Below are 72,089 nucleotides of genomic sequence, written 5' to 3'. Positions count from 1 at the left end.
GTCTCCCTATTCCCCGTGGGGGAGGTAAGGTGGCATGGTATAGCCGGATCTTGTTGGATAAAAGAACCTGAGCAGGGTTGGTACTTGGAAGGGAGACCACCAAGGAAGACTATACAGAAGACTATTGCTTCTTAGTTGCTTTGAAATCTCCTTGCTGGGATCACCAGAAGTTGGCTGCGACTTGACAGCACTGTACACACACATTACTTGTGTTAAATCTCTCCACCTTGAGATCTGGGCTGGGCACTGCTTTAATTTAATTGATTTATTTTTATTTATACCCCACCCTATCCTGCAAGTGGGCTCAGGGTGGCTTATAACAGTAAAAGTAAACATCAGAATTAAAACACCATAAAACAGTTTCAATAAATCAGAGCAGCATAGTCAGAAGAGACAGACACTATTTCAGACATAAGTGGCAAACGTATAACAGCATGTATGCCAATGACTGTCAACTTCATACAAGCACCATGAGTGTAAAATGGTGGTGGTGGGGGGAAGTGATGATATTCAAAGGGATGCCCACTGAATTCAGTTAAAAGCCTGGCGGAAGAGCTCCATCTTGCAACCCCTGCGGAACTTTTACAAGTCCCATAGGGCTCAAATTCCCAAGGGGAGCTCATTCCACCAAGTAGGGGCACGGACCAAAAAGGCCCTGGTCCTTGGTTTTTTTTTTTTTAATAAACAATTTTTATTAGTAACATATGGTAGCAAAACTATATCTATATCTTATAACTTAAAAAAGAAAAATTTATCTACCCCATATCTTACTTTTCCCCCACCCCTCCCCCCCTTACTTGACCCCCGCCAGTGTTATTTACTTAAGGAAAAACAAATATTAAAGTTACCCTTAACTATTAAAGAACCAAAAGTTATACTCTTATTTTAAAAACTTAATCATTATCAAAGATTGTCCAGTGTCCCTTTATTTTCCACTCTTTTTCTACGTATCTTCTGAACTTCTTCCACTCCAACTTAAAAAGTTCTAAATCATAGTCTCTTAATATTCTTGTTAATTTGTCCATTTCACTCCATGACATAACTTTTATAATCCAGTCCCATTTCTCTGGTTTTTTGTTTTTTTTTGCTTCCACAACTGCGCATACAATGTCTTAGCAGCTGAGAGCAAGTACCAAATTAAAGTTCTATCTTCTTTGGGAAATTTTTCCATTTGTAATTCCAACAGAAAAGTCTCTGCAACTTTGTTAAACTCATATCCCAAGATATTAGAAATCTCTTGCTGGATCATCTGCTAAAATGTTTTAGCTCTTTCACAAGTCCACCACATATGGTAGAAAGAACCTTCATGCTTTTTACATTTCCAACACCTGTCTGGCATCTTTGCTAATTTTTTAGGAGTCATATACCATCTATACATCATCTTAAAACAGTTTTCTTTAATACTTTGACATGTTGCGAGTTTCATAGAGTTCTTCCACAAATATTCCCAAGATTCCATCTTTATTTCTTTATTTACATTGATTGCCCATTTATCATTTGAGATTTCATTACTTCATCTTCTGTAGACCATTGTAAAAGTAATTTATATACTTTTGAAATTAGTTTCTCATTGTCTCCAAGCAGAACTTTTTCCATTTCTGTTTGTTCTTTCCTTATTCTTTCAGTTTTAATGTCATTCTCCACCAAGCTTTTTATTTGTTGCATTTGAAACCAATAATATTTATGATTCAATTCTTCAGCAGTCTTCAGTTCTATTTTCCCACTTTGTATTTTTAATAATTGATTATATGACAGCCACTTTTCTTCGCCTGTCTTATCCGTTATCTTTATCACTTCAGCTGACACAATCCATAAAGGTCTTCTCTCATCTCCATATTTCTTATATTTTATCCATGTATTTAATAAATTGCTCCTTATATAATGGTGAGAGAAAAGACCAATCATCTTCTTTTTTCCATAATACAAATATGCGTGCCAGCCAAATTTATTTCCGTGGCCTTCCAACACTAAAAGTTTTTTGTTTAACAGCGTTATCCATTCTTTCATCCATACTAAACAAACTGCTTCATGATATAATTTTAAATCTGGTAGTTGAAATCGCCTCTCTCTTTTGCATCTGAAAGAATTTTCATTTTAATCCTTGGCTTCTTCCCGGCCCACACAAATTCTGAAATTTTCCTACGCCATTTATCAAATTGTTTGGCATCCTTCACAATAGGAATAGTTTGAAACAAATACATTATCCTTGGTAGAATATCCATTTTTATTGCAGATATTCTACCCAGCAATGACAAATTAAGCTTGTTCCATTTTAGCATATCTTCATCCATTTTATGCCATAACTTCTCATAATTATTTTTAAACAGATCAATGTTTTTCGTTGTTATCTCCACCCCTAGGTACTTTACCTTAGAGGTAACTTCACAGCCCGTTAATCTTTGTAATTCTTGTTGTCTATTCAACTGCATATTCTTACACAAAATTTTTGATTTTTCTCTATTTATAGAAAGTCTTGCCAACTCCCCATATTCTTGTATTTTCATTAACAACAAAGGTGTAACTTGTATGGGGTTTTCATTTATAAACATTATGTCATCAGCAAATTCTCTATATTTGTAAGTACATCCTTTTATTCGTAAACCTATATCTTTTTCTTCTTGAATCTGCATAAAATTTCAAGAGTCATTATAAACAACAATGGTGAAAGTAGACAACCTTGTCTAGTACCTTTACTAATTTTCATTTCTTCTGTGAGGTCTGCATTAACACACAACCTTGCCCTTTGTTCAGAGTATATTGCTTTTGTCATTCTTATAAAGCTTTCTCCCAACTCCATCTTTTCAATTACAGCAAACATAAAGTCCCAGCTTAAATTGTCAAATGCTTTCTCTGCATCTGCAAAGAATAATGCTACTTCTTTTTCTGGATGTCTTTCATAATATTCTACAATATTTACAACAGTCCTAATATTGTCTCTTATTTGTCTTTTGGGAAGAAACCCTGCTTGATCTTCCTTTACAAAATTTATCAAATGTTGTTTAAGCCGTTCTGCCAAGATTCTTGTAAATATTTTATAGTCATTATTTAATAACGAAATTGGTCTGTAGTTCTTTACATTCGTGGCATCTCTATCTTCTTTAAGTATCAAGGAAATAACAGCTTCTTTCCATGTATTTGGTACATTCCCTTTTATTCTTATTATATTCATCAGCTTCTGCAATTTTGGTATTAATTCATCCTTAAGAGTTTTAAAATATTTAGCTGTATATCCATCTGGCCCAGGAGCTTTTCCATTTTTCATTGCGTTGATTGCTGCTTCAATTTCTATCTTTTCTATTGGACCATTCAAAACTTTTCTCATATTTTCAGTTAGAGGTTCTATTTTAACTTTTGTAGATATTCATCCATCTTCTCTTTATTTTGACACCTTTAAACAGTTTGGCATAGTACTTAAAAATTCTCTCTTTATTCCTTCTTGAGTAACCACTTCTCTTCCATCTACCACAATTCTGTTAATAATTCTGTTTTTTCTCTTCTTCTTCAATTGCCAAGCCAGATATTTTCCTGGTTTATTTACTCCCTCAAAGAATTTCTGCTGAAGTCTTTTCAAATTCCATTCCACTTCTTTATTCAACAAATGTCTCAATTGAGTTTGTAATATTGTAATTTCCCTTAAGATTTTCTTTTTCCCTGGTCTTTTTCTCAGCTCCCCTTCCTTTTTCTTTATTTCATTTTGAATGTCCACTAACTTTTTCTTTTCTTCTTTTGGCTTTATTATTCAAAGTAATCAACACTCCTCTCATTACTGCTTTATAAGCATCCCAGACTGTCTGAAAATCAATATCTTCTTTATCTATCTATCTATCTATCTATCTATCTATCTATCTATCTATCTATCTATCTATCTATCTATCTATTCCGGGATTTATATCCCGCCCTTCCCACGAGTGGCTCAGGGCGGCTTACAACAAACAATAAAACAATAAAATCGGAATAAGATAGTTACATTTAAATCAAACATTTAAAAACCTAAAAACCTTAAAAACCTTAAAACTAGTATTAACTATACGGTAATCACAGATATCTAGAGAGCTACATCAGTCCAGTCAGGCGTAAGCTAACCGGAAGAGGGTCGTCTTACAGGCCCTGCGGAACTGAGTAAGATCCCGCAGGGCCCTCACCTCTTCCGGTAGCTGGTTCCACCACATAGGGGCCATTGTAGAAAAGGCCCTGTCTCGAGTTGTCTTGAGACGCACTTCCTTGGGCCCAGGGATATTAAGGAGATTTTGGGTGCCAGACCTCAGTACTCTCTGGGGAACGTGTGGGGAGAGACGGTCCCTCAGGTAGGCAGGTCCGAGGCCATATAGGGCTTTAAAGGTAATGACCAGCACCTTGTACCGGACCCGGTATGTTATTGGAAGCCAGTGCAGAGCCCGAAGACCCGGCCGAATGTGTCCCCATCTTGGGAGGCCCAATAACAGCCGGGCCGCGGCATTCTGCACCAGCTGCAATTTCCGGGTCCGGCACAGGGGCAGCCCCATGTAGAGGGCATTGCAGTAATCCAACCTCGAGGTGACCGTAGCGTGGATCACTGTTGCTAGGTCGTCGGGGTCCAGGAAGGAGGCCAACTGCCTTGCCCGTCTAAGATGAAAAAACGCGGACTTGGCAGTGGCCGCTATCTGAGCCTCCATCTTTAGGGACGGCTCCAATAGCACCCCCAGGCTTTTGACCCTGTCCGCCGGCCTCAGCGGTACACCGTCAAAAGTTGGCAGGGGGATTTCCCCCTCCGGCCCCCGACGGCCCAAACAAAGGACCTCTGTCTTCGCAGGATTCAGTGTCAGTCCACTCAGTCTGAGCCACTCAGCCACGGCCTGTAATGCCTGATCTAGGTTCTCTGGGGCGCAGACCGGTCGGCCGTCCATAAGTAGATAGAGCTGGGTGTCATCAGCATACTGGTGGCATCCCAGCCCGTACCTCCGGGCAATCTGGGCAAGAGGTCGCATATAGATGTTTATCATTCACTTGGAAAAAAGCTTTAGTTTACTTTTCTAGAAATGTCACTGTTTCTTTATTCTGTAGCAAATCTTCATTCAATCTCCATCTTCACAATTTCTTGGACAATTTTGTAATCCACATTATTGGGTTATGGTCGGCCCCAATTTTAGGTAAAATCTCTATTTTCCTTGTTATAAGACTTAAGTCTTTAGTTCCCCACAGCATGTCAATTCTAGAGAAAGTTTTATGTCTTGCTGAAAAAAAAGTATAGTTCTGCACTTCAGGATTAAATTTCCTCCATATATCTTCTAAAATTTCTTGTTTAACCAATTCAAAAAAAGATTTTGGCAATTTCCCTTCTTTCCCATCATTTTTCCCCCTCCATATCTATCCAATGAATTCTTAACTGTTCCATTAAAGTCACCCATTAGCAATACTTGATCATAAGTCAACTCATCAAATTGTTGTATAATGTCTTTTAAAAAGGCATCCTTTGCACCATTAGGCGCATACAGTCTCAATAACAACGTTTTTTTTTCCCATTTAATATTATCTCCACTGCTACAAATCTTCCATCCTTGTCTTTAAATACTAATTTTGGCTCCAATTCTTGTTTAATATATAAAACTACTCCACTTTTCTTCTGTTCAGCTAGTGAGAAAAACTCTACTCTCAATTGTTTATTCCATAAAAATTTATAATCCTTTTGTTTAATATGTACTTCTTGCAAGCAAATTATATTACAGTTTTGTTTTTTAATCCAGTGAAATGTTGCCCTTCTTTTTTGTGGTGAATTTAGTCCATTAACATTCCAAGACAATAATTTGTAATCCATCATGGTTCAAACTTTTTATTTTCTTCAAAAAATCTACGCAACTCCTGCGCATTTGTAATTGTGACTCTTTTCCCCTGGAGTTCAAAGCTCAAGCCTTCAGGTATTATCCATCTAAACCTCGTGCCATTGTCTCTCAATTTTTCTGTCAGCTTTTTATATGTTCTCCTATCATTTATCACTTGCCTTGACAACTCCTTCATGATTCTCACTTTACTGCTACCCACTATCAATGTCTTTTCAAAATTTTTATTCATGATCCTTCCCACCATTTCCTTTGTCATATATCTTATAACAACATCTCTTGGTAGGTTGTTTTTCTTGGCAAAAAGTGAATTCACTCTGTACATATAGTCATACATATTTTTGGTCTCATCAGGGTCTTCTTCTAGGAATTCTGCAATTATTTTTATTATATATATTCCTTTCAAATCACCATCCTCCACTTCAGGTACTCCTCTCAGACGTATCTGAGTTTCCATCAATTTGCAGTCATGATTTGTCACTTTTTCTTGAATTTTCAACAAGGTGGTATCATATACTTTCATTTTTCCTTCTACCTCCTGCACTTTCTTAACTGTTTTCCCAGTCTCCTTTTTGAGATCTTCCATATCTTTTTTCATCTCTGCAATAATTTCTTCTTTTGATTCATCTATCATCTTTCTAACTCCTTTCATTATTCAGGCTTCCATGGCATCCAATTGTTCCTGCATTTTCTTTAATGAAAGAGCCCTTTGTCGGGTCTGCTTGGCTTCAGACATTTAGAGAAAAAACCAAAAATACCAAAAATTTTAATCTCACAGATTTCAAATTTAACTATCAGGTTCAAAAGATTTTGGCTTGCCTTTTATAATAAGCTTTATTTCATCTTCCTCTGAGCTTCCTAGGCCAAGATATGAATTTTTAAAAATTTTAAAACCTTCAAAAAATGATGAAATTTTTGACCTCACCAATTTTCAATCTGACTATCATGTTCAAAAGATTAGGACTTGCCCTTTATGACAAGCCCAATTTCGCTGTCCTCTGAGCCCCCAAAGTCCAGATATTTATTTTAAAAGTCTTTAAAATTTCCAGAATGGCGGGCGCAACTTTTTACTACTACTTAAAATTTCTCTTTCTTTTTTAAAATTTCCTAGGAGCCCACAGGAAATGTGACCAATAGTACTTATCTTCTTACCCTCTTTTCAGTTGATTCCTTTTAATGTCCCGAATTCTTTTAAAAACAATATTTTTAATTTAGCCTCCCAGCAATGGCCGCCGATGTTTCTCAATGGTATATATTGCTAGAGTAGGTTTTCTTTCTACTGCTTCCTGTTGTTGTTGCCACCAACTCACAAGGAGATCTCACGATACTTGACGTATTTCCTGTCTTGCTCAGATGTGCTGCAGGTCTGTTCCAGTATGACGATGTTGCTTTTACTTCCACACCGCAAGTAGACAAAACAATAAATTCCTTCTCACTTTTTAGCAGTTTTTAACACTGTCCTTTATATTTATAAAGTCCAAATTTCACCCTCTTCTTACAAGCTCTCTATATTTCCTTTTCCCAACTTTTATTTTTGTCCCTTTAAGCTATAGATAGCTCCGGAATGAAAAAAAACAACTTCTGTACCTTTTCTTCCAATTATCCAAGTTTCCACTGGTCTTTCAAAGCTTTAGATGCTTAGCAATGTCCAAGAAGGTTAGGATCCTGACGAGCTTATGTCAAATAAATGACTCTGGGCACTTCTGCAGACGATGACTATGCAACTTCCCCTGAGACCCCTAAAAGCCTCAAAGAAGACCCCCTTCAGGGCTCCCTTTAAGCCAAGGTAAATCTCTTCAAAGTTTTCCGTGCATGTCTTGGACTATTCTCTAACAGAGAAAAGTAGGCAGTAGGCATTAATTTGCCTTCCACTACCCCGAACAGAAGTTCCAGCCTGCTCCCATTATGAGAGACAGCTCAGCTCGACATTTTCCTCCCCCGGAAGTCCAGGCCCTGGTCCTTGTTGAAGCCAGTCCCGCATCCTTAGGCCCAGGGACCCCAAGAAGATGTTGTGAAGCAGACCTCAGAACCCGGGGAGGGGCTCATATGAGGAGAGGGGGTCCCATAGATATGCAGGCCACTGGCCATAAAGGGAGAAAAAGTGTTCATTCAGGTATTTTCATTGTGGGTAATGTGCTGGTTATATGTTATAGCTACTAACTTACATGTTTATCCTAGCACAACCCATCAGGAAAAATAATGTGCACATGAATGCATATTAAACAAGCAAATTAAAAGAAGCCTTTCTAATGGTAAGGAGTGTGAAAACTGCTCAGACCAATAATTGCAAAAATAATGAATAGAAGCTGTCAGTCTTAATATTATTTGCATCACCTGTACTTATCAACAACAGTGACTTCTTCCAAGCAGTCTAATTGTAACAGCACAGCCTGTTCAGTTCTTACTTAACTGCAGTTGCCTAGGTAACAACATGCAGTCCCAGAGACAGATTCCATACAATGGCAAAACACCAAAAAGCTAAGTAACACTTGCAGTTCTTTGGTAGCTCTTTTTGAAAAGACCAGAAATAAAAAGCAGTACCAATAACATTTTGTAAAGTACCACAGTAGAAAAGCCATTTGAGAAAAAGAAATACTGAGAGCAAATGGTAGTGGTATTGCTAAACAAATTAGTTAGTCTTTAATATGTCACAAAATGCTTTAGCTGTCTTTACACAAGACAACAAATGCTAGTCCCTTTACAAATGAACAGGCAACACTCAGACACTTCTTTAAGTTGTTTTAAAAGTTTTTTTTAAACTCTTGTTCCAAAAGCTATTGAACATAACTGGCAAATGTATTTCTTTTTTTAAGTGCATAGTGTGTTGTGCTGCAAGGTGCAGTGTAGCTTGTTTCCAAGGAAGACCTCATATAGTTCATAAGGAATATCCTCATTTCAGTTGTGTCTGACAGGAATTACTCCCAGAAGACAACCTTATTTCCAGGCTCAGTTATCAAAATCTCCTTCTCTGCCTTTGACATAATTAAATAATATACATTTTTGTGTATGGGATAGGATAGAAATGCTGACAGACTAGCATATACAGCTGCTGACACAAAGTTTCTGAGCACTGGCCATATACAGTCTGAGTCTGCTGACAGAGGCATTTTCTTGGGAACAGCTGGTATTGCCTACTGATTCCCTCTCACGAAGTACTTCTTAGCCAGTGTTTATGCAGACAGTTCTCTAATCTTCTATAGCTCAGATGACAAAATAAAGTGATGAAAGTCCAAAGGCAAATTTCTGTATGCAATCTTGTTTCCTATTTGCATTCTTTATTTCTTAACATTCTCTCTTGGCTTTAAGATGCACTAGCTGTTGAAATGACGTAAAAATAAAACAAACCCTTTCAGTTAAAAGTTCAGGTTCAATATAGTATTGGTTTTTAATCATCTGTTCCCTATATACTTATTCCCTTCAGTTGCAGCTTTGAGAGATCTTGTGAAAAGAGGTGCCCTTTAAGAGAGATCTTGTGAAAAGTGGAGTTTGTTGTCCTCAATGTGTAGTGCTACACAAGCCAAATTAGGCAGATACAGCATAAAGATCTTTTCACAAAAGGCCTTGATTTGATTTGATGGCTCAAATGGGTGTACTTAGGTAGAATGCAGATTTGTTACAAACATGCTTAACAGTCTTGCTTCATATTCGTCCTTGTTTAAGATCACAGCAGTCCTTTTCTATTGTGTTAGGGTTTGCCAGTGCTTCAAACAAGAGAAGACTAGGTCCTTATAAATGCTTTTCTTTCTCAGTCTCCCTGTTAAATGGAGCTGAAATGGATGTGCTCATTTCAGTTAACAATACAGCCTCCACATATCAACTCTTCATCAAATGTCTTTGTTCAGCATTAATGTTAACCTTGCCTTGGGAATAATAGCAATTTAGCTGCTGCTGCTAACAGATGCATTGAAGAACATCACTGCATTGTTGATGAGATTTGGAAAATGGTTGCAGCAGTTCATTTTTGATAAACTCTCAATGGCAGGGTTTTGGAGAAGGGAGGGAATGGGTAAGACCCCAAATAATCCCCCCCATAAGATATCTCATCTATTAGGGTTATAGATGAGTTCTGACCTTAAAAAGAAAATGCAACAAGCAGGCTTTGTTATATTTTTGCAGGCCATTCTTGTTCTTCATTCATTTGGCCTCAGTGTAGAGCATGGGTTTAGATTGATCAGTAATTTCCCCAATATGGCACTCCTGGGTAACGTAGTCTCTAGATCTATGTTCCCTAAAGTCCACTTTCTTCGTACCTAAAGCATCTCTTCCATAAAGAAAGAGCTAATCCTGGCCTTTCTCCACCTCATTGAAGCAGGGTGCTTCCAAAAGGTCGAAGAAGCATAGTTTTTGTGCCTTCAAGCAACTTACAGTATGTTCAGAAACAGTTGCTTCCATTGGAGGAGGATGTTTGGCTTAGAACCTCCCAATACTTTTTGTTAGACCTTGTTCACTATGGCGAAAACTTAACAGCTCCAAGCAAATTAGTGCAGGGAAGGAATTCTGAAAGTATGTGGCCACATCAGAAAAGGATCTCTTTTGTGGTTAACCACTCTACTTCAAAAGATGGAAACATACAAAGCTGAATCTCTGCAGAAGATCATAACTGGTAGGGAGGTTTATATGGCACGGAGGCAGGGCTGAACCTAGTTTGTTTGGAACCCTAGACAAGGCTAACTACTTGCACGCACATACACACTGATAACCTACGGGCCATAGGATAGAATGGAGAAATCAGGCCACTGTTGTAGTGTGACTCCAGAGAAGAGGTTTCAAGTTTAAAACCTCGTCTCTTGCATCATGCTGCAGCAGCTTGATCTCTCCATTTTATCCTGTGGGCCCATAGGATAGAATGGGCCCATAGGATAAAATATAGAGATTAGGCTGCTGCTGCAGCCCAACCCCAGAGAAGAGGTTGCCCCGCCACTCACCACTACTCCAATAGTTGCAAGGGGGAGATCTTTTTCCTGCTTTTGCACCCCAGGAAGAAAGCCCCACTGGCCTGTGCCTCTCAGAGACTCTGAGAGGTGCATGGGGGGAGATTTTTTTTCCTGCTTTTACACCCCAGGGTGCAAAAGCAGGAAAAAAGCCCCACCAGCCTGCATCATGGTCCAGTTCTGTGCCCCTGGACTGTCTTATCTTAGAAGAATTAGGTCTTTGCATTGTGCCAGGAAAGCAGATGGGTGACCAATGCGGATCTTTCAGCACACGATGATACAATTCCTGTAACCAGCCACAGCATTTTGGACCAACTGAAGTTTCTGAACCATTTTTAAAGGCAGCCCCACACAAAACATATTACTGTGATCAAAGCTGGATTGATCAAAACATGGGTAACTGTGGCCATATCAAACTTTTCATGGAATGGCCATAGCTGGTGACACGGATGGAGCTGATAAAAGATGCTCCATGCCAGAGAGGAACCCTGACCCTCCAGCTATAGACTAAGTTCCATTAAACCTGCTTCTTAAAGGGGAGTGCAGCCCCCTCCAGGACAGGCTGACTCCACAGTCCCCAAACAGATTCTCCATTAACTAGTAACACCTCAGATTTGTCTGACTGAGCTGCAGTTTTCTGGCCCTTATCCATCTCTCTAGGCACCTATTCAGGACATTCACAAACACACCTGGCTTAGACATTATGGAGAAAAAGAACTGGGTGCCATCCACATATTGGAGACACCTGGGCCCAGTGCAGTGTACTATTGCACAGCAGAACCCAATGCCATTGTAGCAGTGCAAGCTCAACAGGACTGACGTCAAGCACAGTCCAAGGAAGGGGAAATTGCAAGCCCAGCAGAACCAGTACAATGTACTAATGCCCAGCAGAACCTAGTGCTGATGTAACAATGCCCGCTCAATCACAATCCAAGCAAGGGAGGCAAGCTCATCTTTGCAAGAACCAATACAATATACAGAGTACTCAGCAGTACCTAGGCAGTCACAGAGTGCCCAGCAGGACCCAGTGCCACTGGCATTGCAAGCTTAAAAGGACTGATCTTAAAGCACAGAGTTACAAATCCAAGCAAGGCGGCTGATACTTGAAAGCTCTGTGCAAGAAAGGGGGAAGTGAACACACAAAAGGACCTGGGCAAAGAGTGGGCAGGGGAAGCCTCTTGACATGACTAGTTTGAAAGTGACAACAGTGCTTTCAAGGATGGAGAATTCTGCTCCCCCCCCCATTGCTTTGTTGTTCAGTAAACGTTTTGTTTGAATGGAGACAGTATGTCTGGAAATGTATCCATTTATGAACTGGTATGAACCTCCACAAACAGCTTGAAAGTTCGTGCCTTGAACTTCAGGTTGTGAATCACAAACTGCCTAAAATTAGTTTGTGAGCTGCTTCATGCCAATCCCTTACTGTGGTCAATAGTATCAAAAGCCACTGAAAGGTTCAGGAAAACCAACAGAGATGCATCCCCTGCAAAAGTCATCAGTCAGAGAAACCAAGGCCATTTCTGTCCCAAAGCCAGGCCTAAATCCAGACTGAAATAGGCCTAGATCAGGGGTTGCCAAACTTGCTTAATATAAGAGCCAAATAGAATAAACGTTAGATGTTTGAGAGCCACAAAATGTTTGAGAGCAGAAAGGAAGGAAGGAAGGAAGACAAATAGATGGGGGGGAGAGAAGTGGAAAGAAAGCAACTTTAACATTAAATGTACTCTCTTAGTACTGGCTGACTCGGCTTAGAGAAGTTATTTAAAGAGACAAATGCTTTCTTGAAGCCAGCCAACAGGGCAGTGAGTGCTTTGAGCCACACAATATGTGTGAAAGAGCCACATGTGGCTTCTGAGCTGCAGTTTGGCCACCCCTGGTCTAGATAATTCATCTCCTCCAAACCTGCCTGAAGCTGTGTAGCCACCACCTGCTTGAGCACTTTGCACAAGAATGGAATGTTTTAAAAGCCTTTTGAACACCCCGAGTTGTGCTGTCACTTGCCCAGAAGAATGTTTCCCTTTGGCATTTTACCCTGACAAAAAAAAATCTCTTTATTACCTACTCTCTCTATTATCTGCTCTCTATTATCTCACAATCAGAATCTAGCAGTTACTACTTCAGTTGTTTTTGTTTTTTTTAAAAAAATGGGTCATCTGTCCTTCATCAGACTTACAATTTAGTTAACATCACTTAATCAGATTACCTGCAGTATCAACTATTCTCCGAAAAACAAAGAGGGGCTTTCAATCACTTTAGAAGAAGAGGAGAAAAACAAGCAGTCCAGTCGTCAGTCCGTGCCTTTATGGCATTGTCCACAGCAAGCATTGTGGCTGCATCAGGGCTTTTTTTGTAGCAGGAACTCCTTTGCATATTAGGCCACACACCCCTGATGTAGCCAATGCTCCTGGAGCTTACAGTAGGCCCTGGTACTAAGAGCCCTGTAATCTCCTGGAGGATTGGCTATATCAGGGGTGTGTGACCTAATATGCAAAGAAGTTCCTGCTACAAAAAAAGCCCTGGGCTGCATATAATAGAAGGAATCCCAGAAGAGAGCTTCCCTGAAGCCATCCAGGTGGAGCATTTGTGACCTTTCCTCTTTTACTGCTGCGCACCAGGTATGGGGAGGCATCACACTATGCAGGCATCCTGGGCAAGCTGAGATGAACTGGCTCCTCACTCAGCAGTTCAGGTTTTGTTCCTGGGAGTTCTACTACTTCCCAGTTTAACCAAGCTTCACCCACAAGAAATAAAAGGAGCCGCCAGAAGAGCGCTCCTCTGGAGCTGTCCAAGTGGAGCATTTGTGGCTTTCCTCCTCCCACTGCTGTGTGGGTGAAGCATCACTCTGAGCAGGTGTCCCAGGCAAGCCAAGATGAACTGGTTTCTAGCTTGGCAGTTCAGGTTTTCTCCCTGCTGAATTCTCCACCACTTCCCCTATGATGACCTTGAACATAACATTCTGCCTGAAGAAGAGTCCTACAAAACTTGCTGAGTATATGGTGACATTTTGATTGGCCCTAAGATATTATTCTGTTGATGTTTTGCTTTTTTATTATTCAAATAGACCAATATAGCTATAAACACTTTATAAATAGATCATTTGATTTTAAAGCTTTATTTTTTTCTGGCCTTTTCATTATGAAGTCATGAATTATGTCCCCAAAGTCAGTTTATCTTTAAATTTATACTCCCAGCGTACTAAATAGCTTAGTTGCTTAGTCATTTTTGCCTCATAGGAAAGTGTCTGCAGTGAGTGCTAGTATGCTGAAACTTTGTTCACTGCATGCCATGAGTAAATGTAGCTATTGATATCAGTTCCTTTCTCTCTCATTGTGGTTGTAAGTATACACAGTTACTGCCATAACAGAATTATAATTAAGGTTTTTAGATCGTTTTTCCTTCTGAATTCCCTATTCAATACATGCAGCTGGGATACATTATCCTAAGCAAAGATGTTTGTATAGGTATATAAGGCAGATATCTTACAATTTTGTTCTCTCTCCAAGAAATTATCAAGGCTTTAGAACACCATTTGCCACTAACTTAGATTCAGCTTTGACTAATAAGCCATGTGCACTCACAATCTTAAGTTTCAGTGTCATATTATTTGTGACTTTGCTTAACTCAATGAGGGTGCCTTTCAAGGGGCCACCTGCTCTACTCCTTGAAATCTTGCATCAATAAACCAAAATGCACCAAATGAAAATGCATTTATTTTTGTCAAACAAATCTGACAGTGAGGCACATTTTCATTTTGCAGTGCGTTCACTCTGTCTTTAGTCAAATTGTGTTGCAGATCAATTTATGCTGACTTAATCAAATGAGATGCATTCAGGGCCAGCCCACTGGAGAGGCGCTTCTTTGCTTAAATCAATTAAGATGTACTCCATCTTAAGACTGTTACAGACTGTGTGGTTTTTCCAACATGCCCCATAACATCCCTCATTTCCCCTCCCCACACTCTTTTTATTGAACAAAGTCTGGATGTACTTGTCTCCTTTATGAGATTTTTGTTGGTTCTAATAAATCCAACTGTGCTTACTATTGCTATGAAAACATGTAATTGGTACTGTTGGGGTGGGTGGGTTACAGCATAGATCATCTGTTTGGCATGAGAAGCAGAGGCACTAAAGAACTGAGAAGTGCAATAGCAGATTATACTATACTCTCCTGGTGTGCCAATGTACATTTGTTTGACTCTTGTGTATTTCTTTAGTTAGATGATTTGTAAACTGCCATTCCAGACCTGCTCAAAGCAGCTTAGAACTAAAACTATAAAACAGAGCAAAGCTACAGCTGTAAAAACAATACAAACATATCAATAAAAAAATAACAAAATAGATAAAATATTACAATAAAAAACAGCCAATAAAGGCAATTCAGGGTATAAAGCACATAAAACAGTTTGAAATGATGTTGATAAACCATTCCTCAGGCTACGAATAGACTATAAGTTCTCTAAAAAAGAAATCTCTTCAGTTAAAAACCTGGATAAAGAGAAATGTTTTAATCTCTGTGACTGAATGAGAGTAAAATAGATGCCAGGCAATCTTCAAGGGAGAAGGCATTTCAAAAGTAGGGTGCCATCACTGAAAAAGCCCTGCCTCTGGTTGTGATCTACCTTACCTCTACAGGCAAGGGGACAAAGAACAGGATTTGAAAGGAAGATCTTAACTGCCTTAACTCAGTGTGGCATAATGGAATTCCATATGCTTCATTGGTTTTAGCATCAGATTATATAATCCCCTGACCTTGTTCCCATCTGTAATATTTGAGACTGGAGACTTATGCTACAATAGGTAAGCACAATAGCTGTTCAATTATACATTATTCATTAATATGTAACAATTAATTGTTTTGCTGCTAGTTTCCTAGGATTAAATTATTATAGAATCCTTTAAAATAATACCTTATATTTCTAAAAGAGTTCTTCAGATTGTAGGTTCCTATGTTTTTTTTAATTTTTAGATAAATTGTTTTAAATGAATTGTATTGATATATGTTTTATGAATGTTTTTTTTAAATTTATGAGTGTATTTCCTTAATTATAATAATCATAGTGTATTTCTTTAACTATTATAATCATAGGTCCCCTAATAAAGCCATTGGTAAAACACATCAGGATCAGGAAACAATAATAATAAAGGATTTACTCAACACCTTGATTTATCTTCTCCTGTTAAAAATGTGCCCACTGTATCAGTGTGAAATAGTGTTCTCCTAATAGGAGAAAAGGTCTAGCAGCAGGCATCCTTGTGTATCCTGAGAAATCCAGGTACTTGGTACTTTTGATTTATTTATTTAGCAAAAGTGATAGTAGCATGTGGGTGAGAGAATCTCTTATGAGGTTCATCAGTGGCTCATATTAATGGTGAAGTTTACAACAGATGGTATGAAAATAGCATTAACATTTACTTGCTGAAGTATCAGTTGTGTGCAAACCATGTCTGAAGTGAAAGGTGGTGATAATGATGGAAAACTGTGAGGACCACTCTGAAAGGAGAAAAATGACAGGCATATGCTAAAGAGGACTAAAAGTATTTGAGCCCTTGAGTCCCAATCCTACACTCAAGATCAAGTTCAATTTAGTTTTGAGAAATTACTGTGGTATAATATTATTCAGAACTGCAGCCACAATTTGCTTCACGTAACTGTAAGCTTCAAGTTGGGCTCCCCCACTCCTCTTAAGTGTTGGCTTAAAAAGAAATGTAATGCTATTAAAAATGCTGTTGGGAGTTACAATAGCTTAATGGAAAACAGGCCAAAGAGCAGTGCTTACTTCCTTAGTTGTCAAAATCGCATAAATTTATTTACTCAAATGCAAGACTAAGTTTTTTTCCAAGTATGCTATTAAAAAAAGATGAGGTCATTGTAAATCCTCATGTGTATAACATTTTTAGTGGAGGAGTTCATCTTCCTTTCAAATAAATACAGTAATTTTGCATTGTTCTATGTCTAACTGGGATCTATTGGGAAGTTGCAAGCCAAAGCTTAGAATGGGGTGTCAAACATGCAGCCCGCAGGCTGCATTCAGCCCCCTTAGGGCTCCTATCTGACCCTTGAGCAACTGCCTCCCCTGCTTCCTTCTCCAGTTCTGCTACTGCTGCATCACAGCTTGCTTTGTCAGACTGTCTCAATTGCACAGGAAAGATAAGATAGGCAAGTCTCTGTTCTCTGCATTGGTTGAGGCTCCTTCCCCTCTTCCTTCCACAGGAGACAAAACCAAGCCTTTCTTGCCTTCCTCCCCTTTGCTTGGCTGCCTCAATCTCACAGGAGAAATACAAAGCACCTTTAAGACCAACAAAGTTTTATTCAAGGTATGAACTTTTGTATTCCTTGCTACAGTGTGTGTGTATTTTATTGGGCTCATTATGCTGTGTGTACGCGTGTTTTATCGGCTCATTATATTATGACTCTCCTAAGTGCAACTGAGTTCCCCTTCTCTTTTTCATTGTATTCATGCCCTCATGATCCAATCTTTCTCAGTAGGAAAGCAATGTTAGTTATTTAGATGAGGAATAAAAACAAGCCAATGAGGTGGATTAGCCTGAGAGTGTGTGCCCACACCAAGTTCACCCAGTGCATTTCCTTTATAGAGTGGGGATTTTGAACATAGACATCCCAGATAGCAGGCTGATACTGACCACTATACATGGCTGTTTCTATTCTTGCACTGCCTTATAAGAGTTGCAGTTATTGTTCTGAGAAGACTAGTGTTTGCAGCTTACAAATACACACCTGAATAGTATACTCAAGTATACTATAGTATATTCAGGTATACTGTAGTTCAGGGGTGGCCAATAGTAACTCTCCAGATGTTTTTTGCCTGCAACTCCCATCAGCCCCAGCCAGCATGGCCTGTGGCTGGGGCTGATAGGTGTTGTAGGCAAAAAACATCTGGAGAGCTACTGTTGGCCACCCCTGCTGTAGTATACTACGGCACAAACATTTTGGTGCAATAACTCAGAGCATTTCTATTTCTAGCTTTGTCTTTGGGACAAGTTCATTTCTAAAGATTATGGTAGTTGCTTTCCAAAAAGTCACATGCTGTATTGCAAAAACTGCTGTAAACCAGCCATAAAGCTGGAAAATGTGAAAAGGCACATCTTGCAGTATCCTGATGTGCTAAGTATTTTGTAGGTAGAATATCATTGCCATGAAGTGACTAAAAGTGATAAAACTGGATTAGACAAAACCTGATTTTTTTTCTTTTGCATACCCCTATATGTTTGGTGCCTTGTCTGAAAAAGCCCTCTCTGGTTGCTGCCTGTCTCAGCTCTGAAGCAAAGCTTGTGAGGTGGATCTTAACTGATAGGCTGCACAATATGGGAGGAGGTGGTCTTTCAAGCACCCTGGCCCCAAGCTTTTTAGACCATTAAAGGAAAGAACCAGCACTTTGAATTGTGCCCAGAAACAAATGAGCAGCCAGCATTGTTCCCTCTAAGCTGAGTTAGCATGTTGTAGGCAACAGCCCTGAGCCCGCCTTGGTGGGGTAGGGCGGGATATAAATCGAACTAATAATAATAATAATAATAATAATAATAATAATAATAATAATAATAATAATAATGAGCTAGCTCACAGATTTTTAGCCTTCAGCTCACACATTTTTATCTTAGCTCAGGGAAGATGACCCCAGAGCACAATAATTTATGCAGTAGCTCACAACTTTAATGCCAGTAGTTCACAAAGTAGAATTTTTGCTCACAAGTTTCTGCAGGTTAGAGAGAACATTGGCAGCCAGTGCAGATCTTTCAGCACTGCGGTGATACTACCCCTATATCCCACACCAGACAATACTTTGGATGCTGCCATTTGGATGAGCTGAAGGTGGCCTGGCCCCGTATAAAGTGCGTTCCAGTAATCGAACCTGAACCAGGAGTATGGATCATATTTTTCAATAAATGGTCAAAGCTGGATTATCAGCCAAAACTAATGAGATCTGGGCCTCAACTGTAGGCCAGAATTCAGAAGTATCCCAAGCTACAAATCTATTCATTCATGGGGAATCCAAGATAATTTGACTCTACAATCCTCGAGCAGCTTTGCCTCAGTGTTATCTAGACTGAGCTTCAGTTTACTGCCCTCATTCATCCCATTATCTTCTCAAGGCACCTGTTCAGGACTTGCCCTGACCCACTTGACTTGGCTGTTAAGGAGAAGTATAGCTGGGTGTCATCCATATATTAGTTGCATCTTATTCCAAATCCCCTGATGTTTTATTTTAGCCATTTCATGTAGATGTTAAACAGCATGAAGACCAAGATGAAATCTTTTGGGTCTCCATAGCATAAATACCATCAGATTGAGCAACAGTCCCCCTGGAATCCAGAGGTCTGGAATCAGTCATTCAAGTAATAACAGAACCACCAAAGAGTGGTACTTTCCACTCCCAACTCAATCAGCCTCTCCAGAAGCCTACCACAGGCAATGGTACTGAACTCCACAGAGGGATCTAAGAGAATCAACAGGGATGTACTCCCCTGTCATTGTCTTGGTGAAGATCATCCATTAGGCTAACCAGGCCCATTTCTATTCCAAGCCTAATCTTGGATCCAGATTAAAAAAATGTATAGATAATCCATCTCCTCCAAGACTGCCTAAAACTTTGAGGCTATCACCTGCTCAAGCACCTGGTCCCAAAATAAAATGATGGCCATGTTGCAGTAGTTGTTCAAGTCAGTGGGATCCAAGGCTATCTTCTTCAACAGGGGCCACATGCTCTTTCCAGATGGTCAGAATTACACCTCCTGCAGACCCATTCCTCACAGACCCATTCAACCAACCCTACCTTGCTCGATACCTACACCCATGAAAGGCAAGGATTGTGTCTAGATCTGGTGGGCTGCATACTTCTGAACATCTTGTTCACTTTGTTAGGCATCACCATGTCAAAGAAAGGCACTAAAAATAATTTCCAAAGCTGCTGAATTCATTTATTGTATGATTGCAGGAAACAGCACAAGAAGTTACAGCCTCCAAGTCCATTTTATACTTCTTGTAGATGAGCATGTTCATCTCAAACCTAAATGTAACATTTTCTTCTCCTGACTTCTTGCTCACTTTCTCAAAAGCTGGCTTACAGGCTGCTTCAAACCAGTTCTTTCTGGTATACTCACCACTGTGTTATCTCTTCAGCAGAGCACATCCCTTTTTCTTCTGTGTGACCTCTTCATTCAGCCCTAATGGAGACGCCAGCAGATTTGACATGCCTGAAGTCAGGCTTAAACAAATTTTCTTCCACAACCAACTGGAAGTCCTCTATATAATTAGGACCAAGCTGCGCTCCAGTGGCATTCTGACACTGAACCGCTCCAACTGTGGAATCTAAGTGTGAATGATTTTATCTGCAAAATGCATAGCAAAAACATCATAGCAGGCCTGTATGTTTTCCAGGTCTACCCAGAAAAGGTCCACTTGATGGCATTGCATGGATACAATGAATGGCAGAGAAGTGTCTTTGCCACATCACCACCACAAAATAGGTTCAGTAATATGTTCTCACCTTTGTTCGGTCATTCACTTTGAGCTTTCCTCTACTTGCATTTAAGCTGTCTGCCCAGCTGCTGCTTCACTGCAAGCTCCCCAGTAAACCAAGGAGCAACCTGGGCTCTCCTGGAGGACAGAGGATAGTCCGGAGCAATCATGTCTACAGCCCTGGTCAAGATTGTGATAGCAGCACCAATCTGGCTGACAGAAGAGTCCCCAAAAGTTTAATGGGAGGAACAAATATGAACACCTATTGGAACATCCATCTTCAGTTCATTTCCCTAGCTGTTTTTGCATGTGTGTGTTTAATGAGCAGGGGGTGGAAGTAAATTATAAACAGAGAGTCTGTATGCTACTTAGGGGTATCAGTAGAAAACATGTGATATGAGCAAATCTGAGTTAACTTTAGACTTACTGTGAGCAACCTACAGCTAGTCTCCTTTGGTAGACTTCAACACTGATAAAACACGGAAGGAGCTGAAACCAAGTGTTGGTTTCCTATGTAACTGGTTTGCACACCAGAACAAGTGGCCTTAGCGGAACAAGACAGAGTATGTCTATTCAGTAAGATAGTATATCCCAGTTACCTTTTAGACCTATTCCAAGCCTTTATATGCAATTCAAAGTTGAAGCTGTCCTCTGTTCTACCTCAACATGGTCATGTGATCCAATAACACTACATTGACTTTTCAAATTCAAAGTGACAGTGTAATGGTAATGATTATATTGCCATGCACTAAAATGCAAAATAAGAAGTTTAACCACTTCATGTTTGTATACTATCAACTATACCAAGTGAGGGAGCAAGAGCTGAAGATCACAGAAGATAATTTTAACAAGAACATAAATAAAAATCACAAAATATTTTCTTCGCAAGCACCAAGGATGTATTACTTCAGAGCACACAAAGCTTTCTTCAGCTGAGGTCAGACTCATATGGTTGGCAGGATCATGGTGACAGAGACAAGCTTATTGCCTTGATCTTCTTTGACTTAGTAAACATGCCTGAAGTTACTTCAGATATTACGTATTTTGTTTTAAATCCCTGTACACATCTGTTTGAACACAGCCAACAGACAATTTATATGGCACTATAAGTTGACTCTGAAGATCTCATTCTATGTTACACAAAAACATATTGTTTCCACAAGGTGTCATCCCATGCTTTTTCATAATGCATGTGAATACAACAACCAGGAAGATGAGGTGAACTGTATTGGTATTTCCTTCCTTATCCTCATCTTCCCATTCAGTATGGGAAGCATCTAGGAAATTGGCCCTTTTTACATAGTTGCATTCACAAGCATTCCATAACTATGTGGAGTAATGTCCACATAGTTACGGGTTTGTGGCCAAGGAGGCCACATACCCTTAGGTCTTGATGTAATGTTGCATTATTCTGAATAGGCTGATGTGACAGGCTCATAATTCATGACACTTTGGTATATGACCTGCATTTTGACAATTTTCTAAGTGCAGTCTCAATACATTTCAGAGTACTTTGTTACATCTAAAGTTAATTACCTAGAAAAGTTACCCTGTGTTTGTGTCAAATGGCTTTTAGCAGAGAAATTTAACACTTGCTCTGCATGATAATGTCAGGTGATAAAGAGTCATTACAAAAGAATGGATTTCAGGGTAGGTGGGAATCTAACATCTGCCCAAAGCTTCCATTGGTTTTGGAAAAGTGCTGTTTGATGGAGGATGGTTTATGACTTAGTTTAATACTAATTTGATAGAAGGATTGGGGATACTACTCCAGATGTGGCTAAGTGTTACATTTCAAAATATGATTTTGTGGCCTTCTTTACCAGAAGGCTATGTTTCCTTGGCACCTAAAATAGAGATTCTGAAACTACTTTCTCTAGATTGGTTGATTTAAATGGGTTTTGGAAGCACTAAAGTTAAATGGTTTGAACTTTGCCAAATTGACATAGCCTTTACATACATACACTCTATTGAAATACCAACCATTTTACATGTATAAATGTAGGACATTTTATGGTGTCTGGGGGGGGGGGCGGGGTTCTGTCAAACACATATGGTGGTGAAAAGTATTTGTTTTTCATGTTATCTTTAATTTTGAATCCTTAATATTGTATTTATTGTAGTTTATTATTTTTATATTTTTGGTAAACTGCCCAGAGAGCTTCAGCCCAGAGAGCTATGGGCAATATAGAAATGCAAACAACAATAATGTGCTGTCACATCACAGCCGACGTATAATGACCCTGTGGTAGGGTTGCTAGATCTTACCTGGCTACTGGCAGGGGGAATCTTCTCACGTCCCTGTGCAATGTGCCTGGCACAATTACATAATTTCCGGGTGACATCATCATGCCAGGCACATTGTGCAAGGGATGCTCTAGAAATTTGGGTAATTACTCTAGGGTGTCATAGAGTTTTTACCCAAATTGCTAGAACGTTTCCTGCACAGTATGCCTGGTACAGTGATGTCATATGGAAGTGATATCATTGCAGCAGAAACATCAGGCATGATGGAGCTCTTTGGGGGCAGGGATCCCCCCACAGGCCAACTCCGTGCTGGTGGGTTGGGGATCCCCGAAACTGGGGGAAACCCCACCCACAGGAGGAGGCTGGGAACCCTACCCTGTAGGGCAGGGGTGTCAAACATACGGCCTGGGGGCCAAATCAGGCCCATGGAGAGCTCCTATCAGACCCCTAAACAGCTGGCTGTTATCTGCTTCCTTCTCCCTATATCTTGCTTCCTTCTGCATCACAGCTAGCTTTGCAAGGCTTGCTCAATTGCACAGGAGCTACAGAGCAAAATCTCTATTTTCTCCATGGGGGGGGGGGAGGCAGAACTTTGTTTTCCCAGGCTCTCTCAATCACACAGCAGAGCTACTGAGCCAAGCCTCTCTTCCTTCTGTTGGCTGTGGCTCCTCTCCCACCAGTCCCCCAGGGAAGAAAGGAAAGAACCAGAGCTTCCTTTGCCAATTCCCTGAATCCCAAGGGAAAAATACCAAGAAAGCACCTTTAAAACCGAGTGCTAACGTTTTGAACATGTTTTAAGGGTTTTTTTTAAAAAATAATCGTGTTTGTGTCCTTTATAAAGTTTATATCTCTGCTACCTAATCTTAAATAGGTACACACATGGACTCATTTATGTCAGATCCGGCTCTCATAACAAATGAGTCTGACATCCCTGTGTAGGGTTTCAAGGCAAAGGACAAACAAAGGTGGTTTGCCACTGCCTGTCTCTGATGTAGCAGCCCTAGACTTCCTTGGTAGTCTCCCATCCAAGTACTAATCAAGGTTGACCTTGTTTAGCTGTCCAGACCTCATTTAATTTAATTGATTGGATTTATATCCCGTCCTCTCCGCAAGTGGGCTCAGGGTGGCTAACAACCATTGGACTATAAAAACAGCAGACATAAGATTCTGCTAGCCAGGGCCATCCAGATCAGGGCCAAATGGACAGAAAATTCACCAACTATTTTTGCATAGAATGTGGCTTTAGTGTCAGCTACATTTGGGAATCCTAAAGTAACTTAAAAAAAAAAAGTAATCCCAAGGAAGTGAAGAAGTTATTTGTGTTCATCATAAATTTTCAGTGGGCTGAATGTTTAGTTTAGCTTTTGCTTGATTAAATGGTTTAATGAACATAAACATTTCCTCACTTTTGTGATTTTTAGTTGGTCTTAATAAGGTTTTATTTGATAACTTCTAGCACTTCTACCCTGGAGAGCCAGTTTGGTGTAGTGGTTAAGTGTGCGGACTCTTATCTGGGGGAACCGGGTTTGATTCCCCACTCCTCCACTTGCACCTGCTAGCATGGCCTTGGATCAGCCATAGCTCTGGCAGAGGTTGTCCTTGAAAGGGAAGCTGCTGTGAGAGCCCTCTCAGCCCCACCCACCTCACAGGGTGTCTGTTGTGGGGGAGGAAGGTAAAGGAGATTGTGAGCTGCTCTGAGACTCTTCGGAGTGGAGGGCGGGATATAAATCCAATATCTTCTTCATCTTCAATATCTTCTGTGGCGCAGAGTGGTAAAGCTGCAGTACTGCAGTCTGAACTCTCTGCTCATGACCCGATTTTGATTTCGGCCGAAGCTGGGCTCAGGTAGCCGGCTCATGGTTGACTCAGCCTTCCATCATTCCAAGGTCAGTAAAATGGGTACCCAGCTTGCTGGGGGGAAGTGTAGATGACTAGAGAAGGCAATGAAAAACCACCCCATAAAAAGTCTGCTGTGAAAACATTGTGATGCGACATCACCCCAGAGTCGGAAACGACTGGTACTTGCACAGGGGACTGACTTTACCTTTTACCACTTCTGTTATTTAAAATAATGACCGGCTGTGCTAGATTTATTTTTAATTGCATTATTTATAGTCTGCCTTTCTCACTGAGACTCAAGACAGATTATACTGTGCAAATCAATGCAATTAATAGAGTGATATATCTAATAAGCAACATAATAGGACTAGGAGCTGCAGAAATTCTCAAGCTGAGCTGTCATCTGAACAAACCATAAGTATTAAACATGTCATGTTAAACAGTGTTGAACATAGTATTACACAGGGCTTTTTTTGTAGCAAGGACTCCTTTGCATATTAGACTACACATCCCTGATGTAGCCAATCCTCCTAAAGCTTACAGGGCTTTTAGTACAGAGCCCAGGGCTATTTTTTGAGCAGGAACACAGTTCCGGTTGGCTTGGTATCAGGGGGTGTGACATAATATGCAATGAGTTCTTCCTGGGCTTCTTCTACAAAAAAGCCTTGTGTGAAACAATGGTGGTGTCAGAATGTGTGGCCTAATGTGCAAATGAGTTCTTGCTGGGCTTCTTCTACAAAAAAAAAAAGCCCTGACAGAGCCTACTGTAAGTTCCAGGAGCATTGGCTACATCAGGGCTACATTAGGGCTATTGAATAGGGCTGTGTCATTAGTCTGGGAAATGCACCATATTTCTACTGGGCTTTTTTTTGCAACAGGGCTTTTTTTTTGCAACAGGAACTCCTTTGCATAATAGGCCACACACCCCTGATGTAGCCAGTCCTCCTGGAGCTTACAGTAGGTTCTGTACTAAAAGCCCTGTAAGCTCTTCGAGGATTGACTACATCAGGTGTGTGGCCTATTATGCAAAGGAACTCCTGCTACAAAAAAGCCCTGATATTACATCAGTAGAAATATGGTGCATATTTCCAGACCAATGACACAGCCCTATTCAATTTATAAAAATGCCTTTCTAAACAATTCTGTCTGACATAGTTTGCAAAATCCCCAGGCAGAAGTTCACATTTGTTCATTAATTAATATTGTATTCCATTTGTGGTGGAATGATTAGTGTGTCAGACAAGGATCTGAAAGATTCAGGTTCAAATCCCCACGCTGCCATGGAAGCTTGTTCAGTGACATTGGGCCAGTCATATACTCTCAGTTTCACAGGATTGTGAAGATAAAATGGCAGTGAAGATAATGATGTAAACCACCTTCGGTCCCCATTACAAGGAAAGGCAGTAAGCAGTTCAATAAATTTGAGCTCTGGAAAGCTTGCTGCCCAGCAGAATGCAGGAAGGAGAGAGATGGAGGATGGTATCAAAGAGAACAGAACAGTAAATTGGGTCTTAGTATCCTGCAGAAGATGGGCAAGGTACAGCATGGGAGGATTGAGTGGGGGATGCTTTGCATGCATATATATCAGCTGAAGGCTTGGCTGCACAACTGTCTAGTTGTATTATGTTTGAGAAAAACTCTGCCGATCAAAACATTTCTCTCTAGTATCAGTCTCAAAGCTTCTTCCAAATTAGTCTGAAAGTGCTGATGGGAACTATTCTTACCTGGTCTACAGTATTGTGTCATTTTAACAAAAGGAAATATATTTGAGAACGTTTTCAGGTGTTCTTGGGAAAAGCTGTAAACAAGAACAAAAGGTTTACAAAGCCCAGGTGTTACCAAGATGGTAAATTGAGGGCTTGTAGGAATAAAAAGCGACACAGGGCCATGCAACAAGACCCTAAGCATGCATAATCCAATTTTAGGTCACCTTCTAGGGCACTGGTGTAGGATTCCAGTCTCAAGAAACCCACAGCCTTATTCTAAGCAAGCCTAACTGGAAATAAATCCTGCTAAATTAAATAGACCTTGCTTCTGATTTATTAAATATGTTCAGCCCAGGAAGCAAATAATTTTTAAACTTCTTGGTATAGAGCATTTTCATGAACTTGTAGGAGTTCTGTAGACTAAATGGGTTTTGAAATGCTAGTCAGATAGCCTCTGAGCCAACTATCCTGATATAATTTTCACTTGTTAAAAAAATGAATTCAAATCTAGATTAGCTACATTTCTTGACTGCTTCATACTCAGCAAAGAGCAAGTTGTTAGAAAGTGAACAAAGAGTTGTGTGTCATCCAAAACACTATTTGTGGCACCAGCTTTTGCAGGCCAGGTGCATCTGTCTTCAGTCCACGAAAATGTTGGTTTTCAAGGGTGGTAAAAGACATCCATCCCTCTCAAACTGATTTATTAAATGCAAGCTAGAGAAGATCCTGGAAGATCCGTGAATGAATCACCTGAATAGTTTCATTAGTAAACAGCAGCATTCTTATTTAGACTAGATCCATGATTTTATAGCAGAGTTAACCCCTTCCCCTCCTTGTTTTCCCAATTCCAAACGATTCTGTAGAGTGGAGCAGTGATACTCAGTGGCTTGGAAGACATACATGGTTCTTTGACATGCCCCTGTGGCTCTTCGTTGTTCCCCAATGTTGCACCTGCCCCATGTTTCAAGAAAGTAAAGCCCTTACCCAGTGAGGCCTGTGGTTGACATGTGGTTCTCATCATGGAACAGCTCCTGGCAGGTGAACACTTCATGCCAGGGCATGGCTGTCTTTGTGAATGGTATTTGTGAATGTGGTACTTGAACTGAGCACCACTGCCATAAAGCAGTTTCTCTGTTGGAGGAAGCATACAAGTTGCCAGTTCATCATCTATATGTTATCCCCAATGAGGCAAATCTGTGGAGGGATCCCTGAAATCAAGAGAACAGCACAATCCTGAAGAACCCTCAATCCTGTGGCTATTTAGCAATAAGTCACTTGGATGTATCTAATTATTGACATCCCACAGTCATATCTAGTTTAGCCCATAGGTCTAGGAAGCAAACAGTAGGGTACAAAAACTGGAGGCAGCTGTTGCCTTCAAGTCCTTGTAATTTCCCCAGAAGCATCTGGTTGTTTGCTCTTAGCTGAATGCTAGGCTAGGTACCTTTCAGTACAATCCAGAAAAGCCCCCATTATCCTCCGAGAATTGTGATTTTTATTTAAAGATGTCTCCCTGCTGGGAGTGTTGCAATATTATATTTCTGTGTCTCATGTATTAGTTATATGCACAAAAGATCCATTTGCCTCTAAAAAGAAGTTGACAATGTTAGTTATTATTAGAACTACTGCAAACTTTGCAGCAACCATGATTTTCAGCAACTGCAGTCAATCAGGAGCAGAGCTTCAGATCACCTTACTTTGCCACTGCCATGTTCCCTTTTGTTTAGAAGTCAGGAATAGGATACTCGCCAAGGTTCCTGCTCTTAGGTTCACACAGTAGAGACAGGTGCATTCCAAACAGCATCAATGTATTTAGTAAATTGATACAAGGATGGAAGCAACTGGCTTGAGGGCCAGGTAATTCATGCAGAATTGTAGACGAAGTAATGATAGGGTCTCCACCCCATGAGACTAAACCAACACACAAATATTGGAAGGGCGGGAGAGAAGAGACTGTTCCATGGTAATTCATACAATAAATATACCATAGCCACCATCTTACTTAAATAGCTACCAAACAATTATGTGACAGTGTAGTAGCTGTGTATAAGTTTCATGTGCATTATGGTTGCTCTTGCATTTCTAAGACAGATGAAATCATTTCTCCCCCAGACTCCTGATGTTTGAATCAGGTAATAATCAATGGGGACAGGAACTCTGATATGGCTTTGTGAAAAGGGAAGAAAAAGCAGTGTTTATAAATCACTGATTGGTTTGCCCATTCTTTAACTGTTAGCTGTAGTGTGACATTCCTATAACAGGTCAGGGTGCAGGGGGCTAGGACTCCTATAGGGCTTTGTGAGAATGTGCACTTGTAAAATGCTGTAACTGCACAGTTTGAATAAACTGAAGTAACCTGCCCAACAGGCTCCATCTGTTCACTATCACAACACCCAATGAAAATTCTGCTCCTTACTTTACAGAGGTGAGCAGAACTTGAGCCCAGCCAGCAGGAACTCAAGCATCCCCTCTTAATGGCCAATGATTAATTCATCCTACTCTTAGTCATTTCCAGTTCTGTTTCCAGTTCATTCTTAATTTTGTCATAAAGCAGAAGTATGTTCCTTTGGAGCCTACATGCTAAGCAAAGACAGAATATTGTTACAGATGAATAGGAAAAAATTATTTTAAGAAACCCATGGCCATAATACCCCAGAATTCACTCATTTCTTTGTGTAATGCTGTGCTAAGACAGCATTTTCCCACATGTGCTGACAAACCAATTCTTAGGTAAGTTATTGGACCACAACACTGATATTTTGCTATAAGCACAATAATGTTATCAGATAAGAGTGGCCTCTTTGCAGTTTAGCCATTCACACAAATTATTAAACACTGAAACACAAAGTGTGAAATGCTCACCCGGGGGTATCTGAAAACCAGACTCAGAATGCTTTTTAGTGAAGTTATTAGAACCTTCTTTCACTACCACCTCTTCATTTTAAACATGGTTTACACAAAACACTACTGAAAAGTAACTCCTTTTGTGCCAAATTTAAGGTACACAAATGTTTTGATAGGGCTGTTCTGTTTCTGCTGTCAAAGGCCAGTCAGCAGACTTCTGCAGCATTATAAATATTTAAAGATGAGTACAAAAGGAAATTAGTTTTAAGGGAGTGTATTTTAAATTTAGTGGGTACATTCTGGAAACATTTCAGAAGAAACTTGAGTGGTGACATTATGAGTTCCACTCCAGTAAATACTTCTGCTAACACATTGCTTGAAGATCAACAGTGCTCTTCAAAAAGGAATAAAAGCAATCCCCCTTTACTTCTCTGTTTAACAGATGCGGGCATTGCAGATGCACCTGATGGATTGGGCTGCATCCTTTTACTCTTATTTCTGCCAAACTTTGTGTTTGAACACACCCACCTTTTCTTCTGGCAGACTGGGAAGAGATCACAGCCCTAACCATTTGCTAATGTTCAGATCATTAACGAAAGATTCAATAGTTTGCTTGAATGACACTGTTAACACAAAAGGTGCTTTATTATAAGCTTTGGTGCAAGCTAAAAGTGCCACTTGAAAAGGGTTTTTTATATATTTACTTCATGGTACAGCAATAAGCAACATAAACCATTGCTTTTTTGATGTCACATATCTTGGCAGAACACTGCCATACAGTCACATTATTATAAAATATATATTTTACAATAACTTACAAATCCAGAAACTGGTTACAACTTCTACCACATACATATGGTACCAGTTCTAATATGCATGCACAGCATCTTGCAATTTAAGTATTGCAGAAGAACACCAAGTTCAGAGCAGACCCACACATTTGACGTGACACTGATATTTTCACACTGGAGATAAAGCTTCCCCTCCTTATAGCTACAGAAATTTTGTCATTAAGCACTTTGCTTTTTTGAAAAAATACATGGACATTCTTCCAAGATTCATCTATCCATCTGGACTGAACTCACATTTCCAGAATGACTGACCACCACGAAGTTACACAGTCACAGAAAAAAGGAGCAATTCAGGCATAAACAAGAAACGGGGCAGTACAAAGAAAATACTAAATCCTCATTGCAGGGATACTTTTGCTCTGAAACAGTGAGGGATGAATGAATGCATAGGTGCAGGTTCCTTTGCATGGATTGGTCCCCCACATGCATATGAGGCTGCTGCAAGTTGAGGGGGGGGGGGAGAGTTCCTCATCCAACAAGTGCATGTGCTGTACAAATCTGTCCTACAGCTGCATGCTACTGAAAAGCTAGTTGGCACAAGTCCTGTCAGTGCCACACACCTATTTGATGGGGAGAAGACACAGATCTTCGTGCAGATTAGCGGTTGCACAGCTTTCTGCTAAGAAAGAGGATATCTCAATAAGGGTGGAGATGGTGTCACTGGTGAGTGTCATCAGGTTGCAGCCAATTTATGGCAACCCCGTAGGGTTTTCAAGGCAAGAGATGAATGGGGATGGTTTGCCATTGCTTGGTGGTCTCCCATCCAAGTACTAACCAGGGCTGACTTTGCTTAACTTCTGAGATGTGGCAAAACTGTAGGCAATCCAAGTCATTCCAAGGCTGGCATAGTCTATATAATTAAACAATAAGAATCAAACTGATGCTATTGTTACATTTTAATTCCATTGGGTGCAATCTGAAGTATGAAATACTGTCCTCTCTGTTGTAATAAGGGAAGAAGCCAGGTGATTTGCAAACCCCACTACACAAGGCATTTTATACAACAGAACTGCTGGTGTTTACTATTCTTATTCATGTGGAAATAATTTCCCAGAACACAGCTAATATTCTGACAAGAAATATTTTTAGAAGTTACATATATTATACAATTCTGCCAAGAAATGAATTTACAGTAAAAGTTGTATTGAATAAAACACAGCAACATTATTGTCCTGTTTTTGTGCTCCTACAATTATGTTGGAACATCTCCTATTTAAGTACATTATGAAAGTTTACATATGGGCATATAAGAATGTAGGTAAGACAGGGCCCAGTCAATTAATTTTAATCAGATTTTTATCAATGCGGTACAGAGTAAAATCTAATTATTAAGCAAAGGAGATGTGAAAGAGAAATGGAAGGCAGCCATAGACTCTTGGCATGGAATAAAACAGTGCCATTTCCCTCAAACTGTTTTTCTTTACAATTGTTGCTAAAGTGGTATGAGATCCGATCACATCAGCTACAGTGATATGTGAATTAGCTCTCAGCATTTGTCTCAGTGCACTCAAGCTAGAAGTCACTCACACTGATATTAGTGGGGTGTTCTCAGTAACTAGCAGTAAGATGTTAGGAAAACAAGCCCAGCAGGATTTCCATGTACTGCTCATGAGCAACCAATCTATGTAGACATATGAGCACTCCCACCTGAGAGTTCTAACAGCAGTTTGTGGTTCAGTATGAGAAACTCTGTTCGATCACTAGGAAGTGTTTTTCATATGAATGAAAAGGCCAATTCATACAACTGAAGGGTCAGAAATTATCACCAGGTGGTGGTTTCCCTCTCAGAATTTATTGTTTAAAAAAGATACTATATAAACCACTTTATCAATTCTCGTATCAGGATACTATGCACTGAAGATGACTAAAATAGACATTTTCAAATGCAACATCTTGCTATTTTTATTAGTTAGGTATTTCACAGGACTACGTAAGTTTATGTGCACTAGAAGACACACAGAAAAAAATGGTGACACAAACAGGTTGTAGCCCTGGGAGTAAGTTCCATATTTCTACCCCATAAAGTGTGAGAGAATTGTGTAAGGTACTTTCTTGTTACTAATTTGTCCACTGTCTAGTTGTAACTTCCCTCCCATAAAACACACATTTTGTATACTTGAGTTTTAGATTAGTTTACTATAATTTAGATATGTTTTTATTATAGAAGTAATCCTTCTGATAACAGAATGCATTTTTGCAGTGGAATGATAATTCACTGAACTTTTTTCATAAGTTATTTAAAAATAAACTTTTTTTTAAATTTAGTTAAGTAATAATCAGGACATTCAAACACAGAACCCACCTATTAATAGAGAAAGGGGCTTGAAGGTTTTTGTTTTTTTTAAATCCAACTGAAATATTTCCATGCAATAAACATAACTCAGCAGAGCTATTTTATCCTTAACAAACCAATATTAGTCTTGGTAGAAAAAGCAACAGAAATGCTAATTTTATTTTTAGGTAGCAAGATCCCATTTTTCATTTAGATTTGTCACACTTGTCTAACTGCATTATATTTTATAACTAAAGAATAACTTTTGAAGTGAACTGTAACTACTGAATTGTAAAGTGAACTGAACCCATTTGATTACATAACTAAAGATAATATAACCTCAGATTATTAGAATTGTCCTACTACAATTCAAGCAGTTTATATTTGGAAACAAATAACACTGTTGAAGTAGCTGCTACATTGGTCTATTGTAATATTTGGTCTAAGTCAAACCTTTCATTTTCTCAAGGGTAAGTATGCTTTAAACAGAGCCTTTGGGAAATAGAATGCGCAAACTGATCCTGCACATTCATTGTTTTGCCACTGACCAGGAGAAGAACTGGTTTTTATATCCCGCTTTTCTCTACCTAAGGAGCCTCAGAGGCTGACAAGCTCCTTCTCTTCCTCACCCCACAACAGTCACCTTGTGAGATAGGTGGGATTGAGTGAGTTCTGAGAGAAATGTTACTTGCCAAGGTCACCCAGCAGGCTTATATGGAGGAGTGGGGAATCAAACCAGTTCTCCAGATTATAGTCTGCCACTCTAAACCACTGTGCCATGCTGGCTCAATGAGCTACAGAGGCAGCTACCTCACTAACTACTCTGAGGACTATGAGAGTATTTTTGTCATGAGAGTATGGGCTGATAAGTGTTTAAAAAGTCAGGTATAAAGCAGTCCTGGAGATCAGGAGGCCCCAGATTGGTGCAAAAGGGAGTAATTCATGCATAAAACTACATTCATACAATGTACCTCCAATGAAGTATTGTGAGAACAAAGTCTTGTGACACCTCAAAAAAGTAACAGGCCTACTGAAGCATACACTATAGACTCTCCCTGTATTATAGGGATCATTTGCAAAGAGATCCCACACCTGAAAAATATAAACCATCCCCATTATACAGTCCAGAATGATACAAATCCAAAAACGCTACTCCTAGGCCAGCAGACATGCAAAGCTGTCTTGTCTGTTAGACATATGTGCTTATGTATACGTGATTATCAGTACATTTTATGTACTTATCTAATATGGAATTACTATAGAAGGTATCTACCTTTGTTAGGCTATAGAAGAGTTACCATCTGTTGACTTCTCAGACTAGATACTGAAAAGATTATGCAAAATAGTGATTTAGGATAGCTGCAATAAAGACTCACCTCCCTGTCAAATTTGGAAAGATAATTCAGCATAAATTGTGCTAAAAATTTATCAAGACCAGGTTAAATGGTTCCCATTTATAGAAATAGAAAGCCTATTATAAAATAAGCTTCCCAAAGGCAGGGGTGGGGGAGGTTTGAACAAAAACTATTGTTTGTGTAAACACACACGAACAATTTTTTTTTAAAAGCCTGGTTGTAGTAGTAGGAGTGTGATATACATTAATGTTCAATATACTGAATAAGAGGGAAGGACATATTAAAGTATGGTAGAGGACTACATCACTGTACTAGCACCACTACCAAATAATACAATCACAGAAATATCAAAATAACAACTCAACAGAGAAAATTCTCCTTAAAATACTCAAGGTTTCTGTTACATATAGACATATTAATGAATGCATAATCACTATAAATATTAACATGGATTCTGTTCATTTGCAAAATTATGAATTTTAGTTTGAATCTTCCCCCAAGTTAGATCTTGCTACAGCACATTACGTGCTTTAAAAAAGTGTTCATTTCTTATGCTGCAGAGGTGAAAAAACTAAAATTTTAAACTAATAACCCTGTCTTTCAGAAACAGCTTGTCACAAAAAAAAATCAATTACAAATAAAACCATTTTTGGAGCAAAATTGGGTAAGAAGTCAGTATAAAGCGCCTATCACTACATGTGAACAGGAATATATTTTCTGCTCACAAAAAAACATGTCATGCTTACAACAGTGCAAAGAATTTAAAACATGGGTGTTATCATCTTTCACTACCAAGGAAGCACAAGACAAGAAGAATTTAGAGCCTGGGTATGCTGTTAGATGGATTCTGAGCTTGGTCCATCTTGCGGTAAATTAGGATCCCATTGCCAATGTTAATATGTTCAAGCTCTGGGTCAGTCATATTCATTGGCTACTGTTCAGTCCAGTAAACAGATTATACTAAACTGTGCGTGTGTCCTAACTTTGGGTACATTGGCATGAGCAAAGGAATACCACATGTCTGTATTATCACCTACAGATGGTGCAACTGCAGGTATCTCAAGTCATTTGATACTCCTGGAAAAGTGCCTTCCATAAGCCTGCATCTCTGGTGGTGTTGTGGGGGGTGGTGGTTGGGGGACATTTGTTGGGTTCCCAAGGCAGTGAACTTCAAAACAGCATTCAAAATAAACTCTACATGTCTTTGTACCTTCTCCCCTCCCAACAGCAACTTTTCCCTATAGATCAGAGTTAGGGATCGGCATAGTTTAGGAAAATGGTGGTCTGAGGTCCGTGAGGATTGCAGACCCCTGGACCATGAACCTCCACGTTTAAAGGACCAGGTCATGGCCCATTCAGTCTGTGGCACTGTGCAGCTTACAAAGCCATTTAAAGGGAATGTGTCTCCTTTAAATGGCTTTTGCAAAGCTGCACAACATGTGAATGAAAACTGAGTGGTGAGTTTATTGGATTTATTATTTATTGGATTTATATTCCGCCCTCCCCACTGAAGCAAGCTCAGGGTCATTTCACCTGGAAGTGAACCAGAAGTGGGCAAAGTCACTTGGCTTTCACTCACTTGGCTTTCACTCACAGCCCATGTGGCTTTACAAAAGCCATTTATGCATTTCTGGGTGAGTGAAGTCATCGCTCGGCCTTCACTTGTGTGCTGTGTGGCTTTGCAAAAACCATTTAAAGAAAATGTGTGGTCTGGTCTTGTCCCATCCCTAACAGCACCTTATGCAGTACAAGAGATATGACTCCCACCCACACAAAAGTTTGATCTGGAGTGGAACTCAATCCACTGTATTTAAATATGAAAGTGAGCCACTCAAACTACTGCAATACTGTCAATCTGAAGTGTATAGAACTCACAAGCAAGCTAATGTGGCTTTTTCTTTGCTTTTTCTCAGATGGAGATTGTATTGCTTGCTTGACCCATCTGTACCATTTACTAAGGGCATAAACTTAATTGTATTAGTATACCTAGCGTTGGCAAGTTAAACATTTCTTGATCACTATTATAAATGACTTGGTTTAATTCACAGGGTGTTTGAAAAAAGTGAGCGATATTGTTTCAAGCATACAGAATCGGCATGAGAAATGAGCATCAAGAAAATAACATGAAAGAGTGTTTTCATGGCATACATGCTTAACAAATCTAATCTCACAGCATCTCAGAACTTATGCTACTTTCTTTTCCCACCTCAGTTCTGTATGTCTAGGAGACATCTGCTACAAAACTGGTATTTTAAAATATATGTTTGGTGTTATCAACAAGAAAAATCAAGCTGTAGAATGCTGGAAAAGTAATCATATTTAAAGAAAATCCAGGAACAACCACAATGGTGACTGCCCAATTCAATTCAGCTTTTATGCAAGATGGTCGAAATACAGCTGTCCAGCTATAACTGGCATCTATAAGATTAGTGCAGGTCGGAAGAGGAAAAAGCCTAAACCAACATTTTACTCATCCCCATTTTGTGTGAGCCACAAAGGCAACAGAAGAGAAGGCAGAGGGCTGGTTTCTATCTGGTTCTGGCGAGTTCTTCCTTGGCAGTCTATTCCACACACTCACACTCCAAGAAGGAAATGGACAAGAATCAAAGTTTCCAATGAAGGGGCACATCTCTTTGTAAAGTCATGGACCACTATTTACAATAATGCTTATTTTTCACATTGGTTTCAAAGAAGTAACTATGCAGCAAAAGTAGCACTAGAAGCTGCCCTGAACTGGAATAGACCATCTGTCCTTTCAAGTAACCATTACTATTCTTGGCAGCAGCTCTCTTGTATAGAAAAGGATCTTCCCCAACGCCTGTGGCGATCGGAACTTCTGCATCTGCCCTGCCACTAAGCCACCATCCCCCACTGTAAAGACTATCACTTTCTTAATAGGATCATCTCTTGTGGGGGAAATCCCATTTTGTCATGTACATGAACTCTTTACACTAGGCACTGAAAAGAGAGAGGGAGAGAATTATGAGCAGGGGCACAGCCAGATTAAAACATGCTGAGGCCACAGTTCCTGCCGACACCTGTCTTGCTGCCTGCCAAGTGTTTTTAAACAGGGGCTTTAGCCCACTAATACTGTTGATTGGCCAAGAAGATTTTTAAAAAGTGTTGCTTTGGTAGCAGCTGCCACCACAACACAAGGACTGTGTGACTGAATGTAAGTTGCAGCAGTGTCAGTAATTTTGTGGCTGTGCCCACTACACCATGACAGAACTCCAAAGGTACCCACAGGCCATATGCAGTGTCAAATTTAAAAGACATTGTAGCATCACTAAAACCAGTAATTTTAATACTTTTTTGTAGTAACAGACCCAAAGATGTAGCTTAGCTTGTGTGCAAGTCCAGCTTTGGACAGAAGAAAATTTCATAATTATTTACAAGATTATGCTAATCAAAATAGTACTACATTATCTAAGAATCCAACTGAGAACCCTTTTGTCACACAACTGTGAAAAGATATTTCTTACTACTTGGGCAAGTTGATACAGAAAGCTATGGGCTGTAAGCTTACTTATAAGGAGGGGTGCTGTGCCTTTGAAGAAGACTGCTCCCTGATTCTCCCTGAGTCCCTGTTCTTTTTCAAGGTTCTGTATCTCCACTCTACACATCTGTAATGCTCTTCCCTGAAAATTCTCCTCTGGGGAGAAACATTTGAGTTTTCTTTTAAAAGGATGCATACAAGATGGAAGAGAGAGGATCTGGGATGCAAGTCTCAGTATAACTTTTCCTTCTTTGGCTATTCCCTGTATATCCCAAAATGACAAACAATGGCAGAGAAACAGAAAAGAAAGCAGCATTTCCTCCTCCTTCACTGGGGCCTGATTAAATCCCAAACAGCAGTTCCTGGAAAAAAGGTAAACCTCTGAAGTAACAACAGAGTAGGGAGTTAGTAGCTCTATCTATGCAGTGTGAACTCTCCTGATCCTTTATACCTCATGGTAGTGAAAAGGGTTGTTGTTGTTTTTTCTTTTGGAACAATGGCTTCCTCTTCTCCCAGGGGTCATCTCAATTTCAAAAGCAATCACAGGCATAACATTCTCCTCTGATTTTTTTTCAGAGGTGAGCAGGGCACAGAAGAAAATAAAACACAGAAGGGAAGTAAGTTAGGATAAAGGAAATCACATATGGAAAAGAAAAAATATGGGGAACAGAGAAAGGAAAAGAAATGTCAATGTGGCATTCTTCCAAGAACCAAAAATGAAACAAAACCCCAAAAACAACCTCATAGCAGCATACAAGCCATCATCCCATTTTATCCTCACAACAATCCTGCTAAAGTAAGGAGGGAAAACGCAAGTAACAGGACAGAAGTCAGCCAGTCAACTTCAGGCCTGAGGAGTCCAATGTTATATCCATTACAATACACTACACTTGGAGGGAGGGGGGAGTTGAAGGAAATAGTAGGGCAAGCGGCAGTGACAAATTTCAAGTACAGCGGGTGCTGTGTATGAATGTTAATTACACCTATTTACAAAGCAATTTACCATCTTGCATTTTCTCTCAACCACCATCTAAAGAGATAAATTATTCCCATTTCACAGGTAAGGAAAGATGGTTGGGAGAATGCAGTTTTTTTCTCCTAGTGTCACAGTGAGATTCACAAGAGGTAGTACTTGAACCCAAGCCAAATGCTGCTGTTCAAATGGGGGTGCAGCATAGATCTATCATACTCTGATTTTCAGGCAAAGGCAGGCATGGAAAGCATCGGGGAAGATCAGCATGGCAAGTGATTATATACTAGAGATATCCCAAACCTTAGCTCCTCAAAAATCTAGCTGGGCCATGAAGTTTACAAAAACATAAAACATTAGCTTAAGACACAGAACAAACAGACAATGAAATAAAGAGAAAGCAGACTTCTCAAAAGGAGTTTTGAAGGTCAATATGATGTAGTTTTTTACCAATTCACATCCCTTTCGAAAACTCAAACCAAGTCAAGTAAAAGAAGCCATAAAACTTCACAAAGCCTAAACTGATAGATTTGGCGTTAGGCCTAGAACCAAGATGCTCTCTCTCTCATCAAATTTCATAGAAGTGAAAAGAATCAACCATTTTGTCAAGTTGAGTGGAGACCAGGTTTATTGGGATGTCTGAATTAATGCTGGAGTTTCCTCTTTGCTTTTTGAGTTTGATCCCACTGGATTTTTATCCTTACCCACACTGTCTTGCAGATCAGTTGACGTATCAGGTGGATCACAATGACTATCGCAAGAATCTTTTTCTACAATGTCAGGATTTCTACAGTCTTGGTTCAGATTTTCATCATTTTTACCTTTATGTTTTTTGAAACTGGAAATATTTTCCTTTTGGTCTGAAGTTCCTTCCAGTTTGGAGTTATGACATTCAAGGTCACTATTCTTTTCACCATTGCACTGCTTAGTAGCCTCAGAGCTGCTGCGTTTCCTAGTGTGATCCTCTTCGTTTTTATTAAGTCCTGTTCTTTTCTCATCAGTTGGTTTCCCGCTTGAGTTAGAAACTGCAGATGCATTCTTGGAGTCTCTTTTCTTATGTTTAGAAGTACAGCTGTTGCGAAGAGAAACTGGAGATGCCAGCTTCTTACTCGGTTTGCTTCCTTCACACTTCTGTTTCCTTGGTGGACCCCATATGAAATGATCAGCAGGTGTATAATGTTGCTGGGCAAATCGTAGAAGTTTTCTTCTTTCTCTTCGGTCTCTGATGGTATATACAAAATATTCCAAAGCACTTTGCTTTATGTTGGGGATGGTATCTTCCACAAGAGCTTCATGGAGAATAAATTTTACAAGGGGAGGTTTGAAACTCTCATATCCAAGTTCACCAAGACTCTTGAGAATACGAGTGATTCTCAAGTAGTTATGTTGAGACCTGCAACAAAAGAGCAAATGAACTCAAAATGACAGAACCCAAATTAAAAATTTGTGCTGGTCACAGAAAATGACAGTTCCTATTACTTTGACAAAAGGATGATTATTACTCAAATGCTGATCTCCTGTAAGCACTTCAGATGGGACAGCAAGTATCAAGTGGAAAACCTCTTCAAGTGCTAAGTTAAAATAGCCAATTCACACTATTCATGTAACACCCCATAGCTGAAATGTACTTGCAAAAAGCTATGCTGTACTCCATAAACAAAATAATGGGGGGAGGGGGGAGAGAGACACATAGATTTTTCTATATTAAAACACTACTGACTTATTCTACCATCAATAGAATAGCATTTGACTCCTACCCATATGCACACTAATTTTGTACATTAAAACACTGCACACTCAATAATATGATAAGACTGCACTGTGGACATGTATATACATTAGATGTTGCTGCTACTGCTTTGAGGCAGTTGTGAGTGGGGTAAGATCAGGCACTATCCTGTCACTGCACCTCCTATTTGGTGCAGACCAGGGGTCCCCAAATTTTTGGGGTCTTCCGGCACCTTTGGAATTTTGGCACAGTGTGATGGGTACAGCCAGAAAACAGCTGCCAGAAAATGGCTGCCGTAGGAGGTGAAGGCATCACAAAATGGCTGCTGCAGCATACCTTTAGTCACACAATAAAGATCTACGTGCTGTGGTGGCAGCTACTGCCAAAGCAATATGTTTAAAAATCTGCATAGTCAATTAAATCTCCAATGATAATCAGAGGTCTTGGTGGGCAAAAGCACCACCTGGCTCTACCCATTTTCTAAAAACAGTGGGCACCAGAAAAGGTGTTGGCAAGCGCAATGGCACTCATGGGCACCATGCTGGTGACCCCGGTGTAGTCAATCTGCCATATTTATGACCTCCAGGTACCCATTACTGGTGAAATGGAGCTGTCAAAAATTAGCATCCCTATGTCAAGTCCATGAGGTGCAGTGACACTTCATTTGTTGTAGTCTGTTTTCAGTTCACATGATGTGAAACAGGTCATCATGAAGGAACACACGGCCAGGATGTGAACTCTACCTCCAACCCTCCGCAAAAACAAATTAAAACAAATCAGCATCCCCCTGCATTGTTCATCCTATAATGAACGGACTGGATTCTGACTGAATTTTTTTTGCTAATAGGTGGTTTAGGGTAATTTCCAGCAATTTCTGATGGGGACCTCCGATTTGCCTTTCAAGCTGTTCTTAAGAGTCCTCTGCCCCCTGTAGTAGAGGAGGGGGAGAAGAGAGACAGGAACATTAAGTTCCACTGGCAGAACTGCCTACCATGAGCAGAAAATTTAATCTGGATCCAACCCAATAGTTCAACCACAAACTAATACAGGCTGTGCATGTATTATACAGCACGGAGGGAAGCACTCTACTCAATTAATTCTTGTGCCTTGACTAATCTGGTAAGAAAACAAATTACAAGGGTGAATGAAGAAAAAGATACTTTAGCAACTTGACATGTTTGAAAAATCCTGCCTCCTTCATAAATTTCTGTGCCTAAATTGGGCAATACACTCCCTGATATCATTCTTGGCAGTGGGGGTGGGGGAGAAACAGATTGTTCCTTTCTTCTCCACGATGTATGCCTGTCCATCCTTTGAGATTACAGAAATCTATACACAGGCACAACGTGTGAAAATACATGTATGTAAAAACCTAGTGTATTAATTGGCACAGGGTAATCAATATCTCAGTTATGTTCTAGAAATCGACTTTATGATTTGCTCTACATGTGTTCGATTTCACACAATTACATCCCATTCAAACATCACACCTATGCATGGATGCCTCTGGGAAGTAGAACAGTTGCCAGCTCAGGAACAAATTTGGGTTGAGTATCATCTGACCTGGGCTTCATGTTGAAATATCTCCTTGAAGATTATTACTCACTCGTTCAAGTGCTGGAATCTCTCTTGCCAGTTAGAAGCTCGTGTCACATTCCCAGTTTTATCAATTAATTTTATTCCAAAAAACTCTAACATCATTTTGTAAGCCAACAGAAATCTTCTGATTGCTTCTTTTGTTTTTTTGAATTCCTGCAACACATTTTAAAGGCATATTGAAAACATTACAATATTAAGCCTTTCTACTCTAAACCTGCAGATAGTAAGGTTATACTGTGAACTATTTGCTTTACCTCTATTTCATATGTTGTTAATTCCTTTGCATAGAAATTCAGTCCTTGTTCTCTTAAAGGAAAAAGCCTATATTAAAAAGACAACAATAACATTTGCTTATACTTGAAGTTTAACAACACACACACAAAAAAAATTGACCAAGTAAAACATTACCAACCACTGTATGTATGTGTGGTTGTGCTCCAACTTTTCATAGTCTCCTTTCCACTTATTTAGAAATTCTTCAATATAAACACCTACATCAGAAAATAGTTAACAATCCTTCAGTATAATATTTTCCATTTAACAAATCTTTAGTAGAAAAAATTATGACAAATTGTGAGCAGACATATGATGCAGATGATATGATCTAAAATGATATATTAATATTCTGTACGAAGATATTCAATATCTATAAATGGCAAGTTCTGATTTAAATCAAACCAGAAGGGAAAGGCCCCCATAATTCAATGGCCAAAAATATTTTAAAAATATTTAACACTGAAGAGGTCTCTTAAAAATCTGAAATTCATTTGTCACTGTCATGATTCAGATTCATCTCAAAGTCATAACTAATTCTTTCTCTTTTTAAGCAAACCCAAAACAATATGTCACCACCTGAGATCAGAGTAGGAAATCAGATCAATCGCAGCACCAATCCACAAACAATTTATAGTGGGAGATTTGAACTTCACATAAGTGGATTAGTGTTATTGGTTTAAACAGGAATAAAACTGCTGGAATAAACTTTAAGACTGAAATATTTTTTAGACAGATCTGTAAGAGTTTTTACCAGAAAGATTCCCTCCTTTTTAAGCCTTAAACCAGATGGCCACTGTTTTTTTTTTTTACACTAAGCTTTGTGATCTAAGGCATATGTAGGGTTGCCAAGTCCAATTCAAGAAATATCTGGGGACTTTGGGGGAGGAGCCAGGAGACTTTGGGGGTGGAGCCAGGAGACATTGGGGCGGAGCCAAGAACAAGGGTGTGACAAGCATAATTGAACTCCAAGAGAGTTCTGGCCATCACATTTAAAGGGACAGCACACTTTTTAAAATGTCTTCCTTCTATAGGAAATAACAAAGAATAGGGGCACCTTCTTTTGGGGCTCATAGAATTGGACCCCCTGGTCCAATCGTTTTGAAACTTGGAGGGTACTTTGGGGAGAGGCACTAGATACTATATTGAAAATTTGGTGCCTCTACCTCAAAAAACAGCTCCCCCAGAGCCCCCAAAACCTCCAGATTAATTCCCCATTATACCCTATGAGAATTGATCTCCACATAGGGAATAATGAAGACGTTTCCCTCTCCTCCTCCCTCCCCCCCCCCCTTTCTGGCAACTGAAGCGAGGGACTGGCCTTTCTACTCACGAGTTGCTGCCAGCTTCTTTACAGCAGCAGTCACACCATCCCAAAGTGGAGCCTTGCAATCAAGCCTCCGGAGGTGCAAAGGCACATGGTCCTTTGCAGGCGGGGCTTCTCTCCTCCCCCCCCCCCAGCCAGCTGACTGGGCGCGGGAAGCAGCTTGCGAAAAGGAAGAACGGCTGCTGCAACGGGGCTGGGTGGGAAGGGAAGGGAGGAGGAGAAGCATCGGGCATTGGAGTCCGTCAAGACCCGCCTGCGTTCGGCAGCCACCTCCACCCGCTCGCTGGCGAGCCAGCCTCCCTTCTCAAGATTTCCCTTGCCAGGCTCAGCACCTCCTCCCCGGACGACGCAAATGCTCCTTGGCGCCATTCCCCCCTCCTCCCCCCGCTTCCAGAGTTATGGAAAGCGGGAAAAGAGGCTGAAAATCCAGTATTCTCCCGCCAGGGCGGGAGGCTTGGGAAGGCTAGGCATATGATCCAGAATACTAGTATACATGACAATTTGTTTTGCAAGACAGCAGACCTTGAAACTTCACCATATATTTTGAAGGACTTTTGGTATTAAAAGAAATTCTTCACAATGCAAGATTACACTTCAAGACAAGGTTATCTTAAAAAGAAACACCCTAGTACCTTCATTCTTTTGATTTATACAAATTGTAACACAAATTCTCACCACTTAGTAAAAACACATTTCTATTACTACTAAATTTGCTAATAGTATGAAATTGCTGCTATAGGTTACTTACCATCAGGTTTAAAGGGAATTTTATTCTTGTAAAAGCGGAGGTTGCACAAGTCATTCTGATATCGTAGATCTTTGAAGTTCTGCTGAGCAAAGATGAACAGTACAAAGCACAGTCAGCTACCTAATATCCACAGGAAACAGAGTGGTGCTGAAGCCATTTCTAATACGATTATAATGACATGTGGGTGCATTTTAAGCTAACCAAATTTCTTTATCATCTGGAGAAACAGGACAGAACCTAACTCTGCCCCTATGTGCTAAGAGAAGCTTCTCTATATGTTACAAGCTGGCAAGATAAATGATGTTCTGATTGTTCCAGGACAAAAGATTTCACAGTGCCATGCAGTGACTTACTTCAGATAAAAAAGTGACCACATGAAAACCAAGCCAGAACACAGAATGAAAAGAATTTATGTATCTGATATATTGTGTTAAAATGCCTGTAATGCCTCCATATGCAAGTGTTTGAAATTATTTTTATTATGTTTTTTTTTGTCTTGGGCTTAAAGTCATTTAAAGATGTCATTTAATTTCAGTTTCGGTTGACACATGGACACACACAGTGAACAGAGCAATGGCCAAGGGCAGATTAGCTGTATAAAGCTATCTTTGATGAGTGTGGGCTTCACAATATATGCAGGCCTGATCGACATCAAAACATTTTAACTATTATTTGGTGCTACACTATTCCGTTGATTCATACACAGCCTCCTGGCTTAGAACAGATATTTCATATTTACATTTCTAGTGTGTGATGGTATTATTTAGAACATTTAGAAGGCCCTCTGGTCTGAAACACATTTGATCTTGTGATATGTATTCCAATATTTTGGTCTTTGTTACTGTACATGCAACTTACATTTGTTGCTTATATGCTCTGTGGATGTAATGTGATACCCACTACCTCTCTGTTTTTAATCTACATTCTATGTATGTTTTTTAATCTGTAGTTACTGTGCACTTTGTAATAAGATGTATTTTGTTTGATGTTTTAGCTACTCAAACTTCTAGGATCCTGATTTAAAGAAGAAAAGGGGGGAAGCGCAGCTCAGAGTGGCTTTAACCCTTTGTTGCTGGTCAACCAAGATATTGTGGGGGGAAAGAGAGCAAGCATGGTACAGTGGCTAAAAACACTGAGCAGACACAGGTTCAAAATCCCTGGGTGAATATTGGACAGTCATTCAGCCTATAATATAGGATTGTTGGGAGGCCAAATGAAACAGAGAAGCAGGTACTCCATCATGAACTCCTTGGAGGGAGGGTGGCATAAAAAATAGAATGGATAAATAGAAAGACAGAGGCTCCCCCCACCTACATGTAGTTTTGTCTTCCAGCTCAAAGAAGCCAAGAACTATTTTAAGATAGGTTTCGTAGGAGAACCAATCATGGTGCAACAACTTATTCCCTATCTCTACTAGTTTTCTGTTGAAGTTACTGAAACCAGTTTCCCTCCTGCATTTGCTTTTAGGACAGTGAATAGGTCAAGTTAGGCATTCCCATCATAAAATCCTCAAGGCAAGGACTATCTGTTGTACCAAATTATGACCATTCTCTCTTTTAATGTCTCTTGACATCACATTAACACAAGCAGTGACAATAAGAAAAGACACAACGTGTGCTAGCCCTTCAACATCTCAGTCAACCAACAGAGAGCTTTGGGGTTTCTAGACACCTCTTTCTATCCCTCAGCCCACCATAAAATTACTATGCTTACACAATGGATATTTGCAGGGCTTATCTAAGTAACTTCAGGGACTTAAATATCACTATCATTCTATTTTAATAAATTCCCCCCCCCCCAAAAAAAACCTTTATGAAATGCTCTTACTGGATATTGGTGCCGATATTTGTATAAATCTCTTGCAGCATAAAAGCTTCTCTTTGGTTTAGCTGTCACTTCAATTGCATCATCCCCCTGAAAACAGAAGACATATTCAGTAGCAAACAGAATGAGTATAACTAGACTTTGGTGACATGGACTTATAAGTAGCACAAAGGTAAGGAATGTAAAGCTGAGATCTGGAAGATCATGTATGTCATTCTACTACTTGCACACTGGGACTTTTCTGCTTGTTTACTTCAAGCCTCTTGTGTGCACATCTGCCTCCAAAAAGCTGCTTCTGAAAGTCAAGGGACTGTCTCCAAAACAGCATTCAAAGTTAACAAGAGGGTATACAGCTGAAAATGAAAAACTGGCTGCCTTCCTTTGGGGAATCACTTTATGTAAAGGCTTCACTGAATCTCAGCTGCTGTCCAAAGAGGTGGCTGACACACACACACATTATTTATAGTCCACCTTTGTCATTTGGACTTAAGGCGGATTATACAGAGTGTGTATGTGAAAGCAGATTGTACAGAGTGAGTCAATACAATCAACGGATGGAACATTCAGTAAACAATACAATAGGATTAGGGTTGTAGAGCCAATCAGACATCTAAAATCACAGCTGAAGCAAGGCATAAATATTAACATGACACTTTAAATATGCAAAATTTCATAGCTGGAGCCTAGTTTCAGCAAACAACACAGTGCCTAATAATTTATGCAAGTAACTCTGTCAGTCATTTAGTACAGTGTGACTCTACTGCCTGTGTAGAAAAGCCCTCTTGAATAATTTGGCTTTGTACAGACTGCAGGAAGCCTGAACAGTAGGAGCCTTCCTGACTTTCTCAGGCACAAGGTGGGGACCATAGTGTGTGTACAGGCAGTTGTTGATTTGATCAATTTGCAGGTTGGCACCTGCAGAAGACCCTGCTCTGATGAGCAAAGCTGTTGTGGTGGTCATGGGATGAGAGGTGGTCTCATAGATATGGTTGTTTTGTAGAAAAATAGGTGACAGAGCTCATTAGCATAACTCATTAGCATATGTCACCACCATCCCAGCCAAAAGCAACCCAATGCAAGAAAGGAGAGCTCCGGGCTAACAAGAGATCCACCCAGCCCAAGCGGAACTCACTCGCATGGGGCTCTCCTGGGCTGCCCCCCCCCCGTCTTCTCTAGCTTGCACGTAATAAATCAGTTTGAGAGGGATGGATGTGTTTACTATGTCACAGCAAAAAATGACAAGTCTTTTACCACCCTTGAAAACCAACAGATATATTGTGGCATGTGTTTTTCAGGACTGGAGACAATTATTTCATCAGATTCACCTGGTCTGCAAAAGCTGATGCTCAAATAGTGTTTTATAGGGGCCATTTTGTACAAAAGTAGGTGGTGGAGCTCATTAGCATATGCCACCCCCCCCCATCAGCCATAAACAACCTGATGCAAGAAAGGAGAGCCCTGGGTGGGCAAGGCTTGCTTGAGCTCGCTAGATATCTAGCGAGCTCAAGCAAGCCTTGCTCACCTGAGGCTCTCCTTAGCCACACACACCCCACAGTCAAAAGGGCAGCAAGCCAGCTGCCGCCCAAAATCACATAAGTGGAGAAAGGGTGGCGCAGGCTTCTCCAGGGGTTAATGAGGACAGCTGGGGGTGTGGCAAAGCCCCTGGGAGCTGGCTGGCTGCCCGCTCTCCTAATCCAGGGATTGTTATGCAGCTGCACCTACTATTCAATAGACAAGGCAGATGGGGAGGAATAGGGGAAACCCTCAGAAAGGTTCAGGAGCTCTGCTCCTGCTGAATCTGAGGCCTGGATATGAGGTTCCAAGGTCATGAAGGGCTTTGTATATGATAGCTAATACCTTAAATTGGGCTCAGTAACAGATGGGCAGCCAGTGAAGTGCATGCAGGATGGAAGTCTAGCTCCCAATAATAGCTGAGCTGTGGCATTCTGCACCAATTGAAGTTTCTGAATTGATTTTGAGGAGAGATCAATCAGTGTTCAGTACATTACAGCCTTGATGTTACTGTGGCGTGGATCCAGGTGGTCAGATCAGCTGTATCAAGGTAAGGGGCCATCTTTTGGGCTAAGATGAGTTGAAAGAAACCCCCCCCACACCTTTTGCGACTACATTAACTTGCTTCTCCCAGTAATAAAGTTGGATCCAGTATAACCCCAAGACTCTTAACTGAGTCAGCAAGGGTCAGATGAACTCCATCAAAAGTGGGGAGCACAATGTCCTCCAAGGTCTCAGCCTTTCCAACCAACACTAACTCAGCCTTTTCAGAGTTTAGTTTCGTCTCTCATACTCTGACTGCTGTAGAGTTGGTATATTGGTCAATTATCTGTCAAAAATTAAGTATTCTACAAATCCAAGAATGCTACTTTATAGATAGCACTTTACCTTTTTAATTTCATTATGACATCATTTGTTAGGAAGGACAGAAGTGAATACTCTTGTCCCCAAATTCTGCAGAAGTCAAGAGCAAACCTAGCAGCGGATCAAAGCTCCCCTACAAGGTAGATATAGGGTAGGAGTCTGCAGTACCATATCTATACAAGAATAGTCATAAAAAAGAGTAGGGCAGCTCACATAAATTTATTAAGATATAAACTGATGGCAGCGTTTTTAATTGTTTCAATGTTTTTAAGTGTTACTGTGAAACAATATAATTAACTGGTATTTGCATATAGCACACATCAATTTTAATGGTTTAAAGCTTTTTGTTATTTTAATTAATATTTCAAAAATATACAACTTCTTTTCCACCATTCAAATACCCAACCCATCACATGCAGATCTGCTTGCCAGGCAGAATATTGGTCTCAGCTACAGTGGATCCACATTTTGATGCATGGAATGCTGGCGCTAGAGTGAGATTACAGACTAGAAGAGAGCCAGTCTGGTGTAGTGGTTAAGTGTGCAGACTCTTATCTGGGAGAACTGGGTTTGATTCCCCACTTCTCCACTTGCAGCTGCTGGAATGGCCTTGGGTTAGCCATAGCTATCGCAGGAGTTGTTCTTGAAAGGGCAGCCGCTGTGAGAGCTCTCTCAGCCCCACCCACCTCAGGGTATCTATTGTGGAGGGAGAAGATATAGGAGATTGTAAGCTGCTCTGAGTCTCTGATTCAGAGAGAAGGGTGGGATATAAATCTGCAGTCTTCTTAAAAAAATGTAGCACAATTTCAAACAAATTTGACCTTTTCAGCTTTTGCACTTTTTTCATTTTCAACAAACCACCCCGTGAAAAGTCTGCCACGAAAACGTTGTGAAAGCAACGTCACCCCCGAGTTGGAAACAACTGGTGCTTGCACAGGGGATTGCCTTTACCTCTGTAGATAGGGGAGTCTTTAATAAATTGATATTACTGAGTGTACAAAAACATAAGGTCAGAATGGGATATGGAACAACTGATTGGTTTAGAATAGGAAAAAGAGTTCGACAAGGATGCATATTGTCACCCTGCTTATTTAATTTATATGCAGAGTGCATCATGCGGAATGCTGGCCTGGATAAAGCACAAGCCGGAATTAAGATTGCCGGGAAAAACATCAACAACCTCAGATGTGCAGTTGACACTACTCTAATGGCAGAAAGTGAGGAGGACCTAAAGAACCTCTTGTTGAGGGTGAAAGAAGAAAGCACAAAAGTAGGCTTGAAACTCAACATCAAAAAACTAAAATCATGGCATCTGGCCCCATCACACCTTGGCAAATAGAAGGGGAAGACATGGAAGTAGTGACAGACTTCACAATTCTGGGATCCAAGATCACTGCAGATGGTGACTGTAGCCATGAAATTAAAAGGCGTTTGCTCCTTGGGAGGACAGCTATGGCGAACCTGGGCAGTATAATAAAAAGTAGAGACATCATCCTGCCAACAAAAGTCCATATAGTCAAAGCAATGGTATTCCCAGTAGTAATGTATGGCTGTGAGAGCTGGACCATAAGGAAGGCCAAGCGCAGAAGAATAGATGCTTTTGAGATGTGGTTCTGGAGAAGACTCTTGAGAGTCCCTTGGACTCCAAGATCATCAAATCAGTCAGTACTAAGGGAAATCAACCCAGCCTGTTCCCTGGAAGGTCAGATGCTGAAGCTGAAGCTCAAATACTTTGGCCACCAAATGAGAAGGAAGCACTCACTGGAGAAGTTCCTGATGCTAGGAAAGGCAGAAGGCAAAAGAAGAAGGGGACAGCAAAAGATGAGATGGCTGGACAGTGCTACTGATGTAACAAAAACGAATTTGAGCAGACTTCGGAGGATGGTGGAAGACAGGAGGGCCTGGTGTGACTTTGTCCATGGGATTGCAAAGAGTCGGACTCGACTGTGTGACTGAACAACAACAGCAGCTATCACCATTTGCCTACGCAAATTCATGTATATTTGTAAGTTAAGCCGTGAAGTAATGGTAACAGTAATTTTTTCCCTCCTCCTTACAAGTCTCTGAAGTTATTCATTCTTTCAGATGATTTCATGAGGCAGCTGAACTAAGATTTGCATTGATAAGAGCAAGTCTGACTACATTCTGACAGACAGTCCTGAGGTGCACACAAAATTTTGAGTGAAGTAGCTTAAAAATATTTAATAATTTTGCATTTAAGATTTCAAAATTGCCAAAATAACCTTTTCTTTTGGAAGTTACTCCCCCCCCCCCCAAAAAAAAGTCTGCATGCACACAACTTTAAGAAAATGATTATTTACTGTAATGAATAACAGAACTCCCACACATTTCAGTTGGTACTCGGTTTAGACTTTAACATTAAAGAATAATAAGCACCATTACTTTGTCAACCACTGATAATTCCATTAGTCACAGATCTATTCTATGCTAGACTTCAGGCCAAAATATGAATCATTTTAAGCTTCCAACAAACTTTACTGCATTTGTGATCCAGCCTATTCCTCAGTTCTTCTAAACATTAGGGCAGTACCAACATACCTATATCACATCAAACCTATATAATTTTTGCCTTGCAAAAAAAATTCTCTATTTACTCTAGCCAATACATCTCAATAAATTCACAATGGGACATAGATTGTCATTGTTTCTACCTTGCATAAATGTGTGGTCAGCAATTCTGCTAGTATCAAGCCAGTTAACACTGAATTCAAGTCCTGGAATACACCGAACTCTTCTTAGGAGCAGGTGCATTCTTATTTTCCCGAGAAAAGACAGTAAGTTCAGTCTTTCCTGACTGAATATTTTTGAGCGGTGTTTATATGAGCCAGCCAAAAGGCAAAATTGTGGTGCTGATATTAGACCATTTCTAGGAACAAGGAGGACTATCCAAGACTGAATTCTCATTCCCCACTTCGCAATTAAAGTCACTGGGTAACCTTGGGCCAGTCAGTCACTCTCAGCCTCTTCCCTTACAAAGTGTAAGGATAAATTGGAGAGTGGGAGAAGGACTATATACATCACCTCCATATTCCTGGGTTGGGATCCAAATGTGCAAGATAGAATTTTTCACCTCACTCTATCAGATGAGGATACTACAGGTGGTAGATTCATACATAGTTAACAATACTGTGTCACTGTATATTAAAAAAGTGTACTGAAACAGAGAAAATTGTGACAAGTTTGCAAAGCCAGAACCAACTTATCTGAAGCTTTTGTTCAAACAAAATATAACATCAAAGAAAACAAAAGGAATCTGAGGATTTGTATCAAGAATTTAAGTTTGGAATTAAGCTCAATGCAGTTATATTTGCCTATTTTTACCACTACCTTTCACACAAAAGACAAATGGTAATATATTTTAATCTTTTTCAGAATTCCAAAAGTTAGATAAACATTAGATTACATTGCAAAATTCGGAGGGATGCTTGCCGTAGAATTTTTTGACTTCTTGTTGGGAAACAGCTAAAAAAACCCCCACCAAATACAAGATGTGTCATTGGTGACCAAGGTCAATATAATTCATACTATACTATTCCTCATTACTAGTTTGGGTGTGAAAGTCAGACAATGAAGAGAGGTGACAGGAAGAAAGTAGATTCATTTGAAACACAGTGTTGAAGGGCCACCAAATTGACACATAAATGGATCAAGTCAAGCCTGAACTCTCCCTACAAACTAAAATGACTAATTGAGGCTATCATGCTTTGGTCACATCATGAGAACACAAGACTCACCGGAAAAGTCAATAATACTAGAAAACACTGAAGGCAATAGGAAAAGGAAGCCATGACTTTCAGTTTACAAGACCTGAACAAGACTCTCAGTGATATAATGTTTTGGAGGACATTCATACATAACATCACCATCAACTGGAAGTGATTTGACACTTCTTAACAATCCACACAAAACCATGCATTTGCAGTATGCAAAAAGACATAATTTAGATTTCTCCTGAAAAACTCCCTGAAACTTGGTCTACTTTTGATTTCTATGGACCCAGTGTATACAATATAAAGCCATATGCTTTCAGTTACCTACTATTTAGATAGTTAAAAGACATAGTATAAAAACTGTTTGCCAGAAAGACAAAATCATTCCTGAATTCGGGGGGCAGGGAAGCACTTTGAAAACACAAGCTCTCATTTCATTCCGAATAAGAATTTAAAAGGGGAGGGTGAAGCTGAAGATCTCAAAACAATCTAAAATTGGGTAAAAAGTAGGGGACAAGTCATCTGCTTTTAAGCTTTTCAGGTATATATCCAGGAGACTTGGGTTCGTGAGTTCTTTCAGTCCCATGCAGGGAACACATTTCCAACCGATATAATCATAGCAGGTAGGTTTTACACAGCCAGAATGTCAAATAAATCTGGTTCTGGAGCTGCACTAATACCACATGAGCTTAACGTATTTTTTGTTCTCTAAATCAGATGCTGCTAACAGAAAAGGAGTAACAGTCATACCAAGGAAACAGAGCGGATTAAAACTACTTTGACCTTCTGCATTTTTAAACCACTAGAGCCTTTTTCAAAAAGAGGGAGGGGAATATAAAGCAAGCTTGGTCAGTAAAGCAAATGGGAGAAGGGAAACAAACCAACCACAGCCCTATACTACAGTTCCTTCTGCAACGCAGGTCATCAGGAAGACAACAAACCACACCAAAATATCAGGCAGTTATCAGTAGGGTGGCACAGTGACAGCCAACTGGCAAGGCAGGCTGGTTTCTCCACCCCCTTTGATTCCTCATCCTCACGCCTCCCGTTCCACGTTTAGCTTTGATTTCCTAGCAAAAAAAAAAAGATGCAGCCACTAGGACTGAGTCAGAGGCATGCAAGAATTTAAAAGGGGGGTGGGAGAGAAGAAGGGAAACGGAGAAAGCCAGAACAGAAACCTATTTTACGCAAACAGACGGCCCAAGCTTTACAACCAACGCGTTTTTAAAAATCCCCTCCTCATGCTGCATTCCTAGACTAACGCAGATACCTGTACAGAGAGGGGGTCGCACAAGCGTGGCGAGGCGCCCGCGGTGCCAAAGGGCAGTGGCAATGGCGATGAAAAAGGGGAGATGGGGGGGGGGCTGTAGCCCCCACCTATCCTCCCCCCGGATAAGTTTGCGGGACCCCAAGTTACCTGATCAGTGTCGGTGTTGACAGCTTCTCCTTCTTCCCGCCCTCCTCCTTCCTCGCAGACTTCGCCGTCCTCCTCCCTCCGTTCTAGCTCTTCTTCCACCGCCCCCTCCACCTCTTCCCGCTGCTCAGTATCTTCCGGCCGGGCGCTTGCCGCAGGGAGCGGTTCCCCTTGTTGCTGCTGCTGGGGTTCCTCCTCAGCGGGGTCCTCTTCGCCGCCGCCGCCCCCCAGCCCCTCGAGCGGCTGCCCTTCTTCTCCTTCCCCCTGCTCCTGGAGCTCTGGCTCCGAGTCCGTCTCCCACGTAGAATCGCAGTCCTCCACCGTGGTGGGCTCCTTGAAGCTGACCCCGCTCAGCAAACTGCCCATTGAAGAAGCGCCGCAGGAGCCTCCCCCGCCGGGAGGATGGAAAGGGACGCGCGCCCGGGGAAGGAGGGAAGGCAGGTGGTCCGCCGGCGGGCTACGAACGCCGCCTCTGCTGCTGCTGCTGTTGCTGCTGCTTCTGCCGGGGCATGGTGACGAGAGGAGGCCGCGGGCAGCGGGAAGGCAGAAGACGCCGAGGCGGAGGCAGGCGCAGATGGCAGAAGCGACAGCAAGCCGAAGCTCTGCTCCTCCTCAGTCAGTCAGTCCCCAGCCCCCAAAACGCGCATGGGGAGGAGGAGCTGAATGGCTTCGGGATTTCCACAGGAAACAGTGAAGCACGCTCAGTTCCTCCCTGAACTGCTGCGCGAACCCTGGCAGTTCGCCTTTCGCCCGGCTTCTTCCGACTCAGGAGCTGCTTGGAGACGTAGAAGTTTCTGTGCAAACACGTGCGTAGTTAGTGGGGTTTCTCGTGCATTCGAGGCTCGCGGAAGACGTCTAGGCCTTAGAGCAGCCGGGGAGAAGGAGACGGCAGTTCAGGTGTCCCTTCCTGACTTTACCTCGGCTCTAGAACGTGAACTAGATGCGGCTCTGCCTTTAGAACAAATTGTGCGGGGAGATGCCTCCTTTTACCCACCTGTCCCGTGCTTTCAATGTTTGCACGCCAAGTAGAAATTCAACAGGTGTAGATTCCCTGCCCATGCATACCAAAGGCAGCTGTCAAAGTCATAAAGAAAGGTAGCCTCTGTACTACATGTCCTCCAATTCAGGCTATTTTCGGTGCAATTTCTGTGAACATTTCCCTTGATGTAATCTCCATGGAATGGCCCTGAGTAGGATTTTGAGTACACCTGCTTAGAGTTGCTGACTTAATTGTTGCAACTACTGGTTCTCATACAATTGCTTAAAAACAGCAACACTTTTCTCACTGTCCTTGCTAATGTTTATTTACTGAAGTAGTATCTTATGGAGCTTGCCTTGTTTTTCCTTGGCACAGGAGCTCTTTCTTATTCCATGTTCTGTGGAACACCCATAGATGAGAAATCTGTGCCCAAGAATACCGGTCCGAATGGATGATGAACAAATGTGTGTTTTTTTCTGACATCACTTCTGTTCTGTTGGCCATTCAAAAATGCAAGAGATGCAGCATTTCCAAGCATTTATTAAATAACTGAACACATAGGCATTCAGAAGCTTTTCTTAAGGTGGAGATCCAGAGTAAGGGAAAACTTTGGAACTTGCTTTATAATCATAGGGACAATTAATTTGTTTTTTTTTAAATTGTAGGGACATTAAATTTGCTTTTAAAAATCTATGCATAATGTATTATCTGGGATTTACCAAAAAAAAAAAATCCATCAAATTATAGTCTTCGTAAAGTCTTCCACCAGATATCTCTTACCTGTGCATCTACCTGCTTCTGCTTGGTCCGCTGCCATCATCTCATGCTCCAGCAATGATTTAATTCAAGATATATTCATATCATGCTATCAAACAGAAATCAAAATGGCTATAAGGCAGAAGAATTCCATTTCATAGCTGGTAAATGAAACCACATCAAGACCTTGAGGGAATGGGAAGCAAGCAGTATGCTGGCAGCTGCCATACTCCGGTGTGTGTGCAGAATTGGCAGGAACAGTAGTGTGCCACAGCAGTATGGGCAGTTGAGCTATTGAAGCCACTGAGAAGAGGCCTGGTGCAGCAATAGCCTGAGGCCATCACAGCCCCAAATGAAGGGTAAATGCAAGCCAGAGGTACAAGGAAATAAGGCGTACTGTGGTGAGGGATGGGATATGCCCACCTGTGATTGTGTTGGACACAGCAAAGCCTCAACTGTCTGGAAGTCCTAGGGGACCTTGTAGCTAGGATTTGAATCAAGAACCTGGGTATGCTGTACTGGTGCCTAACCTTTCCACAGCCTTTCTCTGTAGTCTTCCCAGACTTTCTATATATATGGGCAGGGGTCGTTTTGTAGAAAAATAGGTAGTGGAGCTCATCCAGGGATTGTTATGCAGCTGCACCTACTATTCAGTGGACAAGGTGGGAAGGAGAGGTGGAACTCTCAGAAAGGTTCAGGAGCTGTGCTCCTGTGAGCTCCTGCTGAATCCGAGGCCTGTATATAGGGCTAGTATTGATGTTAGATCTACTGGAGTATTCCTTATGCCCCAAGTTATGTGCAGGGTTGGATAAAAGGGAGGAGGACTGCTCAAGAGCGTGTGGAGTGTGACCATGGACCTTTTCATTCTGTTTTGCTGCTGACTGGGTTGAGGTTTGCATAATTGACATCCCTCCCCTTGGTGGGATTTGAACCCATCTGTTAATTCCATGAGTGCTTTTCTCTCAGTGAACTGTTGAGATGACAGCAATGCACAGTTGTGCAATTTCCTGTTGCTACAGTAGCATCTGCCCTTCCCCTTTGTGTGGCAAAATGATCTCCTTAGCCCCCACCTTCCTCAAGATTAGATCCCTCAGATGAGAGAGGTCTTGGGTGTGCCAGGTGAATTTATGGAGGTATGTGGGTGATGTACTTGGAATGGCCATGGTTACTTCCCTGTATGTCTAGCTGGGGAAACCAAACATGGTTGCAGAAGGTGATTCGAACCTGCTTTTGCAGAACTCCTTGGATTGTGTTTGCTCCAGGGCTCCTAATGGTCATGCCGTGGTATCCCTTACAGTGCAAATGAAGCTTTGTTCCTTCCCTTTATGGTAGGGGTGACCAACGGTAGCTCTCCAGATATTTTTTTGCATGGCCAATGGCTGGGGCTGATGGGCATTGTAGGCAAAAAACATCTGGAGAGCTACCGTTGGCCACCCCTGCTTTACGGTACTTCCCTTGTTAGCGTTGGCAGCCTAATGTGAGGAAGGTGTGTGAGCATTGGCTTATGCCAGTTGGCTGCTTTCAGGAATGGCTGACTGACATGCATGATATACATGCCATTCTATGATTAGTAGATTGTGGTAGGGTTGTTATGGACTCCAGTGCAATGGGCATTTTCTTTACTTTGTATTTTCCCTGTGCTGAGGAAGCATAGGATACCAGTGAATGCAATGCATTGACATCTGGGGCTTAGGCTTGCGAAAAATGTCATGTTCCATTAACAGAGGCTTAATGTCTGAAGATGAACCTTTTTCATGGTATTTTCTCTGAGTCTGCTGGCAATGGTACTGAAGCTTAGGTTTTTGCTGCAATTTGCCAGTCCGAGAAGCCTTATTTTTGACCAACTGTCTCTACATTCTGTTTTGCAGATGTTAAAGCACAAGATTTATGTCAGGAGAAAAATGAGTCCTGCCCTGCATTGTTCTTCATGGTTCAGAACCCACTGAGTGCTAGGTGTATAACATACATTAAATAGTTAAATACTGCATTATATGGGAACTATATTATTAAGTTACAACCTGAATAGAAATCCTTAACTTCCAAAAGCAGCAAGATAGTAGATTTGAGCTTTTGCTTAAAGTGCCCTCTCATATAGTCATTCTTTCTTTCTCCATTTAGGCGAGGTTTTTCCTTGATCATTGGGCCAATTCTTTGGGATGGCCTTCTATATCAGGTTCAGAGTTCCTCCTCACCACCCATTTTTAGGAAGATACAGAAGGGCTTTTTTGTAGAGGCTGTTCTTTATTACCATTTTCGCACACAGCTTACCTCACAGAATCCTGTTCCCTCCGCAGCGTCCGGTCGGATTTCCCACCATCTGCGCCGAAGTTACAGGAAGTGTCGCGGCTAAAACTCAGTTTGCGTTTGCTACGCAAAAGCCACGGCACTTCCTGTAACTCCGGCACAGATGGTGGGAAATCCGACAGACGCTGCGGAGGGAACAGGATTGTGACTGCGAGGTAAGCTATGTGCGAAAACGGTCTATATCTTTTGTAGAGGCTGTTATTTATGTCTTATGTGAGGACTGCAGAAAAGATTGTAAAGGCAAAGATTGTAAAGTGGTGTAGCTGCCACGCTGCTAGTAGACTTCCTGAGGACTTCAGCACGCTGGAGTGTGGGGAAGGGAGAGATGTAGCTTGCCGTGAGGGAAACGGTCGCCATGGCAATGCTGCTGGCATAGGCATGCAAGGGAGGCGGAGGCAGCCGGAGGGGAGGGCCAGCCCACCACCCCCATTGGCCAGTCCTGGCGCATGCGCTGCAGCTCATGACAGTCAGGGATGGGGAGAGGCGGCCCCAGAGAGGCTGATAGCCATCCCCAATCTACCCCCAAACAGAAAATGGAGCTAATAATGGGCAATCAAAGGCAAAGGAGAGACGTCCCACCAACACAGGGAGGGAACAGGAGTGAGGCTGGGCATGCGCACAAGAGAAGCCTGGCTTGGTGGTGAGGTGGAGGTGGGGGAGAAACAGGCCTGCACGGGAATTTATTGTTTTTATTTTTCCCAAAATAGCGGTTGCAACTTTTGCTTCACTTTAAAAATTTTCCCTCCTTTCCCTTTAACCAATTCAAATCTTCTTCACCACTATCCAATAGTCCTTATTTTATAGTTGCCAATTCAATTGGCTCCACCAATTTTTATTGTCCCAGTCACTTTAAAAATGTTGTTAAAACTTTGTCCTCCCTGTTTCTCTCTGATATTATAATCCTAGAGTAGGCTGTTTACTTCTCTGACGTCCTTCTTCTTTCTTTAATACTTCCTGCTTTTCCTGCCACCAAGTCTCGTTTCATTGGTAGAGAAATCTCACAATGTCTGACGTACTTCCTGTGCTGCAGATCTATGACGATGGGGCTGCCTCCTCAACCGCCGATAGACTAAACAATAAATTCCTTTTTCCTTTTAGCACTGTCTTTTAAATTTACAAAGTTCAGATTTAGCCCCTTTTCTTCGCCTCTTTTCAAGCTTCTATTATTTCCAGCTCCCACCTTTTAAATTTGTTTTGTTTAACTTTAATTAGTCCTGGAGTGAGAGATAGCAATCAGTACTTTTTTTCTTGTAGTTTATCCAAATCAACACCAGTCTTTTGTAGTTTAGATGTTTAAAGTTGTAAAAGAAGATTTGGATCCTGTCGAGCTTATGTCAAATAAATGACTCTGGAAACTTCTGCAGATGATGAATATGCAACTTCTCTCTGGAGATCCCTGAAAGCCTCAAAGGAACCCCCCCCCCCCGACTCCCTTTCAGCCAAGGTAAGTCTCCTCAAAGTATCTGTGCATATCTTGGACAATTCTTTAACTGAGAAAAGTAGGCAGTAGGCATTGATTTGCCTTCTGCTACCCCGAACAGAAGTGCCAGCCTGCCCCCGTTAAGGAAAGCAGCTCAGCTTGCCATTTTCCGAAGTTGAGAAGATGGAGATTGAATAAAGATTTACTACAGAATAAAGAAATAGTGACATACCTAGAAAATGAAACGAAAGCTTTCTTTCAAGTGAATGATAAAGAGAATATAGATTTTCAGACGGTCTGGGATGCTTATAAAGCAGTAATGAGAGAAATATTGATTACTTTGAATAATAAAGACAAGAGAGCAAAAGAAAAACAGTTGTTGGACATTCAAAATAAAATAAAGAAAAAAGAAGGAGAGTTGAGAAAAAGGCCAGGGAAAAAGAAAATTATAAGGGAAATTGCAATATTACAAACGCAAATGAGACATTTGTTAAATAAAGAATTGGAATGGAATTTGAAAAGACTGCAGCAGAAATCTTTTGAGGGAGCAAATAAACCTGGAAAGTATTTGGCTTGGCAACTGAAGAAAAAGAGAGAAAATAAAATTATTAATAAAATTGTGGTAGATGGAAGAGAGGTGGTTAGCCAAGAGGGAATAAAAAGAGAATTTTTTAAGTATTATGCCAAGTTGTTTAAAGTATTAAAATAAAGAAAGAAAAGATGGATGAGTATCTACAAAAGATAAAAATAGAACCCTTAACAGAAATATGCGAAAAGTTTTGAATGATCCAATTGAAAAAATAGAAATTGAAGCAGCAATTAATGCAATGAAAAATGGAAAGGCACCTGGGCCAGATGGATATACCGCTAAATATTTTAAAACCCTTAAAGATGACTTAATACCGAAATTGCAGAAGTTGATGAACATGATAAGAATGAAAGGGAAAATACCAAACACATGGAAGGAAGCTGTTATTTTGTTGATACCAAAGGAAGATAGAGATGTTATGAATGCTAAAAAATTACAGACCAATTTCGCTATTAAATATATACAGGAATCTTGGCAGAACGGCTTAAACAATATTTGATAAATTTTATAAAGGAAGATCAAGCGGGGTTTCTTCCCAAAAGGCAAATAAGAGACAATATTAGAACTGTTGTAAATATTGTAGAATATTATGAAAGACATCCAGAAAAGGAAGTAGCATTATTCTTTGCAGATGCAGAGAAAGCTTTTGACAATTTAAACTGAGACTTTATGTTTGCAGTAATGGAGAAAATGGAGCTGGGTGAAAGCTTTATAAGAATGATAAAAGCAATATACACTGAACAATGTGGAAAGCTATGTATAAATGCAGATCTTACAGAAGATATGATAATTAGCAAAGGTACAAGACAAGGTTGTCCGGTTTCCCCATTGTTGTTTATAATGACTCTTGAAATATTATTGATGCAGATCCAAGACGATAAAGAAATAGAAGGATTAAAAATAAAAGGATTTATTTACAAATATAGAGCATTTGCAGATGATATAATGTTTATAAATGAAAACCCCAAACAAGTCACACCTTTGTTGTTAGCCAAAATACAAGAATATGGGGAGTTGGCGGGACTTTGTATTAATAAAGAAAAATCAAAATTTCTCAGTAAAAATATGCAAATAAATAAGCAACAAGAGTTACAGAGACTAACAGGTTGTTAAGTCACTTCCAAGGTAAAATATTTGGGTGTGGAGATAACAATGAAGAATATTGATTTATTTAAAAATAATTATGAGAAGCTATGACGTAAAATGGATGAAGATATGTTAAAATGGAACAAACTTAATTTGTAATTGCTGGGTAGAATAGCTGCAATTAAAATGAATATTCTACCAAGAATAATGTATTTGTTTCAAACTATTCCCATTGTGAAATAAAGTAAACAATTTGATAAATGGCGAAGAAAAATTTCAGAATTTGTGTGGGTGGGAAGAAACCAAGGATTAAAATGAAAATTTTGACAGATGCAAAAGAAAGAGGTGGATTTCAACTACCGAATTTAAAATTATATCAGGAAGCAGTTTGTTTAGTGTGGATAAAAGAATGGATAACGCTGTTAAACAAAAAGCTCTTAGTGCTGGAAGGCCACGGAAACAAATTTGTATTATGGAAAAAAGAAGATGGATGTTTTTTTCTCTCACCATTATATAAGAAATAATTTGTTAAATACATGGATGAAATATAAGAAATATGGGGAGAGGAAACCGTTATGGATAGTGCCAGCTGAAGTAATAAAAATAACGGCTGAGATAGGTGAAGAAAAGTGGTTGTCATATAATCAATTATTAAAAATACAAAGTGGCAAAATAGAACTGAAAACTGCTGAAGAGTTGAATAATAAATATGATTGATTCCAAATGCAACAAATAAAGAGTTTGGTGGAAAGTGATATTAAAACTGAAGGAATAAGACGAGAATAAAAAGAAATGGAAAAAGTTCTGCTTGGAGATGATGAAAAATTAATTTCGTAAATCTATAAGTTACTTTTAAAATGGTCTACGGAGATGAAGTAGTGAAATCTCAAATGATTAAGTGGGCAATTAATGTAAATAAAGAAATACAGATGGATACATGGGAATATTTGTGGATGAACTCTAGGAAACTCTCAACATGTCAGAGTTTTAAAGAAATTGTTTTAAGATGATGTACAGATGGTATATGACTCCTAAAAAGTTGGCAAAGATTAACAATAAGATGCCAGATAGATGTTGGAAATGTAAAAAACATGAAGGTTCTTTCTACCATATGTGGTGGACTTGTGAAAGAGCGAAAAATTATTGGCAGATGATTCAACAAGAGATTTCTAAGATCTTGGGATATGAATTTAACAAAGTTGCAGAGACTTTTCTGTTGGGATTACAAATGGAAAAATTTCCAAAAGAAGATAGAACTTTAATCTGGTACTTGCTCTCAGCTGCTAGGACATTGTATGCGCAGTTGTGGAAGCAAGAAAAAATACCAGAGAAATGGGATTGGATTGTAAAAGTTATGACATGGAGTGAAATGGACAAGTTAACAAGAACCTTAAGAGACTATGATTTAGAAATATTTAAGATGGAATGGGAAAAGTTCAGAAGATACGTAGAAAAAGAGTGGAAAATAAAAGGACATTGGACAATTTTTGATAATGATTAAGTATAAGGGGAAGGAGGATATTAATTTTGGTTCTTATTAATTAAGGGTACCTTTAATATTAGAACACCGGCGGGGGTCAAGTAACGGGGGGTGGGGTGAGTAGAAAGTAATATATGGGATAGAAAAAAAGTAGTTATTAATGATGTAAGGAATTGAAATTTATTACCATATGTTACTAAATAAAAATTGTTTTACACCAAGGAAATGCCCCGTCGGAGCCCACTGCCTGGTTCAAGTGTCAGAGATGCTCGCACACCAAGTGGTCGAGAGCGAAGGGAGGTAGAGGGGGCAGTGGAACTTACCCAGCCATGGGCGACAGTCCTAACCCTCCACTGTGACGGCGCTGGTCATACGTCGGCGCACACCCTTCCTATGCCCATGTAGCGGCTCGTCTGCTCCCAAAAGACTTTCCACCGCCGCTCTCTGAATTGTGCTGTTACACTCTCTGGAGAAAGCCAGCTTTTAATTATAAACACATATGGTAGGTGTAGAACTTTCCCACTACTGCAACAGTGTGAGATTAAATTATGCCTGTAGAGAGCATCTTATTGTTTTGAGTGAAATCTCTATCTCTTGGCAGTTCTTTCAGATACAGGCCATCTGACCCCAACAGTATCTACAAAGGCATCTTCCACATGGAGATAGGATTTGTGGTTTCTCCATTGCTGGTACAGCTGTGGATAAAGCACGGTAAAAACAGGGTTTCCAAATGGCAGATTTCCCTGCAGTTTCCCTGCCCTAGTCTCCCAGCAGCATGCACAAATACATACCCCTGGGCCACCAGGGCTTTTGCAGTTTTTTTTTAAAACTTAGCACTAGCATATCATTGTATCAATATGTTGTTGTAAGTATTGCAGGTTCTGTAATTCCCAGCTTTCATTTAAACACACACACACACAAAGCCCAGTTGGTTGCAAAAATACACTTGGTTTCAAAGATCTGCATCTCTGCAAGGGAGTGGGACTTGCTTTTTTAAAATATGAAATCAGAGAATCTAGGGAACCGGCTGCTACACCTGTTGTTCACAGTGGTATATCAGTACAGCGATATTCTATTGCTGATATTTAAAAAGTCCTCCCTAATAAAAAAATTTAACAGAGGAACAATGAGTATTGCTTATAGAGAAACTCTCTAAACAGGATTGGGACTCTCTTCAAAATGATGCAAACAGAAAATGCTCTCCAGTTCATCTGGGAATTAAGTTTCCTACGCAATTTGACTTGCCTCGGTACCTCAATGTACTGACTGGTCCCAAAGCTGAGGTGAACATACATGATAGGATGCTGTAACACACTGCCAACAACACAGATGAAGGGCCATTTCCTTAAGATACTTCCAGACCAGTGCTTCTGCGACTGCGTTTTGACAGAACTTGATTCATTATCCCACACCTTTTCACTGCCCAAAAATACACAGCAGTTTGAGAGAGATTTCTCAGAAAATGGATATTGAAATATTTAACCATTGATACTCAATGAGTTGGATTATTTCTGAGCAGCCTGTGTGAAAATTGTATTGTTGATGTGGTGAATTTCTGTTTTATTGTGATTCTTAACTCTTAGCTTTTTTAAAAAAGCAAACAAACCTAGTGTATGGCCTATAGGCTGTTGAACTTAATAAACTTGAAACTTGAAAAAGCCCTCCCCTGATAGCAGGAGGAGGAAATTGCATCTCTGGGGACAGAGTCAAGAAAAATGGCTGCCATGTGGGCTGGGAAATCTGAATTTCCATACACATGCAGCAGCCATCAGGCTTTCTAGGGTTGCCAGCCTCCAGGTGAGTTAGCCACTGTACCATAGTAAGGAGCAAAAACGTACAAAAAACTGTGGAAAGTTAACAAACTATCACTAAATGAAAAGATAAATATCGCTGATGGATACTATTCAGGCTTCTTAAAGCAACAGCAGCTATAAAATGAATACTTCTCATTAGAATTCTAATTCATATTATTGTTATTCCAAAAAACAATTCTTATCAATAATCAAATACCAAATTGGATACAAAAATTACAAAAAGTTCACAGTCCATTCGTATTCATGTATACATGTCAGTTTGCGACTTTAGAAACCTAAAAGACAATCTACTCTTGTGGGATGAATTAAAGTGCCAGTGCTCACAATGATTCTGTCATGTTTTGCAGTCTCAAAAAGTTCTTTTTTTGGCTTTACAAAATAGCCAATCTAATGGCTTCATATATTCAAAGCAGATGAAATTCAAAAGTGGGTATGACACAAGCCTCTGATGGGAATGCACATGTGTTGCCATCTCTGACCAATCCTTCATTGCAGAGGCATCTCCCACTTATCTAAAATCACAGAATCATACAACCACACATTATAAACCATTCACCCTTATCTATACAATATCCATATCTGATTTCTATTCACCACTTCACAACGGTGAGGCCTGGAGATCTGATTTTACAACTGATCTCCAGCTGGCAGGGATCAAGTCCCCTGAGAAAATAGCCGCTTTGAAGGGTGGACTCTATGGCATTGTACCATGGCTGAGGCCCCTCCCCTCCCCAAACCCTGTCCTCTCCCAGATCCACCCCCAAAGTCTCCAGGTATTTTCCAACACACACTTGGCACCCCTAGGCTTTGCTGTGATCTTTCCCAAAATGTCAGATTAAAGTAGGCATGTGAAGGGATCAGAGAAGAACCAGGGAAACCTTTGGAGGTACAAGAATGCACTGGGATGCTGTGAGGAAACAGGCAGAAAATTCCCAAAACACTGGAATTGAGACAGATAATCCATGTAGAAGCCACCAAAGACCAAGGTTTAGTTAGACCCTCAGATTCTTCCAAATCTTACCACTCCTATTACCTGTATGGTATAATGCACAAATGTTTTAAGTTAACATCACAGAAACAAATTTCCATGATAATGTTTGAAGATCCAAATTCCTTATGCCCATGTAATCATATTGAACATGAATAACTATCGGTACAGTCCTAGGAATACTTTTCTGGAAGTAAGCCTCATTTAATACACCTAAGTAGGATTCTGAGTAGACCTGCTTAGGATGGCACATTTGCAACCCAGTTTCTTACTTATATCAAAAAAATAGTGTTGTAGCATTTGTATAAATGAAACTGTACACAATATTTAATATTTACATCATTTCAGACCTTAGAATTTAATAGGACTAAGTTAGTTTAGTGGAAGTTTAAGGAATGTGTGTACTGAATCTTACATCCGAATTCAAAACACATAAGCTGGAAGTAAATCTTATTGATTGCAGAGCACACGGATGTGGTGGAAGTCCCATAGAATAAACTGGGTTTTGCTTTTGAACAGCTTGCACATACACTTGAGCAACTTAATTGAGGGCTGCAGTCAAAACTGAGTTCATAATGCAGTTGAGAAGACCCCATAGAGGTACTGGATAAAAGGCTTTTTTAACATTCCAAGGGAAAATTATATTTTAAATTCCTGGGGCCATGAATTAATCTATTCTTGACAAAATGAAGCCAGGGACTCATTTGTATCTGTAATTGACTAAAATGTTATATCTTAAAGGATTGAAATAAAATAAAAAATAATAGGGAAAGGAATAGTAAGAATAGTGAGTGTGTACATATCTCGGTTTCACACCTAGGAATCATCATTTCATTGCAATTTTTTTCAACAAAGTTTGTACCATTTGGAAGAAAATTAAATCCAAGTGTTGTTGTTTTTTACAGAGATGTCTTATATGTCTGCTTCTCAATGGAGAAACAGGGATGTTAACTCTGCTTTTATGAGGAAAACTTATGCCATGCATATTGCAGGAAGTACAAAAAGAGGAGTGAACAAACTACCCAGTAATGATGAAAAAGGAATAGAAAGTCTATTTAGAGAAGTATACAATCATATAAGAGAAATAGATACACCTGAACACAGGATACAAATAAATCCAATAACTTCCGATGGAGCACCAATATTTTGAATTCTAATCCCCTCCCCCCCCCCCCCCAAAAAAAAAAATCTTTTAATATACTTCTTGATGTGTTCTCTTTCAGGTCTTTGATTCATAACTTTTTCTTTTTAAGCTACTGTGAGGAAAAACCCTCTTACAGAACATCGTAGTCACCAACTTGGTTGCCAGAGCACCTGAAGAAATAGCTCACACACATCTGGCCAGAGAGTGTGAGCAAACCTATCCAGGAGCGAAAGGGACTTATACAGTACTAGCAGCCACGACGCTACTGAGGCACTCGAGACCGGTACAAGAGTGCCCACCAGGAGAACAGATGGCTTCCCGTCGTTCTGTATGACGTCCATCTCGGCTGTGGAGCGGAGGAGGTTGCGCCGCCAGGAGCTATCCAGGTGAACGGTTTTGAAGCACTGACCATGGAATCCACTGTGGAGGGCTAACACCACACGCAGCCATCTTCCTACCAGGCCTGACTCCATTCCAGCGAACCAGATGGCTCATGTACTCGCCAGATGTCACCTTTGATTGCAAGCAATAGACCCACCCCAGGAGTGACTAATCGTCCAACTGCCACTGCCTTTGTCTAACGGAACTCAAGACAAAGATTGGTGCCAAGAAGAAGACTGAAGAAGAGGAAGACCATCTTCAGCCTGAGCCAAGTTCCTTTGTGTATACCGGGTGTTACCTTAGATAACAATTTGGCCCTCTATTGTCACCCTTTTAGATAAGTGTGATAAACTCAAGCACACCTCCACCCAATGATTTCCCCTATTCTTCTCTTTGTTATCCCCGTGGAGCATCCCCACCCTGGTCCATTTCAACCTGAAAGTTCACTCAGGTATCCAGGATCCAAGTCTGTTCATTGGTCAGGAATGGGCACCCAATTAGGTGACACCAATGAACTTCCTATTGGCTATCGTAGTTGTCCAGCCCTTATGGTCACTGCGAAGCCTCCCCTTTTTGTGAGGTCATGCATCAGCTGACCACCTTCCTCCTCCCTCGTACCTCCCATTCCCTAAGGGCTCAAGGTAGTCCTTATAACCTGTGGACTAGCTACCCACAGGTGTGCATCTAGCAGTACCCCAGTTCTGCTCTCCAGATCCATCCCCGATTCTGGCCACAGTTTGGGGTCCATTTCCTCCATCCTCTATCATCGCCATTGGAGCCTTCTTGATGACAACAATCGGTAATTATCACCCTGTTTGTCTATTCATGTGTTGCCTCTATATCTCTCTCTATTTTTCCTAGGACTGTATCTATGTTTCATGAGCACATTGCCTTGTATGTATGCCTATATTTTCTAGAATAAATTTTAATTGTTTTACTTAGAGTCCCTGATATTTTTAAGCATTAATTTCTGGACGTGGAATCCTGTATGCACAGGTAAAAGATCCTGATTAAGCCAGGTGCCCACCTGACAATTCCCCAACCTCGTTTTGAGGGCATTTTGGCTTACACTACTCTTTGGGAAGAAAGAATGGCTTTAAATAAAATTTAAATATGTTGTTTCTCATGATGTTTATTAGTTAAGTAAAATTGCTTCTTCACTTCTCAAGACTACAGTGTCATGTATTTTCTTGAGAAAATAACTTCATTTTTCTCATTCATGTTTTCTTCTGAATCATTATTGAATTTACTTGTATACTGTATTTTTTTTTTCTTTTATGCTGTTCACTTTTGTATAGGTTGTTTTGAAGGGGTTCCTTTTCCTTTATCTTATTCTATTTCAGGAAGCATAATTTCCAGCACTATGCTATATTGTATAAAAAGTATTTTTTAAAAATTCTTGACATTAGATATATAAATACTAAGTATTATGTTAAAGTGTAGATGACTGGAGAAGGCAATGGCAAACCACCCTGTAAAAAGTCTGCCGTGAAAACGTTATGAAAGCAACATCACCCCAGAGTCAAAAACGACTGGTGCTTGCACAAGGGACTACCTTTTTATTATGTTAAAAGATGCAGAGAAAAAAGTTTCTGCTTTGACTGACCCTGATTAGTCATAGTTAGTGGAGTGCCCTCCATTCAGACAACTGCATCAACCATAAATTAAATTGTAGTTTCACGATATGTCTGAATTGAGGCAGAATATCTTTCTCATTACTGTATGGTACAGAGAGGGCTTTTATCAGCAGAGAGGTTGCAGCTAAACAGTGACCGATTTCACACTATGCTTGTGGAGAGCCTTTTTGCTACCAGGGCTTCTCTCCATTTTCACACAAGTTGCCCCAGAGCTGCGAGTTGGTGCGCTGCTATTCCGCAGCAAGCGAGATCCTCTGACAAGCGGTTTCCGCTTGCTGCAGAATAATGGCGCGCCAACTCGCAACTCTAGGGCAACTTGTGCAAAAATGGAGAGAAGCCCAGTAGCAAAAGGCCTCTCCACCCAGAACAAGCTTAGTGCAAAATTGGTGAGTAGGGTTGCCAACCTCCAGGTGGTGAGATCTCCTGTGACTACAACTGATCTCCAGGTGACAGAGAACAGTTCACCTGGAGAAGAAGGCCATTTGGCATTATACTGCAGACTCCACTAGGGTTGCCAGGTCTAACTCAGGAAATATCTGGAGACCTTGGGGGTGGAGAGAGGAAACTTTGGGGTGAAGCCAGGAGCAAGGCTGTAATAAGGGAGTTTTGGCCATCACATTTAAAGGAACCACACTCCTTTTAAATGGAGGATGGGGGCATTTTCTTTTAGGGCTTATAGAATTGGACCCCCAGTCCAATATTTTTGAAACCTGTTTTTTTTTTAAGGTGAGGCACCAGATGCTGTGCTGAAAATTTGGTTCCTCTACCTCAAAAAACAGCCTCCCCTGAGCCACAAATACCCACAGATTGATTCTCCATTATACCGTATGGGGACTGGTCCCAATAGAATATAATGGAGTGCCCAGCAGACATTCAGCTCCTTCCCCCCAGTCCTGCTTTCTGATAATCCTAAAATGGGGGAAGGGCTTCCAAACCTGGGGATCACCTGTTCCCAACTGGGGATTGGCAATCCTAGGCTCCACCCCCAAAATCTCAAAGTATTTCCCAACCTGGAGCTGGCAACCCTAATTTATGATGGAGTGGCTGGAAAAGTACTTTGCCTTTGTCATTTGGGTGTGAGCAGATGTAGAGATTTTTATGTGCTAGTCTTCCATGCAACTGTGTTTTAACTCTGAAATTCTTTACATTTTGCAGTCTCTGTGGAGGCCTGCAGCTCTTTGAGAAGACAACTGATTACCTTCTGTTTGGAGGGGGGAGGGATTACCATCAAGTTGACTTGCATCCAACTTATGGCACCCCCATAGGGTTTTCAAGGCAAGAGACATTCAGCCATGGCTTGCTATTGCCTGCTTCTGTGTAGCAACTGTAGAATTCATTGGTGGTCTCCAATCCACATATAAACCAGGGCTGAACATGATAAGATCGGGCTAGGCTAGGCTTAAAAGCACTATAAAGGAAATTATTTGTGGGGTGCCATGGTGAATACATTACACCAACCTTATTGGTTGAGTTCTAAAATTTATCACTTTAAAAATATTTATTATTGGTGAACTCTACATATGATGAACTAAGGGCAGTGATGGAGCTCTTAAAATGTTTCCAATTCATACAGGGATGGGGTGGGGTATTTTTTGTATTTTGTATGTGCGTACGTGTTCGTGTATGCCTGGAAGTCATGGCAATTTCTGGTGACCCCTATTGCGACATGAAGGACATTCCAAGAAATGGCTTGATACAGCCTGCCTCCGCCTCCTGGTCCTGATATTCCAAGGAGGTCTCCTATCCAAGTACTTGCCAGGATTGGCCCTTCTTAGTTTCCAAGATCTGATTAGATCAGGATTGCTTGTGCTATCCGGGTCAGAGCCCAATTCATGCAGTTTAGAATGTATGTAAAAGACTATTCTTGTTGCCAGCATTGTACCTGTTATAGTGTTAACTATCAAGCCTATTTTCAAGAGGAATTTCAGAATAAATAAACCAGCCAAGCTTAGCTAAGAATGCTCTTAGAAGAAGTCTTAGAATAATATCAGAATAATTGGTATCCTAGCATATTAATATTGAACAGAAGATAATTTTGAGGAACCTGGGGAATAATAAACTAGTAGTTAATATAATAGATAGCACTGTATTGGGACTGTACCACTCGTATTGACTTAAGATATAGCATCATTAATAAACTATCAGTTCAGAAGTACCTGTAGGTATATGGATAATTGACAGAATGGGTTTGTCAATGATTGATTATACCATACTCAATTAATATTTTTCTTTGATAAGCTTAAACAGCATAAAGGACACGCAGTGCACTTAATGTTGGACATAGCAGGGATTTTTTCCTCAGAAAGCTAATGAAATGCATATTTGATGGAACTGCTGTCAAATAGATACAAAATGGAATTAAAATTAAACAGAGTAATTATGCATTGTGCAATGACTAGTTGAGAGAAGATGTCAAACGGGTTTCTGAATGGTATAGCAAGGATCACTGATTCATTAACAATTTGAAAAGTGGAGGAGAGAATTGTACTAATCCAATATTAAAGTCAGAAAATGGTAGAAGGGTTATGGATCTTGTAGAGGGTGGTAACATAATACAGTATATTCATGATGGAAGAAATTCAGTGTATAAAGAGTCTTGATGGGTGAGATTTAATCATGGTCAAGTAAGTTACCACATAGACCTAAAATGTGCAAATGCGAAATCAAGATGTACTTGATAAACTGTGATATGTAATGGGGAAAATGTGTGAAGGCAATTGCCACCTACCGTAATTTGATTCCATTTAATATATGATTTCTAGTAAGAAATAAAAGTTTGAAAAGTTCCCACATCAGAAAGGATGTTGGCCATTTCCTGCAAAGATCACTTCTGGTGGAGTGCCAGTATTTTAAATTCTAATCTAAACCATCACCACCACCCTGAAAAATGTTTTTATTTTACTTCTTTATATTTTCTCTTTCTGGTCTTATATTCATAACTTTTGTCTTTTAGGCAACTTTTTCATAACTTTTTTACTTTGAAGAGCAACAGTGTTGTTTTCCATGATATTTATTAGTTAAGTACAATCACTTCTTCATTCATTAAGGCTACAGTGTCATGTTTTTTCCCTGAGAGGTTTTGTGACTTGAGCAGCAGTTTATTAAAACATTAAATAGCTACAGTTTTCCATCTCCATGCCCAGAATATGACAATGGAACCCAGCAGTCTTAATGTAATGTCACCTAGGCAGAAATCCTAAACAAGTTACTCATAAATCAGTATCATCTTATTTAGTGGTGTTTACTCCCAGGAAAGTATTTTTGGGACTGTAGCCTTAGCTCCTTAACTGTGACGGTGCACTGCTCAAACCTTGAGGATTAGCCTGTGTTTATACCTGCAGAATTGTAAGGGGTATGAAACCATGAGCTTAATCACAAAATGCAAGATGAACATTACCAGTAAGATTATACCTACAAATGTAATACTCAGACAGTCTTTGTACTAAAGCAAATCACATATTTTGATATCTGATGTTTTAACACAAAGGTGAGAGAGATTTCTGATGCAGTTCACAGGCTGGATGTACTCAGACAAATACAGGTGGCCATTCTTGAAAAAGTGTTGGCATAAATATTCATTTGAAAAGGAGATGCTAGGCTCAGATACAGGTACACTCTTAGATGACTGTCTGTCTCATGGAAACTTATAGCCAGTGTACACATTACGACCTGACTGAGTTCTTTCCTCCTTGCTATCACATTTATATCACACTTACCCACAGGGTCCAAGCCTTTCTCCTGTGTAGTCCAGTCTGTACATTACACCTTTGTCTGAACTTGTCTGTAGTTTGAGATTTGGTGTGTCACCAATATGCTGATAACAGAAGCAGCTGTCTCCATGCTGGGGCAGTGCTTGGATGTTGTGGTCAAGAGCCTGATGGAGAACAAGCTAAAACTGAATGAAGAAAAGACGGACTAAAGCCTGGTGAAGTGACATTCATGGAGGAAATTGCTTTGCCCATACTAGATATTGTTAGTTGAAAAGTACAATTACAGCTTAGGGATTTTATTGGATCCTGCACTGTTGTTAAAAGGTCAAATAATGACAGTAGCATTTGGTACAGAAACTGGTTTCCCTCCTGTATTCTGTTGATCTGGCTAATCTGATTCATGCTTCCGTAGCTTCAGTGCAATGTACTCTACAGGGGGCTTCCCTTGTAAACTATTCAGAAGATTCAATAGATTTATTTCTCCATATGTATGAGTAGAGTTCTGAATATTAACTGTGGTATGGGTCTTGACCAAAACATTTTTTTTTAAAGTTGGGCCTGTAACAGCAGATAGTTGAGCATTTAGCTTATGAAACCTCTTAATCATCTTTCTATCTCTGTACTGTATTAGCCCTTAGGCACTTTTCTGTGAGCTCTGAAGATCTGTGAGCAGATGGTTTGAGCATTTAGCTTATGAAACCTTTTAATCATCTTTCTATCTCTGTATTGTATTAGTCCTAGGCACTTTCCTGTGAGCTCTGAGGACCTTTTCAAAGACTGTCAAAGACCTTTTGAGATGACCAGGGCTACAGCATTCTCTGGTGGTGATGCCACATCTCTGGAAGCTGGGACCCCAACTCACCTGTGGGTCCCATTTGTGGTCCCATATGGGATGAGAGACAGCAAGGGTGATGGTGGCCATGTCCCATAAGGAGGGTTGGGCCACGCAGGCAGCTGGGGGGCCTGGTGGCTGCAAGGGCAC

The 72,089-nt window shown here is 40.3% G+C and overlaps 1 protein-coding gene across 1 annotated transcript; it reads right to left on the bottom strand.

Annotated features, from left to right (window-relative positions):
• Nucleotides 1–38,234: 38,234 nt before the first annotated feature.
• OGFRL1 (opioid growth factor receptor like 1) lies at nucleotides 38,235–53,573 on the bottom strand. The gene is made up of 7 exons (XM_060235642.1): nucleotides 52,823–53,573; nucleotides 45,302–45,388; nucleotides 43,475–43,556; nucleotides 41,539–41,617; nucleotides 41,381–41,447; nucleotides 41,134–41,279; nucleotides 38,235–39,191 (listed from the first exon to the last, which is right to left on the bottom strand). Exons 1-7 carry the CDS (start codon nucleotides 53,183–53,185, stop codon nucleotides 38,426–38,428), a joined length of 1,590 nt encoding a protein of 529 aa, XP_060091625.1. The 5' UTR covers nucleotides 53,186–53,573; the 3' UTR covers nucleotides 38,235–38,425.
• Nucleotides 53,574–72,089: the final 18,516 nt, after the last annotated feature.

The sequence above is a fragment of the Heteronotia binoei genome, chromosome 1, assembly GCF_032191835.1.
Source record: "Heteronotia binoei isolate CCM8104 ecotype False Entrance Well chromosome 1, APGP_CSIRO_Hbin_v1, whole genome shotgun sequence".
NCBI lineage: Eukaryota > Metazoa > Chordata > Lepidosauria > Squamata > Gekkonidae > Heteronotia > Heteronotia binoei.
This window is presented reverse-complemented; position numbering and strand designations above follow the sequence as displayed.

What these genes read in the sequence shown, in the direction of transcription:
- OGFRL1 (XM_060235642.1), bottom strand. Translation starts at nt 53,185, where the DNA reads ATGGGCAGTTTGCTGAGCGGGGTCAGCTTCAAGGAGCCCACCACGGTG. An exon ending in AACCACACATACATACAGTG is followed by an intron (nt 41,448 to 41,538) that starts GTTGGTAATGTT and finishes TTTTTAATATAG; the next exon opens with GCTTTTTCCTTTAAGAGAAC. An exon ending in AGATTCCAGCACTTGAACGA is followed by an intron (nt 39,192 to 41,133) that starts GTGAGTAATAAT and finishes CTTTTGTTGCAG; the next exon opens with GTCTCAACATAACTACTTGA.